Source organism: Centruroides vittatus, unplaced genomic scaffold (genome assembly GCF_030686945.1).
Source record: "Centruroides vittatus isolate TY-2023 unplaced genomic scaffold, ASM3068694v2 contig_890, whole genome shotgun sequence".
Taxonomy (NCBI): Eukaryota; Metazoa; Arthropoda; class Arachnida; order Scorpiones; family Buthidae; genus Centruroides; species Centruroides vittatus.
This window is the reverse complement of record NW_027122581.1, coordinates 1,014,317-1,080,843: the sequence shown is the minus strand read 5'-3', so window position 1 is coordinate 1,080,843 and position 66,527 is coordinate 1,014,317. Positions and strand designations below refer to the sequence as shown.

Sequence of the window (66,527 nt, the reverse complement as noted above, 5' to 3'; positions counted from 1 at the left end):
GAATTTATCGCAATTTTTAAATAATTTCTGAATTTATCAATTGATTTAACTTCTTTCTGCTTAGAAAATGTTTATATTTTCATTATTTACAGCTTGATATCTTCAAATTTTATATAAAAATTCAATTATTTCTTTAAGTAGGATCTTATAAATTATTTATAAATAAATTAAAGATAATATTTTTCGCTAAAAATTCACAATTTTATCTTAAAAAAATATATTATTAAATGCTTAAATAAACCTTTAACAATTTTATTACTTCTTTTTTCGAAATTTTACATGTTTTCAATGCAAAACTTGAATTTTTAATAAATATTTTAGTATTTATTTTGGTAAATTTGAGAATAAAGAATTTATTAATTCGTTTCTGGATAGAAAACGTTTTTTATTTTTATTATTCATGAATTTTCATAGCTTCAAATTATATAAAAGTATTTCTATAAATCTTTAATTAATGTATAAAACTATATCTTTGAACTCTTTAATTATCCATAAGAATCGTATTTTCATATATAAAATTTCATTATAAAATACTTGAATATATTTTAAAAATTATATATATATTTTTTTTATTTAACGTTACTTTTATATATATAAAATTTTGAAGCGTATCTGGGATAAAAAATTGATTTTTACGTGAATTTTACTGTATTTTTTAAAGTAAATTTTGGATTTAAGAATTTAATAGCTCCTAGTTTTTGCTTGGAAAATGTTTTTATTTTTATTATTTATAGTTTGATATATTTAAACTACACAAAACTGTTTATATAAATGTTTAATTAATCTACAAATATGTATTTTTAAAGTATTTATTTATCCATAGGATCCTATATGGCAGTGGAATTCTATAGATAATTAAAGAACACTTTTTAAAATCATATTTTTAACCAAAATTCTCATTTTTATCCGAAAAATTACATTATAAATTGCGTAAAAATATCTCAAAAGTTTATATTTTTTTTCTTATTTATAGTTTTATATTTGCAAATTTTACATTAAAAGTAACTGCTCTTTATATTAAGCTCCTATATAAGTAAAGTGTATATACGTAAAAGCTCATATTTTGAAATAAAATTTTATATTTATCCGTACGTTAAGGTTGTAAAACTCAATAATACGTAATAAAATCTTGTTTTTAATTTTAATACTATTTAAAAAATGATTATAAATGTATAGCATGGTGATAAAAGTCTTCTAATATTCTATAGGCACCAGGATAGTAACAAGAAATTATCGCCTATAGAAAAACATAAAAATCCTTTCAAACTTTCTTTTAAAAGCTTCCCGCTGCTTAACAACATGATATTTCTTCGCATTTAAGTTCCAACACTTCTTAAAACAACTTTTAAAGTAAAGGATGAAATAATTTATGGTTTTATTGACGTCACAATACTTCTTTTTTCCCTTTCCCCCGTTTTTTAAAGGGTATAGAGATGGGAAAAGAAATCTTCTATCACCTCCAGAGGTTCGATTTTTTATTGGTTCCTCAATAAAATTTTGCAACATTCTAGACTTAAATGATTTCAAAACTATTCTCTATGGTTTCTTTCTGAAATTCGAAGATAATTTGATTTTTATAGTACGTTTATTCATTAAATTTCTACTAGAATAAAATGACTTTCAACGAATTTCAAGAGTGAAAAATCCAATTTTTTGGAAATAAATCTTGTTTTTTCTTTCTTTAGTTTTTTTTCGTTGACAAACAGTGAAGAGAAGAACTCGAGTCTCTTTTGCACTATTATTGTATGGATTTTTAAGGATGCAAATAGTGTCTTATTGATTTTTATCTATCTTCTTGTAATAGAAAATACGTGTTGGATGGAATCCTACCCAATTTATATTAACAGCTTTGTAAAACTTCATATAATGACTGAGACACGTGGAATTGAGCCAATTCTTCCGGACAAACAAGCTGAGAGTTTCAATCAATGTCGTTCAACCTTGCACTGATTGCTATCGTCGCCTGTAACAAATGGTCTAAGCTCTGTCCCACGTTGCAAAGCCCGGTAATCCGGTCAAATAGTTTCCTAGACTCATCACCTGTTTGCCAGCTATCATGTGGGAGACTTTACATTTCTCCAATTCACTAATAGATAGCACGTGGTCCATTAGTAGCAACGGCGTACACCTGTGAGGATTCTGTTCTAAAATATCCTGTAAATGCAATTTACAGTTTATAATTTATGCCTTGTTTAAATTGCTTACAAAATATGGGAACATTAACCATTTATCTAAATAATTTCTAACCACTTAATAGTCGGTTAATTCATACTTTAAACGATCGAAAATCAGCTTTATTACTTAAAATATGAGGCAAACAAACACTTGTTCATATATTTTCATCCGTATAAAATAAGATTTTATGCAGAAATTCGAAATAATGTTTAATTTTATATAACTTTTTATATTTTTTTAATTTTTCTTGAAATTATGTAGATACTTGAATAATAATTTTTAGTTTTTTGAGATTTATTAAGGCTCGTCATAATACAAAAGTTGTTTCTTAATTAAAATGTAAGGCAAACAAATAATTTTTATAACTTTGATTTATACAAAATAAGATTTTAACTATAAATTTGAATATAAACTTAACTTTGATAGGATCATTTTTATATTTCTTCACTTAAAAAATTTAAATAATACACTAATTTTTGAGGATTTTAGGCTGATTATGATCAAAACCTTTTTTAATTAATATAATACACTAACAAATACTTTCTAACGTAATTTAAACGATAAAAAAAAGGGATTTCGACTAGAAATTTTACAGAATTTTGCATATTTTCCTATTGAAAAAATTTCTTGAAATTATACAAGACTTTCAATAATGCACTAACTTTTTTTTTATTGATGTTAAATTACGATAAAAATTATACTTCTTAATTAAAATATTAGAAAAAATTGCATAGTAACCCATACAAACATGATAGAATTTCTTATATATATATATATTTTTTTTTTCTTCTTTTTTACAAAATTCAATTCTAGCTCCTGTCACAGTCATATGAAAGAATTTGCATACTCCTGACTCTTTATTCCTTCAAAACACAATTAACAAGACAAAAAAATCGTAGAAAATCATTTCTGTTATCCAATATAAGTCAACATTGATTGAAAATCACTATTTTTGTCGAAGTGGAAAGAAGTCGAAATGGTTTGTATCACTTCTCAAGTTTGGAAAAGATGTGGCATTCGACTTTGCTATTTGAAGCAATCACTTGGCGAATACTTCAGCTGTCGTTCCTTTAGATTTTTTTTAAGTCCGCAAGTGCTAAGGGGATGGATAATATATCGATGTTAGTAGTAGTGACATTGGTTTGATTTCTTAGTGGCAACCCCAATGAGTGACACATGCTGGTGACTTTCTGCACTCATATTTTCGTACAGAAGATAAATATATATATATATTTTAGTAGAAAAGTACGGCTGTCAAATGTATGAAAGCTTTAACTTATCATATTTTTTTGCCTTTCTTATATATATATATATATATATTTTTTTAAATTAATATTTATTATATGATTTATGGAATGGAAACAAAATCCTAAATTTATTCTTTGTATGATTATGTGATGCATTGTGTAAATACATCGTAAAAATAATTTACGACGTTGAAAAACTAAGAATCTTTCATATAAAGCCAGATATGATGAAATGGAATTAAGAAGAAAGCATGGAGAAAATTGATGTTTCGTTTTCTTTCTAATAAGAAAAGACGGAGAGATGAACACATTTTCAAGAAGAAAAAAGAAAAAAAAAAAGTCTTTTAAAATAAATTTACAACTAAATTGATTTTAGCAGCATTCTTCTAAATACTGTACATCCACGTCCATTAAATTCTTTAAAAACTAAGTTAAAAATTATTATTATTTATTTTTTTAAGATTTTTTTTAATAGAAGAAAGAGGAGTTAAAACTCTAAAATACTCGTTTAATTTTCATTTTTTAAATGTCCTTTTATAGTCAATTACTTGTAAATTCCATCACCCGTTTCAATTTCGTCCTTGAAAAAATATTACTCATTAAGAAGGATGAACATCTGTAAATTTATTTGCTTTAGATATTAAAAAAATAATAATAATAATAAATAAATAAATGAAAACTTCACATGCCGTTTTATATATCCGAGTTAGAAAATATCGTTTGCAGATCTTCGCATCAGTTACTGTGTAAGAAAAAGAAAAGGTATAGATACAGAAAGGAAGAAAAGGAAAAGAAAAAGAAAAAAGGTGGAAAAACACTTAAATTCCAACACCGTTTCTTAAGAGAATACATCGAATCTTACGAAAAAATCGATGAGAAACCCACACGAGTAAACATTTTGAAGAATTTTCGTCAGAATTTTCGAATATTTAGTTATAGTTTTTCGAGAAAAAATGAGGAAACTATTCGATCATTCGAGAACGCTTAGTGCATCATTACTGCTACTGAGTTACTGTTATCTCGAAGAAAACTAACGTTTTCTTCTCTAAAAATCTAATGGGACTAGTAAGGCCATCAGTGGTGTATGAGAAATTTGTCCAGAAAGAATATTTTTCGATGTTTTTGTCTTAGAAAAAGAGAAAAATATGTCTGGTACAGATAGTCCTTTTATTGATCAGATTTTTGAGTTGTTGCAGTTTATTAAGAAGAAAATATAACAACGTTATCTAAGAAAGGAAGGAGGGAGAAAAAATAATATATATATATATAAAGAAAGCTACGGGCTGGAAATTCATTATAGAAAAATTGTACTGATCGGTTTTCGTGTTTCTTAGATGCGAGGGAGTGAAATGGTGTTTGGGAGTTTCGTAAGAGATAACTCCACCTTCATTCACAACACAAAGAAAATTCATTTAGAGGTGGATCAGTGATAGAGTTTATAAAGTAACTAAGCATGAAACTTTTAATATATCTTTTTTCCTTTGATATATTTCTATGAAAAAATTAAATAAAATATTCAATTTGGTTATAACAAAAAGACGGAGAAACAAATTTGCATTTTTATTCTACATTTTTTTAAAAAGAATCTATCATAAAATTAAGTTGGAATTTTTATTTAAAAAAAAAAATAGATAAATAAATTTGTGAAGTTATTTAGGAATAAATTTAAATGAATTAATAAAAAATTAATGTTAAAGATTTGTTAATTTTTTTTAACGTTATTTAGCTAGTAAAATGATTTAAGCAAAGGAAAATATTCAAAAATATCGTTACTAGAATTTGTTCTTAAAACAATTCTTTTTACTATTCTATAATTATTCTTTTATGAAATATTCTTGAAACTTGATTAGTTTCAAGAATTGCTTTACTGAAATAATTGCAAGAATGTCTTTAGATAATTGTTTCAAGCATAAATAGCTTCAAAAGTATCTTCACTAGAGTAATTTCAAGAATATCTTCACATTATACCTCATTATTTCTGAAAATTATCAGCTCTGTTTTAGTTTTCTTGAAATCGTGCGGATAGACATACGTACAGGGCGGTTTTAAAACATTTGGCCAATTCTCTTAAGTTTCTATAAATTACTAAAAATCAGAATTGCGATTTGATATAAAATTTTATAAATTACCGACATTTTAAAGTTATTAATCAGGGGGAAAAAATGACAAATTTTAACCAAATTAAAGCATTAACCTCGGTTGAAAATTGTAAATTAATTAACCATAAATAGAGAAAAATGTTTTAAATTTCAAGAATATCTTCGCTTTATTTCTCTTGATCGACTTTTTAATTAAGCAATTTAATTTATAGTTATACAAATAACCGAGATGCCACATTCCAAATAAACACATTAATTTTCTTAAATTTAATTTAAATATAGAAGTGTAATTTTGTTCTGGAATAAATTAAATTAATTAAATTTATCTTATTATAAATGTCGATTTAATCAGGTTAATTATGTTAAAAATTTCTGTTTTTTAACGTCGAGAATTTATTTGTAAAGAAGTTTTATATATGAATTTATAATTTAATTATTTATTATATAAGTTTAATTGATGAGGAAACTTTTAAAAATGTCAGATAAAAATTAAATATGTAGTAGTAACGGATAATGCCACTTACAAATTTAATTATTGTAGATTTTTAGAAATTTTGCCGATAGACAAACGGAAGGATGAACGTAAAAGAGGATTACAAAAAAGCATTACTCTAACTCTTTTAGTTTTAGAAAAAAAGTAGAGTTTTGCATTTAATGGTGCCACGGAAGTAATATAAATCAGAGTTGCAAGTTGATACGAAATTCTGTAGAGAGAGTATATACATTACAATTTCTGAAAATATCAATCTTCTAGCTCTTCTAGTTTCCGAGAAATTTTACATTGTTACAAGGTTACAATTCGATACGAAATTTTGTAAAGAAACTACAGTACAGTTTTTAAATATATTCAACCTCTGACTCTCTTAGTTTTGGAGAAAATATACGGACAGACAAACGTAAAATAAGTTACAAAACAACATCTCTCTAATTCGCTTGATTTTTGAGAAAATTAAAGTTTTACGTTAAAAAAGGTTATAAAAGTCGAGATGGCGATTCGATACAAAATTCAATTTAAAAAATAATAATAATATCAAGTTTATAGAGCGCTAACTTCGCACGGACAGACACACAACCGTTCGAACGTATGAGGAAAGCGAATAGGGAAAGGTATTTTATATTTAAATTACGAAAAAAAAAATTGTTATTTGAGACTCTATAACTTAAACAAAATTTACATATCAAGCGCAGAGAAAAAAAGTCGGTGTTGCCAAACTACACCCCCTATCTATTGACTAATTTTGAGAACCATTAGCCAATCAAAATCATAAAGTAAAGCATAGGCAAAAAGTAGAAACAGAGACGAATGTTAGCAAAGTAACAGGACCAAGATGAATGAATGGTGACTTGTCTGCAGATGTGACAAAATGATGTATTTCCTCTCGCATTACCTTTTCACCTCATCAAAAATGAAGGTAGTTGAATATAATGGTCTTCTCCTGTAGCCCAATTATGTCTGGACACAAGAAAACTAAGTAGGAGGAATGGCTAGAGTAGAAGGTTAAGAAGAGAAGAAAAGGAAAAAAAAAATTATATATAATATTATCCATTTTGTGGTATTTTTGAATATATATCTTCTTGGAAGAAAGTTTTAAGAAGTAAATTAGTGTTTTCTTATCTATTTTATAAAATGAAAAGTTTAAAAAGATGGAGATTTTGATTGATGGATGGATTCTTGATCGCTTCGTATCAAATCTAAAGCTTCTACGATACTCCAGAGGGATGATAAAATGATGCTGATGATGAACAAGCTACTAGTAAAGACACTAAAATTCTCGTTTTTATCCAAAAAAAAAAAAAAACTTTAGAAAACTTGGAATTTTTATATACAAAATGCTATAAAAAGTTCGATTTATGTGTATTATCACTTGTTATTTATTTATTTTTTATTTTATTTGCGGAAAAAATTAATATAATTTTATTTACTATTCAACTCTGTTTAATTATTTAAATTTAATTTTATTTGTTTTTATTTATTTATAGTTATTTTAAATTTATTTATTTTTTATTTTCATTTTATTCTTATGGGAATTTATTTATATTTATATAAAAAGTTGAAAATAAATAAAAATGGTATTATTTAATTTTATTTTCTCTTTAAAATAGTTATTTATTATTCATTTTTTAAATATTTTTGTAAATTTTAATAATTTTAAAATAAAATATATATTTATCTTGTTAATAAAAACATTATTAAATGATAAATTGTACAGGATATTTAATTAAAATATCTTTATTCGGTGCTATTTGCAACAAAAATGAATGTAATAACTCAATAAATTTTAGAATTACACTTTTCAAAATATCTGAAAAATTTACTTCCAAAAGTTATCACCAAGGACAATTTGGCGCTTCGAACGCCGAGGAAATTGCTATGTATAAATAATTTGATTAATTTTACTGTTACGTAAATCAATCATAGACTTTTTATTAAAATTTTGGCTTGTATTCTTGCATGTACTGTAAATGAATATACAAATAGAAGAAAAACACGCAAAAGAATATAGACCTATTTCTATTTTATTCTTGTTATTGAATTGTAAAATTTACCAGATTCAGTGCGTAGCACGTTAATAAATACGTTACGCAATGAATTATATACGACAATGTGGTAGCATTGTCTATTTCTTGCCGCTCACGGCGTCATTTTTTCCCTTGTGGTGAATTTAGGAACTATATTCTCACGCAAAATTCCTTTCAAATGTCATGAAATGTCTGTATAAACTTTTCACATTGGCTTGATTAGTGTTTATACAGGCAAACTTTGTTTTAAAAATTATAAAAATTTAAAATTCAAATAAAATGTGGAGAATTAAACGCATAAAATATATTGCTGAAAGAATATTATAAGTACTTTATTCCGGATTCACAGCTAAAAAATAGATTTATTTCTTCCACTAAAAGTAAGGAGGAAGAAATAAATCCTCGAAAATAAGATGTAAAAGCAGAAAAAATATAGGAAATAAACACTAATGTAATATATTAAAATGGTGTACATGATAGAATTCCCAACATAAAAAGATACATTCAACGACTGATGAAACCCTAGAGAAGTAAATGACGATATAAATTCAAATTATACAAACAATATCCCCAAGTTATATTAATATTATTACTCCTAAAGTAGGGACATAGCAGTAATATTACTTGGGGTGCTCTTACTTGGGAGTATTGCAAGTTGTATTCCCAAGTTGAGATGTAATATAATTATTTATATAAACTGGTTAAATGCAATTTGTACGTGGCTTCGATCAGACAAACCTACGAGAATTAGAGTTAGAAGAATATCTTTAAATAAGATTCTGTGGTATATGGTATATCCTAAAGGGATATAAAAGTAATTCCAACAAAAATAAGAATAATAAAATTGTAAGTAAAGTGTAGAAAGATCGAGTTTATTTTAAACTATTCTCATTAAAAGTAGTAGATTTATGATGTTCATTAGATGTTATCTCATTTTCGAAACCTTTAACAATTGATAAAGAGAAGAGAAAATCTCGTTAATTTTCGCTTGACTGAAGAAAATTGCTGTAAATTTACGTCGTTTAACATCATATTCCCTTATTAAATGCGTCATAAATAGTACCGGGAGTAAAATTTACAAGTAAATTAAATGCTTTACTAAAGACAAAAATCTGAATTCAATCGGAAGAACGAATGATCATTATATGTTATAAGAAGGATAGATGTAACTTACCTCCCTCCGAGTGCTGGAAAATGAGGGAAACCGGGCGAAAAATTGGGAATTGTCACAGGTGGAAGTATACGACCTGTAGAAAAAAATGGGAAACAAAATGTGATTAAAGTTCATTGACTGGAGAAATCAATGGATGCGTGAAAATATGCTTATCGAAGAAAAAATCTGATCAATCACTTTCTAAAACGTGAAAGAACTCGCGTGACAGATGGTTTACGTTACCCCTGATAGTTCGCTTCTTCTCTGGGCAGAATCCATCTGCAGAATCGTACTCCTCAAGAATTTTTATTTTTATTTTTTCCCTGCGATAGCAAAAGTTGTATCTGAACTATTTTGTGGTTCCAAACGTTACCGAATTACTTACACGTGGATATTCAAAAATGCATCCGAAAATATTTCACTGGGATCTTCAGATATATTGTAATGTAACCTCATAAGAACGGGAGGATTGTATGTAAAAGTGGATAAGAAATGATATTTTGCAGTTACTAGATGGAAAGAAATAATTTTTTTTTCTTTGAGAAATATTACACAGATGATAAATTGAAAAATTTTTATATATTCCTCCCTCTGATGCCATAAATTGTAGTTCAATTAAGTTTCTTCCACCATTCAATTTATTAGTCTCTTCTCTTATTTTCTGCTATCGAGTACGGATGATAACGTATTGTTAGGAGCTTAAAGTGTGTAAAATTAATGAAAAATTAGAAAAAATAAACAGTCTTTAGTGGAAAAAAAGGTAAATAAACTGAACATAAAAGAAAATTTTCAATTGCTTTACTTTTTTTACGCTTACTAAAATAATTAAAATGCAGGCAACTCATTAAGAAAAATCTATAAAAAAGGAAAGAGGGGTCTGATTTTATTCGTAATTCCTTTACAAATAATTCAACTACACCTGGATGCATTGTTTCATTATAAGAAATAAATTCAATTAACTTGTTCATAAAAGAATGAAGTAAAGAGAGAGATTTCTAAATTAGAATCTCCAATCTGAAGTTTTGGTAGCAGCAAGGAGATAAGAAGACTTAGAAAGAATCATTAATCATCAACTGATATCTTGGGATACAGAATTGCTTAGATACAAGAAAGAAGAAGATTATAAGCGACCTTATGGATTTAATTTTGTGATATCTTCGTTGATATCCGAAATTAAATCAATGGATATATAATTTTATATACTGAAAAATCCATTATTTAGTACTTGATTATTGTAGAATCAATATTACTGAACAAAGATTTTTTTTCTTTTTAATTTTGTAGCCAAGTTTGTTCTGTAAGTCATTTCGATTTTAGAAAGTCTTCAAAATGAGGTAAATATTGACATTTCATTTATCTATACAAAGACCTTTCGAATAAATAGGAAGCAAGTTGAAAGGATTGCAATTCAAGGGATTTGCCAATAATAAATGAATCTCTGACTGTTTAATAATGTATAAACTAACCTATTTTACTTAATAATAGCAATATTTACAAATTCATTTATAATTTGCATTATTATATCTTACTTTAAATTATTATACAAGCTTCATAGCCTGTCATCATCGCATCAGCATCGCTAATATTCATAACATTTAATTTATCGGAGCATTCATGATTCAGATTTATCTATTATTGTTATGTATTATCGCTTATTTTGATAATTTTCTTAGTTGTCAAATTATATTATGTTCCAATTTACAATATCCTCGATTCATATTTATCATTTTTCATCATATACAGCATCATTTACTTTCCTAATCATCTTCAATTAAGTTTAAAGTGTTAACATTCAGAGCATATATGATTTAAATTTCTCTCTTATCATCGTGCACAGATTCATTTACTTTCATAATCGCTTGACAGATACAGTACTCAACTTCTCATTTAATGCATCTTTGATTCAAATTTGTCCCTTATTTTCTTATATAGCATCACTCACTTTTATAATCATGCTTAGTTAATAGATGCAATGTTTAACTTTGCATCCTCAGCATCCGTGATTCATATTTATCCATTATTATCGAATACATCACTTATTTTCATGAGCATCATCAACTGGGAGATGTAGCATTAACTTCTGATTCAGATTCAGCCGTCATTTTCATGCGTAACTTTAGTATCATTACTTTCATAATTATCTTCAGTTGATAGATGTAATGATTATTTCTCACGTACAGCATCTTTGATTCAAATTTATCCGTTATTATCATATACATCATCACTTATTTTCACTATCATTTCCGGTTGATGGATAAAGTGTTAACGTCGCTTCCACAGCATCCCTAATTCGGATTTATCTATTATCATTATATTCAGCATCACTCATTATATATCTACTAGACGAGAATGGTAAGGAATAGTTATATTCTTTACCATTCTCGTCTAGTAGATATATTATACAGAGCAGGTGAGATGCAGATTTTCGTAACAAGATATAAAAATTTCTTAAGTTACATACAATTCGATTTAATATAATCGATAGGTAAACACAGAGAAAAGTTTTCAAATTTTTTTTCACTAAAGTAGCCCAATAAAGAAACGATGCATGTGTTTAGATAAGGAAGCACTCCCTATCTTTTCTATAGAACTGTATGCACGCATCCTGAACCAATTCAAAGCTGGCATATTTCGTTAATGACGCATCCTTAGCAAACCTAAGAGACAACACGTCATTTTAGGGAAAGTAAATTGAATTTTCGCATTTTATTAGAGGAAAGAAAATCAAATTTCGGTATTTTCAATGCATTACAAACAATTCTTACTCTTCAATGTATTGAATTGTGAAAATACAGAATTCGATGATTTTATTACTACAAAAGATTCTTTTTTCTATTCATTATAAAAAGATTCTATACAACAGAATAATAATGTTCCTTCAGAGAAACGAGATTGAAAGTTGTTTTTTTCTTTTTCTTTTTTTCTTTTTGGTTGTTAAAACAAACCGAGACAAGTTGATGTGACTTAACTAAGTGAACGGAACTTTAATAAACTTCCTCCCTCCCCTTTGATTACATTTATTTTTGCAAAATATGGGAACCATGCTTGATTGAAAATGAAAATTAGCATAATGTTTATCTATTAACTGTACTAATTCTTTGTATAAATGATTAACTGTACAGATAATCATAAATGGAAATTCTGTTCGTGACAGCTTATTTTTCATTTAAATTCTTCTTATACCCCCCGTTAACATACTTTAAATTCTATTACAGTCATCTTGAAAGACCTATTAAACTAATGCTAATTTATATAGAGAAATAACCCCAATTTAAAAGTTTGGAAAACTTTTTTTTTTATTGTTTTTAATTATTTTAAATGATGCTTTTTCTTCTATTTTATGACTTATCTTATGGTAAATTAACAAAAATCTAGAGTAATTTATATTAAAAAATAAAGAATTGTGGGGTTTTATATATATATATATATACCTGCTTTGACCATCAAAATTCCAGTAGTGTCCACTAAATGAAGGCCATTATCAGCTTCGCATTTATAGTAACCGGTATCGTGTATGTCCAGATGGTTGATTTTTAGTCTGGACCACACTCTTCCATTGCCAGAACTGTAATATCTCACGTCAATTCGGTTCCTCTCTTCTTGTAAAGGAGCTTCATTTTTATACCATCGAATATAAGGTTGGGGGTAACCTTTGACTTCACACCTCATCTTGACGCTTTCACCCGAATCTTTTGTGATGTTCACTAGAGCTCTTTCCACCTTTAGAAAACCTGAAACCAATTAAAATGTTAATTAAGTAAACTTTTAATTACATTTCTTAAAACAGAGAAATGAACTTTTGTATTATTTGTTACGTCTGAAGAGATTGGTCATTAATTCGTGATTATAATCCAACCTTGGGTACAGATTTGTGGGGGGGGAATACTTTCTCGTTTAATAATGCACAAAATTTAAAAAAGAAATGCGAAAAACTACATTTTATAAGCTACAGTCTGACAGAATCAATTAAAATAGTCTCATTAACTTCGGTTTACCATTTGTTCGCCTCTAAAATTGACACTAAATCGAGAGTGACGCTAAACTGAAATAGAATACTTGAGATAATAATAGTTTATATGGTTCGAGTTTAAAAACCGAATGTTTTGGTGACAATAATGTTTACAATGCAAAATCATATTTTGTAATTCACAGATACTGAAGATCTAATGGAACTATCAATCTCATTATCTGAGAGTCTCTAATAGTATCGATATCATTACTTGAAAGCAACTAACGGAATTAATGAGGTTACAATGTTTCAAATTTTGCTTTCACTATTCTCAAATCTACTGTAGTTTCATTACCTGACAGCAATGAAACAAGATTTGTTATCTGATGTGGAACTCCTGTAATTCCACTAACACTAGTTTCACTAAACTGAGAATAGGCCTAACTGATGAAACTAATTTCATTATCTGAAAATCTCCAACGTTTTACTAGTTTCCTTATCTCCTAGCAAAGAAACTAGATTCATTACTTGAGATTAACCAATGGAACTGTTCCCATTATTCGAAAGTAATTACTGGAACTAATTGTGCTATATTGAGATTAATTATTTTTTTACTATTTGAGAATAAGTAATAATATGAATTTTACTAACCAAAAGCAAATAGTTTCATTCTCTAGTACTGTGGTAGCTAGTTTCATCAACTGAAAATACATTGATTTTTAGTTTATTTTTGACAACAACTACTTTAGTTTCATTACACGAGAGTTATGCTAATCGAATTACTAAAGGAAACTGAAGTAAATGACGTTATTTTGCATAATTTAATTAACAAAAAAATTTATTTCATTGCATAAGAATCTAAAATTTAAGGTTTTAAGCACTTAAGGATAGTTTCTTTATGTTCACGTCTAAACCTTTTACCTCGAAAACAGGCTTAAATAATGCATTCAGATAGTCTTTTAAACGTATTCTAATTATAAAATAATAAGAAGAGAAATCGATATTAATATATAAGGTGATCCAAAACTCAGTTAATCATCAGTCCTATCCACGAATGTATTTGGAGCATACAGGACAACGTGGTAAACCGCCGTGTACTTTTTAAAGAGTATAACAATTAGAATAGTTTCAGTAGTGGAGTATCTTTACATAAGCAAACATTTGGAATTAAAAAAAAAAAAGAAAGTACAAGCACATATAAATGTTTGTATATCAGTGTTGGCAGCTTGAGATCTTAAAATAGATATTAGCCAACAGCACACTAATTAATTCGGCAAATGCATTCTGTTGAAAACTTTAATAATGCACGTCTGTAATTCATTAAAGATAACAAGTCTGTATTGCAGAGAGGCTGTTACATCTTTGTAATGCTCAGGTGGAGTTTATTTAATTTTCTCTTTAATGGAATTGGAAAATCCTGTTAAGAATTAGAATATTTCCTTTAATTGTTTCCATTTAATATAAAGCTTAACAGAGAATAAAATAATTAAATTTTTATCTTTCACGGATGTATATCTTGATGAGAAATTATATTGTATGATTTATCAAGATTATAATATATAGGGCCACTAGGTCATCAGTTCGTTCTAGCCTCAGGTGCCACAGCGGACACATTTAGTTATGTTATGATGATATTGCTGACATGTATTGTGTGGAAATTATGCTGAGATATACTGTGATATTACCATCTCGACAGATTAAATAACAGTTTTTATTCAGTTTTTTTAATAATAACCGCTATTATATTCACTGGCAAAGAACTTAGCTCGCTACAACATTCATACAAAATTACGCAAAGAAGATATATAAATAAACATTAACTATAGAAAATTGTATGCTCTTTGATAATACAAATAACCAAATAGTGCCGTATGAACAATTTGAAGATATTGTCGTTTGAACTAATTTAAAACATTTTATGGCAATTATATTAATATGTTTCGAAATGATATTGCTGAAATACGTTAAAGATATTGCGTGGTTTATAACGATAGTAAGCCTATTGTATTGACGTAAAAGTGTACTCTATAATCTACTTATGAAAAATTCCCCCAAAATTAAATAATTAAATAAAAATGTATTGATGTAGTTATTTGTCTCCAAGCCTTTCCCCCTGGAAAATTTTTTCGATATCCATGCTGATGGAAATTATTTTAAAGTATACTTTGATACTATTGAGATGGTATTACGGTTGAAATCGTATATAATCGCCTCGCTTATTGACACAATTAAACTTAATTGTCATTTTCATTTTATATCACAAGGATATTTTGAGTTTTTTCCCATTGTCTACTGATATGGTGATAATCTTTGCATTTTCTCGTTTCACTATATTTAAAAAATTATCGAGCAGAGGATTATGTCACGTGACAATTTGCATATGGAAGCGGATTAAGATTCTTTTTTCTTCAATTGAATGTCTTTCTTTCCTGTTTTATCTTTGTAAATACGTCTTTTAATTATGCCTGAGTGTGAAAACGTGATAAAATATATCGACGCAAATATATTTGGAAAAATCTGATGGCTGAAAACCGAATTAAGTACGAAATCGTTGCCGCATGTATGGACTTTCTAAGCTAACATTTTCTAATGATTCACCAATGCACGCAAAATTTACAAATGTAAACTGCGATAAATAGTTATTTCAAGCAATGTAATCGAAAAACACAACGTCAAAGGTAAATGCTGGCATTGCATTGCATTGATAGTTTTTTTAGACTGGCTACATATTACAATTACTGATGAAATTTTTCTTGTGAAATAGAAAACTTTGCTCAGAACCTTGAAATTAATAGTTTTGTATCCAACAATAAATGGTGGATCCATGGGAGAAGCGATATGGAATTGTTTTAAATGACTACGAATTTACTTCAATTTCGATAAAGATCGAGCGTTTTGATTGTAGTACTCTTACTCTGATCTCGAGTGACGATAGTGATGTCGTATAAAATATAATTCTATGAATTCTATAGCACAAGAAGGTTTAAATATTCTTCAAGGATTTTTATCAAATAAAGAGGAGCAACATTTAACCCAGTTGAAGTGGCAAGTGCAATGTAATATTTAAAAAATTCAACTAAAACACGCCAAAAATCTTCAAAAAGTTACTTCGTTGCATAAAGATGTAAGTATAGATATTCTATTACAGTATATTATATAATTATAAAAAATTCGATTTATTATTACTAATTGTGATAGTAAGTGAAACTTGTTTAATGCCACGGTTTGAATAATACTTTTGTAGGACCATGGATATTAAATTATGTTCGTCTGTACTAAGATTTAATTAAATATTAAGATGCTAAGATGCTTGAGATACTGTCGTTAAAACGCTGTGAGTTATTGTTACTAAGACAAGAAACTACACCTTGCCGTCAGTATTTCAATTTGTTAAGTAGCATTTTCGGTCTAATCTAGACCATATGTTAATGTTACAGACAATTTATTCTAATTCTAATGATAGAAAATGGACTAGATTAGACCGAAAGACGTAGTTATTAATGAATTTAGACGATGATAGCAAGTTCTATATAGCCTACATTGAACTTCATGATTTTGCTGATATCTTAAGATACTAATCGCAGATATAATGCTAAAATTATTAGTGTTAAGCAGTTTTTGGGGGCATTAGTACTAGCCTACGCAATTTTACAAACACAAATTTAGTAGTGATAAAGATTTAATAGGAAAAGCATACCAAATATAGTTGACATTCTCGATTTTCTTAAATTATTTAAACGAATTCAAAGCAGTTATAAATGCAAATAGCAAAATTGAATTTAAATTAAGATAATAAATAATTAAACAATTCTAGACACGCATTAATAACGATAACACACGAAGAGTTATGTTTAATGATATATTTTATATGTGAATCATTCGAATAGCATACGTTTAAATCGATTAATACCTTGACTTATCATACTTAGTAGTTTATGAATATAATTCCCAGAGATAATGATTGGTAGTAGTAATAATTAAAACATTTCTCAACGTAATCCTTCTAATGTTTCCAGATAATTAATTGATGGAGTTGGAGGGAAGTTATTGAACTCTTGAATTTTTCAATGAATCACTAATATTTTATGAACCACTTTATGCCAATAAAATAATGGTTACAATGTTTAACTATTCTGACATTTGATTCGTTTAAATTTTTAATTGTTTGATGACATTCTTAAGCGCACATTCTTCAAAATACCATCAGTTACAGTGAACTTGGGTCACTGATAATACGTTGAGTGAACGTTTAACAAAATCTTCTTTAAAATAATTTAAATTAAATTTTTCAGGACTTCTATCAAAGACTTTTTGTTATTCGATGAAGCTTGAAATTGTTGGGAATGGTTTTTTTATTAAAAAAAAAAAGATTTGTAATTCGAATCGTGCTTTGCGTGTCTTTTGTGTGTACCAATACACTTTACTGTGTACCGTGTACAATATTGTAGCTTTCGTGCAGTGCATTATTTAGTTGCTACAAGAGGTATCTCACATTTAGTTTGTACACACCAAACAACTGGGTCAAGCGTGACACGCAAAGGGGAGTTTGAAATGGAATTCGAAACTCCTCTTTATGATGTTAATATAATTTACTAGACTTTGACTATTATGGCCATTTTTCACTTAAAAATCTTTAAAATTCCACTGGAAAATTAACCTTAATGATCCTTACATAGAATATTTACCACTATGTGTTATGAATTACCAGCAGCAGATGGATAAATTTATAAATTAAACTAAATCCTTCAATATTAAACATAGTGATAGGGATAATTGGGATGATAAATTATTCACATTCTACTTCTCTATTCTGATGTAAGTGCTTCTGATAAGGCTATATATTATCGTAGAAGAATGCTTTACTTTCTTATGAATGTTTACTGCATCTATATCATTTTTACTGGCTCTGCATCGATGGTAATGGAATAACTTACTTTGCGGTTTGTCTTCTTCCAGATTACTTGTGGGAGACGAAACTGCTTCTGTAATTGTACTGCAATAAATAAAATTAATATTAAAGTAAATCATGAAATAAAAACTAGTTTATTTTTTTAATTAAAAGTTAGAGAATGTTTATTTTTGTTTATTTACATTGCCAAACAAAAATTGTAAGAAGTTTATAGATTTGTTACGGAGTTTGGCTTATATTAATTCAATTTTCGTACCAAATTCTTGTCTTTACTTTATTAAAGATTTCTGAAGCAATTTTCTTCTATCTGAACGTTAAATCTAAATTGTTTTTGGCAATAATTACATATAAAAATATAGAGTAATGGAAGATGCACCATTAGACAGTATTATGGAATGGCTTGATGTATGACTGAATGGAATATTTAAACAAAATAATTAAACGATATTATAGAAAAGATTTCCTTTCTAATATCAATATCTAGATGAATAATGATTCTTAAGAATATTAATTATTCTTACGGACATTTTGATCAATGTTTGGGTTATCAGATTTGATGTTCAAACACCATTATCCAAATGAGAAAAATAATGGAGATTTATGAATCTTCAGATTTATCTTAATTATTTAATCAAATTGTCTCAAGTTATTATTTAATTTAATCTACTTTTTACCTTTCTACATCAAGAAAAATGAATATTTGTTAATTTTTTTTAAATATTCGGCTTTAAAATTCAACAATTTTTATATGCAGAATGGTCACTTTAAACCTCTATAACTTTAGAGGTATACGTGATAGAAAAACACCGTAAACGAAAAAATAAAAGCTTAATTCTTAGTTTTACTGTACTGAATAGCCTTTATAAACTTCAATTTTGTGAGCCATAACACGCAATCAATCATCCCTTCGACCGTCGCCATTTTCAACCAACTAAATGAACTAAAAGTAAATTTAAATGAATTAATAAAATATTGACTATATTAATAAATAAAACTTCAGAAATTAAGCTTTTAAGTGCCATTTGCAGTGTGCTTCTATCACGCTTACATCCAAAGTTATTAAGCTCTTTATCCAAAGTTACTAAGCTCTTACTCATTATGCATCTGGAACTAAAGCAAATTCGTTGATAACATTTATATTTATCGGCGTAAAGTTTAGTAATTTCTAACAGTTAATCAAACTTTGGAAAAGAAAAAGAAAAAACGAGGAAGAAAAATTTAAATTTGAAAGATAAAATCTGAATAACAAATGGAAGCTAGATTGAGTACAGAATAACTTTTTGATTGCATCTTCTATAGATTTACAGGTTCTAATTAATTCTGTTTCGAAAATCAGACATTTGAAAGAGTCGAAGAGTTTTGCTTGGTATAAAAATATTTTATTTTTATCTAATGGTCCAAGGAAAGAACAGGTTAAACGCTACATTTTGCGTTTATAAAATAAAAAAAAAAAAAAATGTGATCGTTTAAGGAAAATCGTCTTTCGAGACCTGATGTCATCTGCTTGGGTGAACGAAGAGACCCAATTTTACATCGATCCAAGCTATACTTTCAGGTAAATACTGAAACGGCCATTTACCATTTCCACTCACTGAATTTTTCCATTATCTTCAATCAACTTTAGCATAGGGAAAAGGAATTTAGCCAGTTATGTGGATATAGCATATATATATATATATACTAGCCTGGAAAATCTTATGTACTAAAAGAAGTGAATAATTTAAAGAACCGGTTAGAGAAACCTTTTAAATTTGATAAATTTAAGCCATCGTTATTTAATGTAACTTTTCGAGCACCTTTCAGGTGAGTTATATAATACATTTTTTCTTCAGTGTATATGGAGTAAATCAAAATAGCCCATTATTTCTTCGACAAATATGAAGCAATTTTCGTATAAAATTGCTTAAAATTTTGAAAAAAAAAACAAATTTTATACAGTATTTTGTTATAAATTTAAGAATCTTTCGTTAATATCTTCACTTTATTTTTTAATGGTATTTTAAGCATCATTTGTGCATTAATTCCTGCATCAGATAACTATACGAGTTAAGAATGTAGAGCAAATTTTTTCCATAAATCTGCTTAAAATTTTGAAAAAAAATGGAAAAATTTCGTACCTTGTTATAAATTTAAAGAATTTTTCACTAATAGCCTCTCCTTATTTATAATGATATTCTAAGCATCATTTATGCATTAATTCCTGCATTAGTTAACCATACAAGTTAACATTATGCTAATGGAACTTCAGGCAGAAAGTATAATAAATTATACAAAAAAAAAATCCACCGAAATCACAAAAAAATATTTAAAAAATGCTCTCAAAATGTGGAAATTTCTAACCGAACCGCATGCAATATTAATCATACGAGAATGAAGAAGTGTATTTAATTTATAGGAATGCAACAGAAAAAAAAATGTTCTTAGAAGAGATTCGTTACGGTAAAAATATATATTTTTCATCAAAATCCATATTTTCTTTACGTATAGTCAGATACAACTTTATATAATTTTTTGTCATTCATGAAAAAAGTATGAACTAGCTTTCATATTTCTTGCGACTGTCTCATTCATCTCACATCTCTTCCAGTTCTCTGGAGAAATCTGTAATGCTTACTTCATACACACAAAATTTCATTTAAATAAAATAAAATAAAATATATATATATTCAAAATTTGCATAATTTTCTGAACAATTTATTTATCTTCGAGAAAAAATTATTAAAAATTTGCACACATTCTGCAATGCTCTATAGATTAGAGACTGGTTAAAATTCTGTACATATTCTTTACATTTGTGTGATTTTTTGAGTAAATAATTCACCTTTAAGAGCAAATAATTAGCAAATATACTGTAATATTTACCAAATTTGCTAAATTTTCTGAATAATCTTTATTCTTGTAAGGAGAATTTGCATATGTTCTGTACTAATCCATAAGGGAAGAAGATTTAAAAATTTGCATATATTCCGAAATATATTTGAAATTTTCATAATATTCTGAATAATTTATGTATTTTCAAAGAGAAAAGTTTAAAAATTCGTATATATTCTACGATATTCTATAGCAAAATATGGTTTGAAAAGTTGCACACATTCTACACCCGTAAAACGATTAAGATTCTGCACATCTTGCTTATTTTTTTGAATTATTTATTGATTATTAAAAAGAATTTACGTATAATTCCGTAATATTTTCAAATTTACATAATATTCTGAACAATTTATTTATTTTTAAGAAAACTGTATTAAAATGTGCACATACTCTGTAATAGTTTGCAATCTGTCTTCATTTTTATTCCCATTAATCACGTCTTTATCAACAACTGGAAGGGGTTGAGTTTCTGGTGACCATATTCTCTCGTGCCAAACTGTTAAAGTAAAAATTAAATATGAATAAAAATCTATAAACTACAAAATAATAATAATAATTTGTAAATAATACAGAGAAAATTTTCTCTTCGATATAATGAATTTTTATATGCAGGGTGGTCCACGGGTGGTACGACTATGCATCTAAAACGTGCTCGTTTCGCTATCTTTACGTCAGTCTGACGTAATTTTGTAATTATTCGTTATAAAATTGTTGGAATGATGTCAAATTGACGTAACATTAGATACTAACTTAAGTCTGTTCGTTTAGTTGGGGAGGATATTACACGTTTTTACGTCATCGTGATGTCATATCTTCGATTTTATAAAGAGCAAGTATAAAAAATGACGTCAAATTGATGAAAAAATGTTGTAATAACGAAAAATAGGAGGTTTTTAAAGCGTTTTATTAAAATAATTTTAAATAAAAATATATTTAAATATTCTACCTTTAAATCTTTCAAAAAATCACTTACAAAGCTCATTATCGTCATCATCACTCTTAATTAATTAATATAATATACAAAACGACGTAAATTTGACGTCAATTTTATACTTTCTCACTATAAAAACGTTGGACCGACGTCAAAATGACATATAACTATACAATATAAATGGGTCTACAGAAGGTTTACTAATAAAACGATTAGAATAGTTATAAATAAAAAATAAACTTAAATATTTAAAAAATATTTTTACACAAAAATAAACTTAATAAATATAAAATTTTATTTAAAAAAAAATAAAAAATAAAACAAATTTAAAGCTAGAAGCGCGCTTCGTCAAAGCAGTCCATTCTTAAAACGAGCTGCCATTTTAATTAATTAATATTCTTTTAACAAACTATTAAAATCCTTAACAAGAAATATGTATATTAATTTATAGAGTAATAAATTTTAATATTTTAGCATAAAAAATGAAGAAAAACTATATTAATGTGACCTATAAATCTGTTAAAGTAGATGCGCTCGGCGCGGGACTATAAAGATGTAATTAATAAATAAAAGAGATCTGATTACGGAAATAATTTCAACTCTTGTAATAAATATTCTTATGTTTATAGCAAAGAAAAATATAAGATTTAATGCATATTTTTTTTTTTTAATTTAATCGTTAGTTATATTTATCTAAAGGTCAAACACTTTTATATTTAGTTATTTAATATAAAAGATTGCACTGTTATCATTTAAATTGCGAAATTTTCTGATGGTTGTTGTGATAATTTTTAATTAATTTTTTTTTTTTATATAAGAAGATAAAGTTTATTTTTTTAATAAAAAAAAATCGAATTTATGAATTCTTCCGATGTTTTCCTTGCAGAATTATTAACATATTCGCTTTTATATTAAATAAATTTTTAGCTTTAGATTCTCGAGAAGTTAAGAAAAATAAATAAAAATATATAGCAAATAACTGGAGAGCGAAGTTAGAAAGTTAATTTAAAGCGATACATTTTTCTTTCTCTGTGTTTTTATTATTATTAAAAGAAAAATATGTGTCTAAAATAACATTTTATATAAAAATATAATCAAATTTTTAAAATACTTTTGCCTGTTTTTATCAAGCGGAAATTGCGTAAATATAAATAAACAATTTTTTCCTAGCGAAGTTGATTCTAAACTTTCTATATCTAAAATATATTCTATTGATATATTATAATGTTATTTTTAATAAATTAAAAACGGTTTATAATCTGTGAATATGATAAAAGAGGTAGCGAGATAAATATGCTTTTTATAAGGGAGGTTAACCATGTGTTGTGGATACAAGTGTCAATTGTGAATCGTAAAAGTGTTTTTCTTCTACAAAATTGGAGGGAAAACGGTAATGATCAATTATTTAAATAAGATGTGTAATTGTCGTCACCCAAAATGACGAAAATACGAAAATAGTTATATTATAAGAAAATGTATTCAAATTTTTAAAATATATTTAATACAATAACCTTATTTTTTAACGAATAAAAATTAGCTTTTAATAATTGATAATACGTGAAAGAATATATATATATTTAAAAAAAAGAGGAACATTAAACTGTAATGAACTTTTAATTTATATTCAAATGAAGAATTTGATATAGAATACATGCGAAATTATTTATTTTTTAATGTAAATATTTAGAAATCATCCTCCAAAGATGGGGGAATATCTAAATAAACACATCTTAATCAATTCTGGTAATCAAAAGCGAAGACATGTAGCACAGAGAGAGACACAAACCATCTGCATGGGATCGTGTCGTAATTAATATACAACTTGTGTTGATGAATTTTTGACACGACACTAAAATGGTTCCAGATGGTATCTGGTAGATTGAATCGCCATGTCACTCCTTTCAAGAAAAATAAACACATTTTTGACCTCCAACCGGGCATTTACTCATTCCACTTTATGATAAACTGCAATATTTCGATACTGACACATGTTTCAAATCATTTACAGCGGGTTCATTTACAAGAATATCGGGAGAATATCAAAGAAAAACATGTTGGAAAATGATTGAAATATATAGAAATTGTTAAATTTCTTTGCTTATAATTATACAATAGTTTGATTTCGACATGTTTCAACCACAGGGAAAGTTCACTCGTAAAGAAATATAGTTTAAGTCCACTAGAAACTATGCGAGAAAATATATCAAATTTCTTAAGTAAATTGTTAGAAAAACTATTAAAACTTGATTAAATTTCTTTATTTTTAATAATGTAATATATTTTTTTCTTGATATGCTTCAATTCACTTACAAGAAAATGTTTAAATCAACTAGAAAATCTAGTTAAAGTCAAAAAAATATCAAGAAAAAAGAAATAGTTCCTCAGCTTAAACGTTAGAAAAATTGATTAAAATGTACAGAAATTGTTAAATTTCTTAATTTATATTACGAAACGGGACCAAAGTTTATAATTATTAAACATAATCAATTATTAACTGCACTCAGTAATATACATAATACATCTATTCGATGAGTGCTCCATATTTGCATACGATAGAAAATTACGTAGTTGTACTGCACTCTCTTACTAAGTTCAAGACTTAATCGAATTCTAGTTTATTTTATTTTTGAAATAAGAATAATTTACATGTAAGAAATTTATAATAATAAAAAATATATACGAAACGTGAATCAATCGCTTAATAGTTTCGATAGACTGAAGTACAACACTGAAGAATTCATAAAAGTTTATAAATAATTATTGTTGCGGTAGGTAAGTTATCTATTGATCTATGGAAGGTAAAACCGATCTCCATCACTCTGCAAGATATATTGCACGAAGACTTATCGAACCACTGATGGAAATTCTAGAACGAAACTCATTTGTTTCTGTAGATCATCTGGTCGCTCGACTTATAGATATCACACAACCCAATATTCTTCATCACTTTTTCTTATTAATAGCAAAAATAAAATAAAATGACCATGTTAAACCTTCAATATAAAACGTTAAAATTAACTACCCCACTTGTATTTCTTTAATTATTCTTTAATTATTATTATTATTTCTTTTCTTTAATTATTACTATTATTGTGCGTGTACCTTCGTGTATTAAAGCTATGTCAGTGCTCAATTATGCATAAAACTCGATATTTTCCATGGTTTTTTTCTGTTAATAATTTAGAAAATAAAAAAATACGTTACATTTTTAATATAAAACGTTAAAAATAATTATAACATTAATTTACATGCTCCATAATTATAGAGAATGTAGTCTGTGTCAATGCACAGTTATGTATACGACTCGATATTCCTTATCGATTTTTCTTATTAGTAACACAAAAAAAAATTGAGAGAATACATTAAATTTTAATTATAAATTATTAAAGATAATTGTAGCACTTGTATATCCTTTAATTATTACGATTTTGTGCATATACTTAACGCTATGTCAATGCATAATGATGCATACAACTCGATATTTCGCATCGATTTTACTTACTATTAATATAAAAAGAATTATAAAAAATAAGCTAAATTTTTAATATAAAATATTAAAAAGAATCATAGCAGTAATTTAAAGTCTTTAATTACTATAATTACTGTGCATGTAGTCTTCGTATATTAACTCTGTGTCAATGCACAATTACGTATTGCCATAGCGTTAACATATCACAGCTTGAACCTATAGTCGTGCGCTATAGTTTATCGATATTTCTGACTTTCTTGAATTTTTAATACCGTTAAGAATTGAAGCGAATGTTTCTTTTAAATGCACTCATGTTTCTTGTACAACTTTTCTTTTACTTTATTAAACATTGTAGAGAGAGGAAGAAAATAGAAAATGCATTCTTTTACTGTTGTACTTATAAAAATAACATTAAAGAGAATCTTCATAACTTTTATTAAAGAAGAGAAAATAGGTAAAAGCGAAAAGTGACAACCACATTAAATTTCTTTATTTCTTTCTATTACTTTCTAGCCCCATTTTTTTCTTCTTTTCGTCATGTTCTTTGCCATCTGGTTTTCCTTTCCCTTTCCTCTGATTCTTTCTTCGCTCCACTATTAATCTTTTTGCCTTTTTTTTCTTTATTATTCTTTATTTCTACACTTTCCGAAATGAGTTACCCATCTTAAATTATCAAAGGAACCTTAACTGGTGTCAAATTTAATAAATACTCCGCACATAATCTTCTCATTCTCTTCTCTTGTACATAACGTAAAAATATATTATTATTATTATTATTATTTACAGGAAACTTCTGTAAATATTTTAACGCTTTTCAAGGAGTAAAAATCGAATATAATATCAAAAGATCTTGGATTTTAAATATTTTTTTTCTTGATTTAATACACAGCTTGATAAATAAAAATACACAGGAAAGCGAATAATCTTCTTTTTTTCTTCTTGTATATAACATAAATATATAAATTTTTATTAAAATAAGATTTTAAAATGTTGAATTTTAATCCCTACTTCATAATTGAAGATAGAAGAATCTACAATCCTCATCTGCATATAACATTTCTATTTATAATAAATTTCTACAATAATTTTAATCCATTCCTCGAGTAAAAATAGAAAATTTTACTAAGCAGTCGTTTAAAAAAAAACTTGAATTTTAAATATTTATTAAACTGCTTAATAAATAAAGATACAGGAAAAAAATGAATAAGCGTATCTCTTTCTTGTATACAGAACTAGTCCTATAATGATTTTAATTCATTTCTTAAGGGTAAAAATGGAAAAGTCTATTGAAATAAGGTTAAAAAAATAGTTAAAATTTTGAATACTTTTTTCTTTATTTAATAAACCGCTTAAATGAAGATATTGTATGAAATCACGTCTAAGAGTGCATCAACCGTGCCATTAGCCTTTAGCAATCACTGCTGGCAATTAATAAGACTGCTTTCTCCTCGTCTAACTGTTAATAAGAGGAAGCGACGTACAGGACAGCATTTAATTGCTGACAATATTCAGTAATGCTACCGAAAATAAGGTTACAACGGTGCACCATCTATCACATCATCTCTACCTTTAGGGAATGAATGTACGGGCTAGCCATTTATCTTTCAGCGCGTACTCTTTGCTTTTAACCTGGCCAAGTGCTTCAAGTGGTCTAATCTCTTCGTAGGAATTTGCTCTCAAGACATGAATAATGGTATTGACTTCGATTGTGCGCCACGAAGACATTAATGGACTTCTATCTAATCCCATGAAAATGATATTTAAACAATAGGAAGTTGCTCTTTATAATTAATGGCACTCGTAAGAAAAAAATGTAAAAACCGCACTCTACCAATGATTTCTTGAGAGAAAGAGACTTGTGGTTAACTTTTATTTAGAATTTTAAATCTTCTAATAATTATGCAGTACTGCAACTTATTAATTCTTTTTATTGGACTTTTCTTGAAGGCAGTCGAAAATTTTGATTTAGAACGTTGAATTTTTTTTCCTTCGTGATTTTTAAATAGATTTTTATAAAACTAATCGATGTTATCATTAAAATAATGTAAAATCGTTGAAAAATTATTATTATTTTTTTGTGTTTTGCTGTTATAAAATGCCAATAGATGCTAGTGATTTAATAGTGTTTGTATATTAAATAATTGTTATAAGTACAAAAATATTGTTTTAAATTTGATATTATTACAAAAATATAATTATTTTAATGTTAAAATTATATAAAAAGATCGTTTAAAATGTCACTAAACTTCTTAATAGACAACATCGTTTCCAATTAAGTAATTGCTCCAGATGTACAGTACAGTGCAAATATTCTTATAAACTCGAATATTATCACAAAAATAATATTAAATTATAAAAATTAAGCTATTTTGAATGTTAAAAATGTATAAAATAATTGCTTGAATTATAAATCAGCAAATAAAAACTCATTTATAATTTGTAATGTGTTATTTAACACTGTTTAAGCAATTATTCTAAATATTAAAAACATTTATTTTAATCAAATTTAATTTGTAATTCCAACATTCAACGGTGGGAAAAAAGCACGCCAAATCGCCTTAGATATCGATTCATCCAGTGTTGCATCTCTCGATAATTAATAACAACAATATTATCATAGTCGTGATAATGATCTGTAGTTAGTGAACATGTAATGCGTCCAGATGGGAGCCTTTCGTCCTTTGTGTCCACAATTAATTAATAGTTTGAACATGTCTAATCTGAACCGTAGAACGAGATTCGATTTTGTCAAAATGCCTTCAGAGAAAACGATTTTGATCAAAGTAAATCTTTCTATTAAACTCTCAAGCACGTTTTATTTCCCTAGAAAAACTCTTTAAAATATAAAAAACAGGCACTTTTATGAGTTGAATGACTACATTTAATGTTGGCTCTTTATATATTTTATTTTATTAATTAAAGCGAAAACGAAAATGACGTCAAACAGAAACGAGTAGCGTTGAATTTTTTATAAACAACAACATTTTATTTTCTTAATTTATTATTTTTAAAATAAAATTCTGATAATAAAATTAAATAAAATATATAAAAATCTTATTGCCTTATATTTAATAACTGAATTTTGGCCCATCCTGTATTTAATTACTGTAAAATCTAAATTTCTTTATTTATAAATACTTGGAAACATGATTAAAAACGTACTTATTAAATTTTGTAAAAGGAAAACACGCTATTCTAAGCACATTATACGATTCACATTCGCGAGTGTACCTGGAATAAAGGTAATAAATCTCGATTAACTAACTTTTGGGTTCTTCTATATGTATAAACACGCTAGCATAGGCACAGAAATCAATTAATCGTATGCATCTATCTAAAACTGCGAATAATATATATATATATTATACTCTCGTATATATCAATTTATGAAAATACCTTAGAAATTTATACACTGTTCGATAGACTCTACATACCACAAAACACTACCAATTAAAGGTAATAAAATTTATAAAGTTTAAGCATTTATCAAGGTTTAATTTAAAAGAATTTTACAAATTCTAAATCGATAAAACGTTGACTATAAGTATCAATTAGAAGAGAGCAATAATCTCTCTCACGAGAATAATTTACCTTTTTAAAAAGAAAAATAAAACATCAAACTTAGTCTCACGAAAACCATTTAATTCCTGACGAACCTTTCGTGAAGTCATTACCACAAGTTCGTGATATTCGAACTGGTTAATATTTAAAGATATTACCATTTCTGTAATCGTACGGAGTCATTAGTTTTCTAACGTTTAATTAGTGAACAGATTTGCAATAAGGAATAGCGAATGTTGTCGTGACAAACTTCCTCTCGGCTTGGCTAATTTTCATTTGAATTTTATATAAGTTTTAAATTAATGACTTAAATGCTCGGTTTCTAATATATATATATACATATAAGAAAAAAAAATATTAATTAATAATTATATAATGAAATATTTTCGAAGCGAATGAACAATTTTTTAATCTTTATCAGCGCTAGAATCGTCATATAAAATTTTATTCGCTCGTAAATTATAAGCTATTTATTAATTATAATTCCGAGAATGATTAACGTTACGCCAGCGTTACATATTTGTGTATATATATATATACAAATGATAAACGTAGTTTAATAATGGATATATTACATGTAGCAACATAAATTATGGCAGTTGCTATGACCGAAACTTCCGATTTAACGTATTTATGGTAAACACGGATCTATAAAGACCTCTTATGGTTTTTTATAGAAAGAAACTTGTTTTTTTTAATGATTTATAAGTCTAGTTTACGAGTTCTGTATATTTATTTTTGGAATATTATAACTTTTTCGGGGGGAAACTTCGTAGAGAGCGCGTGTGTTTGCGTGTTCTGCTGGAGCGAAAAGTATAACCTAAGTTTTCGAAGAATAAATAGAAACTAATTGCTAAACTGTTCCCGACAAAATGGAGTTGTTTATGAGTTGTTTTTCTATAATTGTCTCTTAACTCCCTAAAAATAACAGAGACCAAGTTATTCCCAAGAGTGTTAGACGATGTGCGTGTTTCTGACAGAATTCTTATCTCGACCCCATTATATTATTTCGACATACTTTCCCTCGAGGACACGGTGGAAAAGGAAAAAGTAGGGAAAAAGAAACGTACAAGTCAGATTTATGATCCACTCTGTGGGCTTCTATCTAACTCTGTGTCATTTTCTACAGACAAATTTCGACTAAGTCATAAATTTGTTACCGACATTTGAAAGTCAAGTTTTACAAAAGAAAGGAGAATGAAAGAAAAAAAGAAAGATGTCATGTCATATTTTGTTGTAACTAAAGCTTTTCTATTGAAAACTTACGTGAAATGGTAATCCTGTTAAGATGGAAGACGTTCTTTCACGTGATCCATCTCCATATGATTGGAACTTCCGAGTATATAAAGGATACAAAGAAGGTTCTTTTTCACAAAGATCAATTCAAGTATTTAAAAAAGAAAAAAAATTATTATATCTGCGTGAGTGAGTAGAAGTCAATTATTAATCTCTGAGCCTCACCACACCATCCATCAAAGAGATAGAGTATTAAAGCAGATTTTTTAAACAATAAACGGGGTATATCGTACAAGCCAAGTGGAAAATTCGATAAAGCAAGCGTAATGTTAAATTCGCACGCCAGATGGCAGGATCGTTTTAAAGTTGGCTAATCAATTTTTCCCATTTTAAACTATAGGATTTCTAAAATTCTTCGTAAAATTCTTAAAATACAAGGAAAAAATTCTTAATTTCGTTCAATTTATTTTCAAATAAACTAAATAAATAAATAAATACGATTGAGTATCGAGCATCTGCTCGTGAAAATGTATTCATATCACTAGTTGAATTTTATATCACGCTATTTATGATAAAATAAATTCGTGGAAAAATCCATATATTTGACTCGATATAAGCTAAGTTTACGTGCTGAAGTGTCATTTTGTTATTCTTTCGTACGATACTGGTGCTATAAAATTTTATGTCTTCTTCAATGTCTGCTATTTCTATAAAAATCCAATATCTGTTGGAAAATGTCGAAAGTGAAACTTCTAAACTTAATTACGGAATAAAAATAGCTTCATTTAAGTAAATCTTGTTACAGGTGGCTTTACTTATGCAAAATTTAATTGTAAAAATCAATGTTTGCAAATTATATGTGCGTTATGGGAAATCTGCGACTTTAATTAGGATAAGTACTTGTTTGCCTCCAATCTTTTCTGATTTTTGAATTATGAAACCAAACTTAAATTAATTTCTTTTTTACTGGGCTTTATTAACGGAGTACCAAACAAGTTACGCATGTTGTTGATAGGATATTTTTTTCATTTTAAATACAGTGTGGACCAAAAGTACTTTCTATTAATTAATACGCTTTTTAAAAAAAGGCACTGTTTTAAATGGGCTCCTCCGTGTTTAATAAACAATTTACAGCGTTATATCGCGTTTTTTGGGATTAATCGATTTATGGGCTACGCTGTATGACTTTGAGGGCGGCGGTTATTCAGCGGTTTGATTGTATAGACTACATACAGTATATATACAAGATTTATACAGCGCAGAATACATAACCTTGTATCAAATTATCATTAGGGCTCTATTATTATATCATATAAGGGATCCCTTATATCATATAAGGGATAATAAATCTAAAAGTACGAGTTCCTAAGTGACGTTTTGTTTAGCTTAAGTTTCAATACGTCGTTACTCAACTTATTGCAATGAGTTAAAAATCAATTTTTTTTCTTATAAAGTCTAAAAAATATATTTGCTACTTCTATATGGCACTTTGCGCTTTGATATAATACAATACAATAATATAATATCTGAAAATATTATTCTAAATCAAGAGAGAACTATTTGTTTGGTCATTGGGTTTTATTCAGTAATAAAAATTTATTCTTGCTTAATAAAAAGTTTTTATAAATATGCTGAAAGTTTTACTTTCTTTGGATTATTATAGAAACATTACTTTTATTACTTTTTATATTTTACAAATTTTGACTCTAGTCCAGATAGAGGGGAGACAGCAGGACCATTTGGCTCGTACTGCAGACACGGAGGGGCCCCAAATTTAGTCTTTTATATAAATATGACAAAAAGTGACATTTCTTTTGATAAGTGGTGAAATATTCGTTTTTATTTATTTTATTGATTTTGTTCGTATATTTTTATGGCTTTGGAAGAGCAAGACTGCACGTGGTGACTGGTATAGGCACCATTTCACCTCTTAGGTCTGTTGATACCACCTCTCTTGTTGATACCATTGTGAGACATTCTGTCTCTAATATTGTTTATAACTGTACGAAATACGTATATATGTAATATTATTTTATAAAAGTCTTCTAATATCTATAAAACTTTATCGCAGTCTATGGATTTTCACTTTATATATATTATATTAATGTTTATAATTAGCCTATTTATATATATAAAAGCTTAATTGTTGCTACTTAAAAGGAAGGTATTTTCCCAAATTTTAATAATATATTAAAAAAATAAATTATATTTTTAAATCTTTAAGGAATAAAGCTAATGTTAAATAAAGTTTTTTTTTTAATTTTAAATTACAATAAGTAAAGCCATAAAGAGAAGAGATGATTTCCCAAAAACACTCTTTAATATTTTTTATTTTTTAATATAAATTTTCGAAGATAAATACCTCCTAAACACCCGAATTATTTAAGTATTATAACACCTTTTTTTTTATTCTGCACGAGGAATAGCCCAAACTAAACTACTTTCAATTTCAAATCCTTAAGAAAATACCACAGAATCACCCGGCAAAGCGTCACGCTTAATGCACTGTAGCCAATTCTTGCAAAGAATCTTCGAAAGAAAAAGAAAAAAGGGCATTATAATTACTATTACGGTTTTTTTAATTTTATTTTTTTCACTCGTAAAGCAGTAAGCCAACCGAAAGTAAAATAACTCCGCATGAAACTACTTTAGCGGATCAAATCTTTTGCAACCCCGAGTAAGATAAAGCAATTTAGATTGATCCTCCTATTAAAATATCTTTACTGATAAAGTAGGGAATTTAAGAAAACAGAACACAATCTCCACAACCAAACTAAACCCTTTTTTTCCCCTGAATTTTCTCACATACAAACTCAATGATTAGTTGGTAATCTTTCAGTTGCGTGTCGTTGATCTGAAGCGATACTCAATCTTTTTCTTTTACTTCTTCTTCTTCTTCTATCAGATATATATAGACTAGATGATAGGATTTCTTGTTTCTAGTAGAAAAATTAAGTAACTATAACTATATTTTCTAATTAAAAACTTATATTATTGTATGCTAAATCCTGCATAATTCTAAGTATTTAGCTAGTTATGCCATTAATCTGGGTTATCGGATCTTTCAGCTGGTTGGGGCGAGTGTTGGATGTCTGTATAGAATATAAGCAGTACGTCAGCCATAAATCACTATTCCTTCTTTTTTTTTATTCTTAGAACGATATATTTAGAGAAGTGCTCATGTTTCAACCACTGACTCAGTGAATTATGAATCTGTTATTGTATACAGTTGGATATGTAGGAGATATGCAGTTTGAATAATAACGCCATCCGGTAGAAAATTATCAGTCCCCATCTATAATTTCACAAAATGAACTGCATCGAGACGATTTGACGATGATTATCTATTATTTGATTAATTATAATTGCGTATTCTTTCAAAATTTCTAACTAGAAGAGCATTTATTTACTCTCCTAAGTCACCTAAGTATAAAGATATTTGCGTGATCTGTGATAAAGTAGCGATACAATAAGATAAAATTTCAATGAGATTTGAAGGTAAATATATATTTTTCTAGAAGAAAAATAAATAAAAATAATTCTAATTATTTTCACATGATGTTTGCAGAGTGCTTAAGTACAGTTTGTTTGTTTGTTGTTACACTTCCGGAGTAAGTGATGCGAGTAAAGAAGAAAATAGTGTGAATAAGAAGCTGATATAAATTCAAAGCTGAAGAAAAATGTATGCATTATTTATGTGGATTTATTAAGCAATTATCTCAAAAATGTTAAGCGCTTGTTTGTTAAATACCGAGTTTAAAGAGATGTCTTGCTTAAGTAGAGATTTGCAAAGGGGAAATCATTATTTTTAATGATTTTCCTCATTATATTCTTCAAACCGAGAAGATGTAACATATTCGTGATATTTAGATAATAATTTTACTAGAATAAAATTATTCAAATGCATCAAAATCTTATTAAACTTTTATTTAAAAAAAGGAGGAAGCGTTTTATTCGATTGAAAGAATTTTATCATTAGGTAAAAGTTTACGTTGAGAATGGATGTGTTCTGGTTTTTGTCAAAGTTATGTTCTTTGTAGATAAGCAGTTGAATTTCTATGGAAGTTTCGAATTTCTCTTGTACCAAGAATCATCTTGGCTCTTGTAGATATCCACAGAATAAAGAAATTGATACAATAAAAGGCAGAACAATCTACAGGACAGCGATCTAAATTAATCATTTATTTAATAATGCATTCTTCCTTTAAATTATTTATTATATATTAAACGTAAGACATTAATCAAACAGCACATAAAATGTCTTCTTAGTTTGTTGTTTATATGAGAAACGGTTCAGAGGTTAACATGTTTTGTCGCTTTTTATACGATGTTTATCCTTTTTTCTTACAGAATTTCCTCAATAAATTTTCAGATAAGTTACTTTTCGAGGATGTTCAACGTCCGTAAGGACTTTAATATAATAAATAAATCGCTTATTGGTCACGGCTATTAATTTTTCTTCGGTTCAGAAAAGAGGAGGACAGTTCGTTTTTATTCTTTAATCATTTCCGGACATTCCTGAATCTATTGAATCGATTGACTATACGATTTCCTTTCTCGACCCGAAGCAACAATTGTCTGATCTAGATTGAATAGTAATTATCGAATTGATAACCGGATTTCGGGCATTAATTCTATCTGGTCTAAATAGGTGTAAAACAAGACCCCCCTCTACTACGTTTCCTGGCTATAATGATCAGGATTAAGGCTGACGATTGTTAGATCAAGATTCCTGAGCTTTAGGATTATGTTCAGTCGAATGACATCCTAGAACCTCCATACATCGACGTACAACCTTTCGTAAATCGACATTATCCATTATTCCACCTCTTAACAAGCCAACAATTAATAATTTAATAAAAGATCACCCTTATTTTAACTTTATACTCGCTAGAAAAGAAGTAAAATTGTTAATAAATTTTGCTAAATTTAACGCATGCAGTATTTTATATAAAATTAAACAGTTTAACGCGAAAAATAAATAAAGATTGAAGTTTAAAAGTAACACAATTAAAAAATACTCAGCCATCAGCTAGTGAAGTAGTGTCCAACCCTCCATCAACAAATGTTGGTTTTACATCTCCCACCCCATCAGTAGAAAGGACTCGACACTCCCCGCTGAGGGTTGTAGTAGTAGGAATTCTCAGCCCACCCATCTCCCATTCCAAATCCGACACTCTAAGACGATCTTGTAAATTAATTGTGCTAGAAGCGAGGAAGAGCCAGTACGAAAATTGTAATACCATTATCTAATTCAGCAGGACATATGTCGAAGTGGAGTGGAGCAAGCAACACATCTGCACTCTTCCCACGTCTTTTCTTTAACTGGTTTTGGCATCTATAAGATTCTTTGCAGTTTGTTTATTCGTTGCTCTTTTAAAAAATATTTACCTGGAACATGGGAAGTAGAAGATGCTCACTCTCTCTCCTCCCTCCTTTCTCTCCTCTTTTTTTCCCCCTTTATTTATTATTATTTTTTTAAAGGCAATTTCATTTACTTGTCGTGCTATTAAGTTAAGGAATATGTTGAATATTGCTTTAAATAAATTTTACAGTTATATTATTTTTTATTATTATAAATTATAAAGTAGAAAAGAAACTGTCACTGTCAAAACTTTGAGACACAAATCTAGTCATTAGTAGAAAGTTGAATAATTGATAATCGTCAGTGCTTACAGTTGAAGTCAGTGTAATTTTGCGGCACGAAAGAGAAGTAATACTACTCTTTTTAATGTTAAAAAAGTATATTTTTGTGTGGTTTTTTTAATGGTCTTCCTACCGAATCCATGGGGGTGTTTCCTTCTACTTTTAAACCATTGTGAAATGACAGGTGAAGTTCATTACTGTCTATATGGATTGAGCAATTGATGGCTATTTTTACTTTACCAAACAAGAAATACAAGTAAACATTCTTAAAAATCTATCTTAAAGTAGATAGATTTTTTTTTCCTTTCTCTTTATAGGAAGAGGGAAAAAAAGTAGTTAAATTTACGTTTGATAATTAATTTTTCCCATAAAATCTTATTTGCTAAAAATGAATTTTTCCAAGTAAAAATTCAATTTAAAAAAGTGCAAACTTTAGGGAAAAAAATAGCAAAAGTAGTTAAATTTATGAGGCATACATCGTGTTTTTTCTATTAAAATAAAAGCATAAATGTCTCGTATTTTAATTTTATAAGATGAAAAGGAACACGTAAAGTAGCCAAATGGCTTCTTACTATGGATTTGTATATATTATCCTTTTCAATAAACATATACATATATTTTTTGTGTCAAAGTAATTTAAAAAAACAAGATTCGTGACTTCTTTAGCTTTTATGATGATAAGAGGAAACACTTATTTTTCCGCTTTTTTTTTGTATAAAAAAATTCGATATTTACTTTAAAAAATCTTCTTAAAAACATTAAAAACAATGCATTTGAATGATTGAAACATTGATAAGAATTTATACATGAATAATGCAGGATAAATTTATATTTAAAGATTGTTTCGAAGGTTGTAAGCTGAAGTCAAGAAAGGAGAAATGATTACATTTAAGTTTGTATGAAGATAATGGAAAATCAATGGTATAAATTTATATTATTATCATTTTTTTTACTAATATTTTCGATGTAATTAGTGAGAATTTCGCTTCTATTTAAAGAATTTATATTAAAATACAACATAAAAAATGAATTAATAATATAAATTTAAGATATGAGTTTGTATTAGGGGTGCATTTATCTCAGTGTATCAGTGGTAGAAATTTATATTCTCAACAATTTTGTACTAATATTTTTAAATTAATAAGCGCAAATTTCTCTTTTATTTAAATAATAACGTAAAACATCGAATTAATAACGTGTACAGCGTATGAAGCTTGATCATTTAGCGCTTGAAGACGAAGAAATTCGACTTATTTAATCGATTCATACGATAAAATATAATGGAATATTCGCTTATCTTTACACGAAAAATAACGAATTCGTTTCATAATTTTCATTAAAACCTAAAATGGTTTCTTTCCATCTGTGATGCTGGCATTGACAGAAAGCTAATACGATTTCACGCTTGTCTAATCTTTGGTTGTTAACTTCAAGTTGAATTTCACGCTGTTCAACTTTCATACTCATCAGAAATTTCACACCTTAAGCAATCAACATCGTTAAAACTAAACGCTCCGGCGGAAGATAATCTTTAAATTATTAAATTATCATAAACACACAAGGCAAACCGTAAAAATCTGCGAAACGATTTAATATCTTCAACTGTTCTACACACGATCCGGAAGCGGAACACGCGGATAAAACATGGGAAAATAAATAAATCACAGCTTTAAAAAAATTAAAAATAAATGAGCTGTTAATTTAAAAACAATTAAGTAAAATTCTATCAGCGGAATTTAATTTATTTACAGGATAAAACAGCTTTGGAATGATTAAGAGTTGAGTGGAGTGAAATTGCACAATGTGTATATATAGAAGCAAAGAAGTTCAGTGCATTAAAATTACTAGGATTTTTAATTAGGTAGCAGCATACAATGTAATATCTTTAAAAAATTCATTATTAAATTAATTATAACAGGAGAAAGAGGGTTAGAAAGATCGAGAGAACGTTCGGCTATTGTTGCATCTTATCAAAGAATCATGTTAACAGTTGAGAGTTTTTGTTTAAAAAATAAATAAAAACTACCGAAAATTTAAACGTTTTTGGATAATTTATAAATTAAATTATACTTCGGCATCTCTAAAAATCAATTTTTTTTCTAATTAAATTATTATTATCGAATGAGATTTTTGTATATCTTTCTAACAATAGCTTACTCAGAGGAATTAAGTTTCTCCCTTCTCTTCTTTAACCGATATCATTAAAGTGTTGACTTATTGGGTATATTCTTTGATTGATTGGCTTGCAATACAAACATTTCCTCTCATCAGGAAAGACGATTTATTATCAGCAACGTGATGGTCATTTTCGTTTTGTTGACAGAGATATATAATATCACATCTACGCTCTCCATCTTGTCTTTTGTGTAAGTTGACTACAAATTATTGCGTTGAGCTGCAAATTTTCTTCACAAAAAAACCTATTTTTTTGAATTTTTTCTTCAAATTTCTGAAGTTTCTTACATTATTTATGTTTTATGCCTAATTATTATTATTTTAAACTGCATAAATGCGTGGTGAAGAAGATTAAATGTGGCTTATTTCTCTGTAGTGTTGCTTGTATATTTTGGCTTTTAAACGTTAAGTAATTGATTAAAATGAGCGTATGTTTAATTATTTTTAAAATATTTATTAATGTAAACGTAATTTGTATGCTGCTTTAGTATTAATCTTAATTTTTACATCGAAAATAATATTATTTGAAGCTCTGGTCTATAGCAAAACACGAAAATATGCTAGTATACGTGTATAAAAAAACTGAATAAATGCTATTTTTTGTACTTTTTAAAGCTGTTTTGTTTCTTAATTAGCGAATTAAAATTAAGATTTTTTATTATTTTGTATTTAATTATTACTCTAAGCAGTATAAATATATAGTAAGAAGATCAAACATAGCTCGCTTGTTTACAATTTAGTTCATACATTTTGGTATTTAGACCTTAAATAACAATTAAAATGCTTGAATAATGAATTCGTTTTAAAGTATTTCTTACCGTAAACGTAATTTGTACGCTGCTTTAATATTAAATCTTAGTTTTCTCAGCAAAACAGCTCTAATTAGTGAAAAAAAAGCCGAGAAAATAATCTTGTATACACGTATAAGAATAACTCGGATATGTTATTTATAGGTAATTATAATACTTTATTGTAAATTACGATTAATTTATGAACGTTTAAATAATTTGTATCAAGTTTACAAGGCGTCTATCGATTAAATTTAATGCTTAATCATTAACTGTAAACAATTAATAGTAATGCTAATTGTTATATCAAATATATACGCTTACAGAAAGCGATTTATTTAACAGTTATTGCTGTTTTCTTAATATTAAGTGACAGTAATTCTATCTGTATGTAAGTTGATATAGCACGATTTGTCCGTCTCTTACATCTTTATCGATCCACAGTGCTGCTATAGTAATATGAATAGTTTAAATAGCACGTGCAGTTTATCAGCCCTACCTCTATCGATATTATCTAGACAATATAAAATCGAGAAAATTTAAAGAGTTAATAATCTAGAAACTATTTTATTACATAAGATTAAACTGGTTCCCTTGGTAGATTATGTTAGTGGATGCTATCTTCGTAACAAACCTTTATAACTGACTTGGGAACTAAGTATGGAAGTGTCAGACAAAACAGTCTTTATAAAAGGACAGATGTGACACATGGGGGTGATAGGTGTGGAATGAAATTGTTCGAAATTAGCCACCTGTAGAAACATTAAAGTGACTTATACCTAACTTAATAGAATGTATACGCTTTAAAACTATATAAAACTGTATTTCCCACCAAATAAAATGGTTAAATCTAGTAAAGATATAAGCCTATATATAGGCTATATTTTTCGTTTACTATTTATTTTGTTTTAGATAGAAAACTTAAGAGAAGTTACTTTACTAAGTTAGATTTACACGCGTTGAAATGGGGTGCACTTCACCATTTGGTAGTAAAGATTAATTGATCTATACGTTACATCCTGTGCGAAATCTTTTGGCTTTTATAGACGTTCTGACTTAAAAATAAAATCTATTTTCGAATAATTTAATTTAGAAATGGTTCTTACAAGATTTTATTCTATTCATTTATTATTTAATATTGTTTTTCTTCTCTTCCAATTGCGTGAACATCGCCTTTAACGCTGAAATGGCAACGTTCAGTAGTAATTAATGCCGAATTTCGGTGTTCAGTCGAATACTTATTGAGTTTTTATGTAGTTTGGATAGAAACAATGGAGATAATTCGAGAAATTTTAGATAAATTATTAAGTTTATTTACTACCTGAACTGGAAAGAACGTGTTTTTCTAAGTTAGTAAGTAGCTTACGTGATTTGCTTCTTACTTATTTTTATAGCCAAGAGTTTTCTCAATAAATATATCATCTAAGGTAATTTTATTTAATAATTTCGCTCAAAGTTTTGCCAAATTAATTATTAAAAGTGCCTGAGAAACTATTTAACTTTCGTATCACGCTATTAAATATTTTAAATGTGGTGGATTTATCTTTAAATTTTAACTTATAAACAAGAAAGAAACTATTTAAATTTTTTTTCTAATTACTGTAATTGCTTTTCTTACATTTTATAAAAAATTTAATGCAGTTTTAATCGTAAATTTTACGATATAAAATGTAAAAATTGTGCAGTTTTAAGCGTTACAAACACTCGAATACTTCAAAAATGACAACTTTGTCTTTAAATTTTAACTTAAAAACCTGAAAGAAATTGTTTATATTATTTTTTATTAATTCTTAAAATTACTTTTCTTCAACTTTTTGTAAGATTTAGTGTATTTCTAGCTTTAAATTTTAAGATATAACTTAAAGAAAGTAACGTTATATGATTAATATAAGAATACCATCATTGAATATTCCAAATGTGGTGAATTCTCTTTAAATTTTAACTTATAAAATTTATGCGATTTCTATAATGTTTTTTTTTCAATTAATTTTTAAAATGATTTTTATTCAATTTTGTAAAAGAACTAATACACTTTTAACTGTATATTTTATGATATAAATTAAAATATCTAACACTGTAGGTGCGTAAGCATTATAAGACGACATTTATCTTTAAAAAAAAAGAAGTAAATCACTTAAATTTTTATTTCATTAATTACTAAAATGAATTTTCTTCAATTTTATGAACGATTTAATATCTTTTTAGCCGTAAATTTTAAAATATACGATAAAAAACCCAACGTTGTTTGTGCGTAATATAAGCGTTATAAACATACGATCATTATAAGAAGACATTAAAAGCGTTTTGTAAAGACATAATGACGTATGATGAGATAAAATCAAGAAGAGCAATTACTTATAAAATGGACCTTTGAAATGTTGCACCAAGAAGGCTGCAATTTCTTTCTTTTTATTTTTCAATGGGGGAAGGAAGTTTTGTTGTTCAGGTAAGGTTTGCGGTTCTTTACAGCTGTTTGCTAAGAAACAGCTGTGACACCAATTACTGAGCAATCATTATCTCTTTTCGGTCTTATTTTTGTATTTTTGTAAATGGGAAAACTGTTGAAAATTAAGGGACGAATGGTAAAATTCATTTTATGGTACAGTACAGTACCGGCGTAGAAAAGGATGCTTAAGATGCGTAAGGATCAACATGATGATGCTGGATGTTGTTAAACGTTTTAACACTTAAAATGGTAAATATAAATAACATTTTTATGTAAATTGTTAAAAGATGATGCTATTTAACTTTTATAAATAAAAAAATAAATAAATATATATATAAAGGAATTATTTTTCGTCGTTAAATATGAATTATTTAAACGTGAAATATGAATTATTTAAAAAGTCTTCCCCCTTCTTTCCTGTTTTAAAATTTTAAAATGTTTTTGTAAATTGTAAGTGGTAAAAATATTTCTTTTTTTAAGTTTTTTTTCTTGAAAGTATAAATAATTTTAACGTGTTAAAATCCTCCGTTTTACTTAAGATAGCTTAATTTATATATATTTAAATAAGGTTATCAAACTTAGTTTATGATACTTCAAACACGGGATTTTAGAAGGCACAGAAATGTATTAACATAATTAAATTACGGACTTATTTTCGTACGATTAATGTAGAAAAAAAGCAGAAAGAATAAAAAAATATAATCACAATTTCTAATTTAATTAATTAGAACTCTAAATTTACTGGAAAATAAATTTGAATAATGAGTTTTTAAGCATAAAAACAGCAGAAATTTATTAAAAATTAACTGTTTCCTTAAGAAAATTAATAATATTTCTTATTAAATATTCATCATTTGAATGCATTTCAGTGTATTCCTAATTATTCCTGCAATTTTCAAACCTTAACCGAGCAGAGATAAGAGTGTTTTGTCAACAGGGATGCTTAAAGTTATTCGCAATTCCAGCCAACGGAGACAGTGTTACAGTGACAAATGTGTGCTTAAGTCCAGATCTCTGTCACTCTTCTGGTTAGAATGTTCCCAAACACCCCCACGCACCCCCAGGGAACTGCACTGTGGATAGAAAAGGGGAGTACTCCATCATTCCCTGCTCTATTTGTCCAACTGTGACGTGGAGAACTCTAACCTCAATGTCTTTTTGTGGCTGTTTAAGGCTTGGACAGCGGGGTTCTCGACCTGACTTCAAAAACGCTTGATAAGGAAGACTTGTTTTGTTAACGTTAAATGGGGGAAACATTGTAAATACTTTCTCATAATACACCCTATTCATGGAATGAAAATATCGAGATAAATAACGTATGATCGGCATTTTACGCTTTTCAATAACTGGAGTGTTTGTGTAATAAATTCTATAAAAACTATACAATAGAATCTGATAACAATAGAGCCACATAGGCAACAAATCTAAGAATAAAAGACGTGCTACTAATTTATTTTCGTTCTATTTATACACATTAACACGTGAAAAAAAAAAAAAAAATATATATATATATATATATATATATATATATATATACACAATAAACTTTAATGAAGCAAGAATGGCTTGCGGTGAAGTCAACCTGAAGGGATTCAACATTTTCGTGCTTTCTCTTCTATATATGCAATTGAACAGACGTGGGAGATCTGGTTTCTATAGCAACGTGCCCTGTTGCATGCTCCCGATCAGTAGATAATATTTATTCCTTTCCCAGATACTAAAGGACTGCTATCTGTTGTCCCCATCCCCCGAATCTAAGCTAGACCTCCCCTTATCCAGATGTTTTTGTATTATTGTCAAGACGTAAGAAAGATCCCTGATCCGAGAACAATTTTCTCACCGTCTTCCCCATATTCAACCAATCTCCTTTCGAGAGTTTTTCAACCACTTGAAAACCATTTCCACCAGTAACAATTGAATGCAGAATTAAAAAAAAAAAAAAAATTAAGTTCGAGTTACAGAAAGTTTAGAATTATACTAATCTTTTACATAAAAAGGCGTCAAATTTTATAAAAATTTTGTAAATTTTTAACGTATTAAATGTTTCTTATACGATTTTTATATTATTTAATACTTACAAAGCAAATTTTTTTGTGTTTTTCGCGTGTTTTCAGCTAATTAATTCATCTTTTATATGCTCAATATTGGAAGGGACGTCTTTGTTTTAGAGGTTTCTTGTGTGTAAATGAGCGCATAAATTAGCATAATTTTACTAAAAGTATTTAAATAACATCTCAATTAATAATTTAAAACAGTCCTAAATTCAGTTGAACAATTAGATAATATCACATATGGTATCAAAACTTTCATTATCATTATAGTAATAATTCAGTCATGTTTAATGTAATTTATAGCCAACCGGTTGTAGTAAATTAGGCATTTTAAAGCAAATATTAAACTTAAGATTAAACGACTCTTTGCGTAAAATTTTGAACGATTAAGGAGCTGTTAATCCTGAAAATAAACGATATTAAAGAACATTAAATCAAGAGAATTCGGAATGATCGTCAAGATAATTTCTAGCATCCTCCGTTTTTCTTCTCATCTTTAAAGCCTCGTAAGGTCTCGAGAATTAGTTCCTCAAGACTTTAAAATGTCAAAAATAAGGTTTAATAACGATACCAAGACAAAAAAAAGGCATTAAAGAACAAGTTTCATAATCTGATCGTAATTTTAAACATTTTAAAAATATAATTTTGATAGTTCTGACAGGGAAGAAGGAGGGAAAAAGAAGAAAGAAATTACGAGTTTTCAGGGTTTCGTGAATTATTTAAATAAATATCGAAGAAAACAAATTTAACAATTTCGCAGGAGATAAATATTTATAAGGTCCTCAGCCCATATGACCGGTGGCAAGAATTTTTCAATCGTGAGGACTTGAGTTGCACCGCCTCACTCGGTCGATATCACCGTGCAGTTAATGGTACAAACATGGAAGTAACGGAAGAAGAAAAAATTATATATATATATAGGACTGTATATAAGCTAAGAGAAGTGTTTTCACACGCTACCCCAGCAGGAACACGAAGATTCGCAGAATTTATCGTATTCTTTTGAATCAATTGATCTAGCCAGACTTCTACAGGAATACCCATAAGAAGACAATCCATAAACTCTGCTTTATATTTGAAGAGAGTATAAATTTAATTTTTCTGTAATCTTTTCTTTCTTACTTTTTTTGAAGCAGATAGATATCGAACTTCGTTACAATTCAAAGGTTTCCTGACGAGCGATCAGACAGTATGGTGCTCCATTGCACCTCTACTTCTGTCTAGCTCTGTTAGCTGTGGAGAAATATTTTAAGATCTAAAAAAGATATATAAAAAGCTCTTAATTTTGTTTTGACATAAGGAAATGGCATTTTTGTAAGCGTCATTTCTTATTTATATAATACTGTCAATTCTAAACGTTCTTTAAGAGGTCGACAGCTTCTAAAACTTTCGTATTTTATATGGATGTCATAGTAAATTATCCCCGTTTGTAAGTTTATCTAGTCGATCCTGATTGAAAGGGCCATAATCTTGTCACATGATGTAAAAGCACGCTTAAAGTCCGTGATCACAGATGTTACATAGGCATTTAAAGTCTATTTCATTACGTGTTTAATCTGAAGTACCCACGTATTGCACACAGCGAATATTTTCTAATGCGCTTAATTATCGCTTAAACCGTTTGTAATATGTTATTTGCACCTCATTCCTCATCAGCGTACTGAGTTTCTATAATTGTTTATGAAAATGGTAACGGATAAAAGCAGCATTTCTGTGATACCACCTTACTAAATTTGCAAGAGGCACAATTTATGTTATCGAGTGATCTATATCGTGGATGGTAGGATAGAACGAGAACACTCACCTTCAATTTCTTCGTTCCTGTAACGCTCTAACGACGTAGCCAAAACAGACGTGCTGGCCCACATTAGCAGCAACACCATCCAAATTTTCTGTTTCATTGGTTTCAGTCCTGTTCTTATCCCGGTTAATCCTAGAGCTAGCATGTCGGACCCACCACGTGGCTCGAGGTAAGTATCGCCACTGGGAGGTCGTTAGTCTATAGACCGGGACACCTGCAGCGATGTGCAGCAGTCAATTGTCGATTCTCCAGCAGAAATCCATGTCGCTCATCCAGCAAGCCAGACACGTGTCTGTTCGAGTCCTTGCTTCACTCCACTCTGTCTCCCGGGATGAGCTCACTTCTAAGAGGGGAGGTTGCACTTTATTCCGTAGTCGCAGCTGTCATGTAAAAAAGATTCTGACCTTAGGTCATCGGTCATATGTCAGTGGTAGAATGTTAGGTTCGACGTTGGTACAGCTGCGACTTTTTCAGCCTTGTTTGCTTAGACAGGAAGTGGACAAATCGTGCTCTTCTAGTGACGTCTCTACCACTGTTTCTACCAATCAGGAGGAGGCTATTCGACCACGTGGATGGTGTATTTTGATAATTTCTGGTAAACAACAAACAATATAACCAAGTGTTTACAGGTGTATTGAAGTGTTTCGAAAAATTCCACGTATTTATTTCGATTTATTCTCCAATTTTAAACGTTAAAAAATGCATAAAAATCTAATATTATTAATTTAAAAAATATCTATTATAAAATATAATGCGAAAATTTGGATATTCAGTCTTTTAAATAAGCTTAATAATAGTCCATTTATAACACAATTATATACAGGATATAAATATACAATGTTATAGAGAAAATATCTGTTTAAATATAATTTACTAGTTTATATATGTATCTATGCAGATTTATACACTAAAAATATGCATCTATAAACTTAATTTTTATTAAATTAACCCATTTTACACGCTTACAAATCCAAAATTTAGTTAGATATTCACTAAAATTTTTCTGTTTTGTAGCAGCATTATGTCTAGAGGCAAAAATTTTGACTTGTTGACACCCTAAACTGTAACACAGAGGGCTCAATCTGTACCTTGTTCTGTTTATAACAGGTAAAATATAAATATATATACAGTATTAAATGGATAGTTTTTTGTATTTACATAAAACCTTATAAAATCTTTTTATTTGTATCTTCCACTTCAATGAGAGTTTCGCGTGATAAACAAAAAAAGAAAAAAAAAAGGGATTTTGTCAATAGAAATACTATAAAAAGGCATAAAATAAATTTATTATGTAAGACTGCTTTTTTATATATTATATTTTTTTCCTTTCTGTCTTATAATTTTATACATTTTTAGTGATTTATAAAGCCACTATTTTTCCAATTTATAACGAAAGAAAAAAGGTCGTATTTTCGATCGAAAAAATAAGAAAATTGCGGTAGAATATTTTAAGTTATAAATATATAAATATTCACTAAAATGTTGTTTACGTGGCAGTCGTCGAGTCACGTGACAGGCCCTTAAGAGGATAGTGTTTTAGTTATATAGAGAAACCTCAAAATGCTCTTTTAGTCACGTAACTGAATTCCTGTAAATAGTTTTCTTAGAAGACGGATTTAACAACGTAATAGTGACAAATATTGTTATTATTATTATTATTATTATTTTTGCCTCGCTAGTTATTAGAATAAATCCACTTCTAACGTTTTAGTTATTCAATAACAGGATCTAGCTGGAGCATCATTAGATCACATAATGTTCCAAGATCCATTTTTTGTTGATATCTGTCATCTTTGCCAACAAAACTGATTGAGTAACTACATTCTATTTTAGATGATAAATCTATTTTACTATCAATCATCGAGGTCGTGGAGTCAAAGTAATATGTTCTTAATATATTAAGAGATGAAGGATAGTTTCCTACTTTATTCTGATTGAGATATCTTCCAGTAATAGTGGTTTAACAGCTACTACAACGGTTAAAGTAATGGTTTTTAATAATGTTAAATATTATCCTTTAAAATTGATGTGTATAAGTAATTCAAATCATTATTATGGCTGAATTTTCTGTAATTTTTTTTTTTTCTATTACAGAAATAGCTTTGAACGGGATAAAATTCGACCGTTTTGTTATTAAAATCATATTTAAGAAGCCAAATTTTAACATTATATTAAAGTAAATATGCTAAATTATTATTTAAAATGAATTAATTAATTCAAATTTATTAATTTCCTTCATTAAAAGCATAATAAAACGTTTATTCATAGGATAGAAACGAGGTAGAAAAAAATCACGAAACGATCATTTTTAAAGTCAAATTATGCTTAAAATTAGATTTAAAAAATATTATTTTTATCAAAATTAATTGTTAAAAATATTTAAACGATTTTTTTTAAAAAATAATTAATTAATAAAATTAAAAGAAGAAAATCATTACCGACGAGAACACGCTCGTTATAAGTAACGAACGTAAACGTAAAAAAGAAAAGGTCATAAATAAGAATTAAATGAGAATTTACTTATTATAAAGTTGGATATTGACATTTAAGAATGAATTTAAGTGAAGATAGATTTCTACAACCAAGAACTAATCATGAAAATGTACAATTTGTAGTTTATAGCTTCCGTTCGCCGTTTCTAATTGCGTGAGTTTTGCTTAATGGCATTAAACAAATTTTGTTAATAATAAACATACTTTACTGGAAAACGTATTTCAACCGAATAGAAACTAATTTACTACCTTCTATAGCATGCGAGAAGTATCCGCTAACATTATTTTGTTACTAACTATTGCCTAATGATAGGAAATTAACTTTAATTGTTTTAATTGAGGCTTCCAGAGTTTATACTAAGATAGCATCTGTGCGGTTAGACAAGCTTCATTTTGATTTGTGAGAATGGTAACACAGCCTTGACAACTAAGCAGAATATTAATTTGTAGTCAGCTTGCCTCGCTTATATGCTAAGTTCGTATGCTACTATAGTAACAAACTCAATAATAATAATTACAAACGATTCGGTGACAGGTTTAGATAACGTTTTTATTCGATTTTCAGGTAAGAAAAATACTCAATAATTTGCTACTGTAGAGGTGTTAATGTTTAGTTAGTTAAAAAACGTATCAATGGGTTAAAAAGTGTGTTATACCTTAAATAATTTATACCTCACTATGGCAGTTAGTTATTAGGAAACTATATTAATCTACGATAATCATACTTTCAGTAATTTGTTAGTGTAACAGCTTAATAAATTATAGCTAAAAACATAGTTATACCTTCAATTTGTTACTGTAGTAATTGTTATGAATTGTCATAGGTTAAAAAAGGGGGTGTTATACTTTCAATAATTTGTTGTTATAGTAGCATTAACATATAATTAATACTTAACGATTAGCATAGAATTATTCTTCACAGTTGTTACTCTATTAGTAAATGATAATTCCCTAGTTAACATTAAAATTTAGTGTACTATTACAGCAACAAAAACAAACTTGACATCTGTTTATTAACAAATACAAGCTGACTCATTTCATCATTAACTTAAGCAATATTTTAAAAAGACTGTGTCGCTTTAATAAAAAAACAATTTCCGCTATTGAATAAGAGTTAAAAATTTAGTGAATTTGTTAGTGTAGTAGCATACGAAGCCAACACAAATCGCCCAATTAATTAATAAAAAAATCATAAGTTATAAATATAACTCGATCGAGTGACGCTTATTAATGATTGTTATTAAAGTAGTACTTGAACAACGCACGTAACAAATGGATGGTTAGTCATACCGTACGGAAATTTATTATTGTAATAGAAGAGATTAAGTAAAGAAAACGAGGGGAAAAATGTATAAAGTGAACGCATCGCTAATGCTACCAGAGTATTATTTTTTCGTGTACACCCATCGCGGAAACACCGACTGTGGGTGGTTCCTGATACCCAGCTATAAATAACCCTGGTCATTATCATAAGCTATTAAAAGTCTCTCAGTTATTCACTTCATTAAATGCCAGTTCAAGGTCTTTTTAGTAACCAGAGGGGAGATACAAAAGGAACAAAAAAGAAAAAAATGGCTGAATGTATGAACAATATTGACTTTGCTTCGGGATTAGATAATGAATGGTGCCTGTTATTGTGACGATTATTTTCGTATCCTCGGACATCAAATGTGTAACGGAGAAAACAATGAAGTGAATTGGTAGAATATAATTTGTCTTTTTTGTTGTGTGTTAATAACTTGAGGAGTAGGCTACCAATTGTTTTGTTCGTTACATACTTAAAAAGTGACTTTGTATTAACAAAAAAACTGGGTTAAATGAGTAAAATTTAATTTTTTTTACTTAAAAATTTAGTTCGAAATTGTTAAATTTAATAAATTATAAGCGATGGTAACGTGGGGTGACTTTTTTTGGTGGTTCCTTTGATCTATTTGTATATACAACACATAAAATATCCTGAACATTTGTATTAGTTTATTTATTAAGAAGTGAAATATGTAAATTTGATTAGAACATTTGCTTTTTTTTTTAATTTTTAGTTAAATATATACATTAAAAGGTTTAAAATAAACACATTACAAGTTACAATAACGAGATTTAATGGTGTGATGACAAGGGATGGCTTTGATTTTTTGAGATACTTTTAACCATGTAATGTACTGCTTGTATATATATATATATATAATAACCTATACAAAATTACGCGTAAATTTAAATTTAAGTATAGTATGTATATGTTATCGAAGACATTACATACAATGACTGTAAGCAGTGTAGAATGATCAAAATTATTTAATTTTACAGTAATTTAAATAATAAAACGTCTATAATAATAATTAAAAACATTATTTGTATATAAAAGTATTTTATTATATATTTTTTCAAGTATAGTATTTTCTTGCTTTATTACAAATAAATAATAAGTTAATTATATCTGAAATACGAGATGAAGACCAGTGACGAAATGAAATTAGCTAAAGCATTACTTAAAAAACAAAAAAAGAAAATTTAAACTTTATCATTAATTTTCCTATTATTTAATTTAATTTTAGCTAATTAAATTACTTAAAAATTACAAAAATTTAATTAAAATTAACAGATAAAGCAATAAATATTCCACTACAAAAACTCGAAATATCCATTTAATTTCTTAACATACTCGAGTATTTTCAGTTGCTGTATCATTATAAATTTCTGTAGGCGATAAAAACCTACTTAAACTAATTATAAACATCATTTCCTTTTACTTTTTCCCTTCTATTTTTACATAAAACAAAATTCTCGAGAAGGAAATCGCATTAAAGATCGTGTATGAAATATCGTCGAAGATAGGATCAATGATTTTCTCCATATTTGAAACCAAGATTTTGTAATATAATTGATTAAATTCTTCTCCTTAAAAAAAAAAATTCCTTTCGTCATTGGAAAAAACGAAGAAATAATATTTTTATATGAGATTTTCACTTAAAAATCTTTTACAAGAGGAGAAAACTGTTTTAAATACTGATTACTTGGAACATGTATGATTCTCTTCTTCTGTCTTATCTTCGTGATAACGAAATTTATACTTATCACGAAGACATGACTCTACTTTTCTACAACAAGAAGTAAATTAAATTAGCATATCTGCATTGGAATCAAAAACGATTGGGGTTTTTTTCCCCTTTTATTTCTTTATTAATTTAATCTATAATTTATCGTTTCTAGAAGAGATGCTTGTAGCAAACTAGAGTCAACACTGTAGAGTTTACAACACTAATTATCTTTTAAAAACTAAAAAAATATATATTATATAAACTTTCTAAGTCGTTTACAAGTCATTAACTTATATATTCGGCTTTATTATTCTATGAAGAATATTTAGAACAGACAAACAAACGTATAAATATATACATAGAAGCATGTACGAGTTGATTACAAAGTAATAATTTTCTATCTCCTTTATTTTTTGAGAAATCTCGCAGATAGACAATCGAACGAATTGACGAATTAAAAATTAAAATCATGGCTAAATTTGTGCAAATAAATCTAGTAAAATGTGTTAAAAGTGTGCCTACAACACTAATCATTAACTTATACTTAGGTTTTTTTAGTTTTTAAGACATCGTTAGAGCAGACAAGCGAACGTACGAATAGGTAACATATATACGAATTAATTACAAAATAGTAATTCTCAATCTCTTTTTATTTTCTTAGAAACTTTGTAGATAGACAACCGAACGAACGAATGAGAAGGTAAATTGAATATAAAAATTATATTAAATATATTAAAAATAAAAAATTGTATAAGATTTTTTAAAAAAATTTCTACAAAATATTTGATAAAGCTAAAGTAAAGACATCAAAAATTCATAAACTTACTATTAGTTTTATTATTTTTTGAGAAATCTTTAGAACAGACACACGAACTGACGAATAAATATTTAAAAAAACCGTAGAAAAATTAATTACAAAATAAAAATTCGCTACCTCCTTTATTTTCTAATAAATTTCGAACAAATTGGAGTAGAAACAAAATGAAAATAATAGAAAACAACTTTTATAAATCTCTAAAAATAAAAATAAATCATAGAATCAATTGAGTGAGATTTTTCGGAATAGAGTTTGGTAGAGTAAGAATATTATTTTTTGAGAAATAGTTAGAACAGACCAACGAACGTACGAATAGATCGTAGACAAAATAAAAAATAACTCTACTTTCTTCAGTTTCATAGAAAGCTTGCGGACAGACAACCGAACGAATTTAGATGGAAACAAAGTAATATATATATTTTTTCTTTAAATCTTTAAAAATAAAAATAAATCAGAGAATGAATGTTTAGCAAAGCTGCACGACAGACAAACAAAGTGAGAAACTCAACTTTAAAATCGATTCGAACAGACAAGTGACCCGGTAATCCTCTTTACGAAAAGCATACTAATTACCATCTGAAAAGCAGTTATTAAGAAAACTTTTGAATTTGTTATGTACATTTTGTTTGTGAGTGACAAAATATCTCATTAATGTTAGTATCGGAGTGATAATGTTACAGAAAGAATCGTCAATAAGGAGGGTGGAGTGTTATCAAACGTTTCCAAGGATACAACAACACACTTTAGTTCGATATATATATGTAGTTGATTTGTCTGTCTAAGACTTCTTTAATGAGTATATATAAGAAACCCATAATTTCTGTACTCGTAGGCTACGTACAGAGTTGCTCAATTAAGTGTGTATTTCCATTACACTTGTGAATTGTAAACTGGGTGTATAAAATTGGTAGAAACACGATAAAAACGTGTGTGAATAAGAAGTAAAAGAGTAAATTATGTCGCACCGCCTGAAACATGGGGAATAAATTATGATTGAATGTCTTTTGGGGCACTCTTTACATATAATTGCTGATTTAACAGCTTGTATTATATCTAATTGTCAGATTCGTTAACTGATTCTTGTGCTTGTTAACCGGCTTTTGGACCACTCAGTGTATGTCTATAAATGCTGGAATTATATATTTTTACAATAATTGTTAACTGATTTGGGGGCTTCCTGTGTGTGCGTGTGTACATATATTTGGAAAAGAAGAAATTATTCTTGTTACTGATTGAAGTTAACGCGACATTGCAACTGTCCTGATATATCTTGGAACGTTTAGAATAGAAATGACAAGAGGCTTCTCTCTTAGAAATATTTGCTAGTTTTATCTTGATTGAGTCAGACGTATTGAAAGATCTTGCTTGTAATAGGGTGCTTACTGTCATCTTTGCTCTTTGTGCAGAAAATTTGACATTATCACCAATTCCTCCTTTCCATTTGCTACCTTTTTGCCACATTTGCATTCAGCTTCAATCAGTAACAAAAGAAAGAGATGAAGACTTTTCTACACTTTGATGAGGAATAAAGCTGTTAAAAATATGGAAAACTTTGAATGCCATCATCTTAAATCTCTCAATCTAACTGCATCATTAATATGGATGACGATTAATGTGAAGATACATCACAATTATACATCATAAACTCGTTACAAACCCAGGATTTTTTCTTTCTTCTAAAAATATAGAAGAAAAAATCTAGTTTGAAGAGGATTTTACAACACTTCTAGAACTATTCGAATTTATTCAGTTTGGGACTTCTTATTCTGTCGATTTAGAATTCGATTAGAGAAGGGATTATCAGAGGCAGTCATCCAGATATATCCACGTTATATAGCTATGGGCTTTATAACCGGATTTATGTGCATCCCTCGAGAATGAATCATGCAATTCTACTAATATCAATCAAGCGTATACAATTAGTTATTATTCTATAAGTTAATTTTGTATAAATATTTATTTTTTCCCCCCTCGTTTTTATTTTTAATCCTGTAATTCTGGAGAGTTTCAGTGATAAATAAGAAAAATTTAAACAACTTAATAGGATACTGCAGCTTAGAGACAAACTTAACTTTCCTCTTAAGATAGTTTTAGTAATAGTTTACCTCATCTAAAGAGAAAAAATAAAAGTTTTTATAAGCGAATTTTATCGCCAGACTTGAGACAAAACACATAAAAACCAATTCAATTTAGTTTCTTATATTTTATTGAAAAGGATGAAGACTTTATTACGTTTCTTAATATTATATTAAGAATTACTTATTTAATTGTTTTCTTAATAGCACAAACTAAGTTTTTAACTTAGTTTAAATCAGTATATACAGTCAAACCTCGATCTAGCGCCTCCGAATGTGGCGCTAAACCGAAGGATCTCGAATTGAGTGATATAAACAATGAAGTCTACACATAAGCTTGAAGTTTGGGAGTTTGGAAGTCAAGTGATTTGGCGATAACCACGACATTTGCAATGCAAAATTGTACATTTAGTAATTCGAAGAGGCTGAAGCATTTTACATGCAATATTTAAGAGAAAGATCCGTTCTATAAGGGTAGCGCTATATCAGGGTATGATTGTACTAATTTTTAAAGTGATAAGAATGCGAGAATAAAAACTTACAGATTCGTACAGTATAATGAGGGTAATATAATGAGAATTTGCAAAATAATATAGATTTTAGGGCCACCCCGTAATTTTTTTTTTTTAAATATATTCTCATTACGTTTATTTCTTAAATTCTCGTTATATTACGCGAACGTACCGTACAAAAGGAGAATGATACAATAAGAATTTTTATAAAAGTAATATAAATTCTTTATGGAGGCATTAAAAATTTGATTTTACGTAATAATTGCGCTAATATTTTATGATTTAACACGAAGGAAAGTAGAGTAAAAACCGAGATTTACAAGTAAAATGGCTTTATAAAGATGTAAAAATCGCAGGTAGATGTATAGTTTGACGATGGAGTTGGACTTGATGTTTTTTTCCTGTTGTAGAAACGATCGGGTACAGTCATCTAAGTTGGTGTATATGGCCTGTAAGTAACATTAAAGTCTCATTTATAGGGCGTTAGAAGAGACCGAGAAGGAACTCTTCAATCGATCAAAGGCATTACCGATTGGCACTCCGCAAATTACAAGAATGGCTCGTTAAGTCAAGTCGATTGCAGATTGTGTACTTTTCTTATTTGTTGCCAGTTTTAAGTTGTTAAATCCAATTTATTCTTCTTTAAACTTTGTCAGAAATAATAATTAGATATATCTCGACCGTTTCTATGTTATATACATTTTCTGGCGGACAAAATGAAATTTCTAGTTAATTAAGGGGAACCTTTAAAAAAATGTATATTTTTGTTCCCCTTTTTTTTAGGAGAAGGGGAAAAAACATTAAAATTCGATGCTAAAAACTGATTTTTTTTTCTTTTCTTTTTGTTTTTAGATGTTGGAACATGAAAAAGTAAAGCGATGGTTTTTGGAAAATTCTTTTCATTTTTGTGAAATGAAGAGGAGTTTTGTAAAATGATTACATAAAAATTTTTATGTAACGAGAACGCTTTTTTTTGGCCCTAAAACTTCAATTTTTCCTCATTTTTGCCTTAAAAATGCCTAATGTTCGCTTTATATTTTACCTTAAAATGCTTTTTCTTCTTATTTTGTGTTTAAAACATTCTTTTCCTTTACTTTTTGTCCCCAAAAATGCCTTTTTTCCCTTACTTTTTGTCCCCAAAAATATCTTTTTCCCTTACTCTTTGTCCCCCAAAAAATCCATTTTCCCGTACTCTTTGTCCCCAAAATTCCCTTTTATCCCCGTTTTCCCTTATTTCCTCCCTAAAACGTGCTTTCTTGTCATTTCCCTTAAAAAAATCTCGTATTAAGACAAAAAATTCAAATTTTATAAAACAGGAATTAATATTTAAAAGGCGATTTAAGTGAATTTTCAGAAGAATCCAATAAATTTTTATTGTTTTGGAGTGGGCAATTGCCGAAAATAAACAAACAACGGAGGTATTTTATTCGAAAGATGTTAAGCTGTGATCGATGAATATTGTTTTAACTTTAAATATATTTTCGATTTAAATATCGTTAGAGGGCAAAGAAAACGTTGAAAATCGAAGGGATTTATGTTTTAGATATCGTGACAAACAATGAACGCAATGATCACGAATTCAGGTCTGAGGCATGATCGGAAAGTAGGTATTAAGTCAGCCATTAGTCAGTATTAGAAAAGAAACGATTGTTGGAAGCTATATAATGGCCTTTTGGCACGCATGTTGTATTCTACTGCTTCTTATATTCTCCAAGAATGCTTGGATATTGGATACTTGTTGAATATTGCACAGATAACAGATCAATATTATCAATGGCAGAATCGTTATTCGTGGCAAATGTATTTCTAACTTTATCAAAAATTTCCATTTTTAATATTTAAACTTGGTACATTACGTAGAAATCTAAATAAAATACGTCGGATTTTCATTTGGTTTTTCCAATTTTAATGAAAACATTCTTAAGTAAACTTACCTATAAAGCAAAATTAAGTATCAAAATTAGTTTTATTAACTAAATGAATAAAATTAAAACGGATAAAACAACGTTTAAATTAATTACCTGCCATAGGAAGAAGCTGATTTGTAAAAGGTGTAGTTTGTTTTAATAGTGATCGAACCAACGACTTTTGACGAATGCTAAGCAATTTATTTCGTTTTTAAGTGTAATAATAAGCGTTTAAAGCGTAAAAAAATGTAATTTTGTTTTCACATAATCTATGATTATAGAATAGTATCAGGCCCTATCAGCAGTACTTGGAAACTTTAGTATAGTTTGTTGCAGAGTATAGGCTATATCGGATTATGAAGTTGATACCTGAGCGAGTCTTATTATAGAAAAGAATCAGAGCTTTTTCCAAGTTCTGCGGGGAGAATTGTACGTTCCTAATTCTTATAGACAAGAGATTATTGGTCTCGGGGGATACAATCATTCATTGTAAACTAAAAAAAGATATAAATAAGACGGATTTAAAACGTTCCTGTAATCTTATCTTTGTACAAATCAATGACTTGCTCCCTCTTTTCTCTTTGATTTTAATGACCTGTGGATCAATTAAATACGATTAAACATATTTCTTGACAAATTTTAAGTTGTTAATGTCGTCTTAATTCACAATTTAGTCCGCGAAACATCGAATTTCAAGCCAAAAAAAAACACCCCTAAACAATGCGTTGTTTGTTATTTTAATTGCATTTGAGATTAGGTTACATTTATATATAATTATATACGAGATAAAATCATTTGGTTTCTAGTTAAATTAAATTAATTACACTGTAAAATTCGAAAAATATGTAAATTTTATACGTTACTTATTTGAAAAATTGTCAGGATGTTAGTCACTTGTAGAGGCCTTTCAACAGTTTGGGTGGAGTACACAAAATTTTAATTATGACTTAAGTTGAATTATGATGTGTTGATTATTAATTATATCTTACATTTTTTAGAGAAAAATAATATTTAAAAATGTATTTTTAATAAATAAGGTTAGAGAATTAAAAATATTAGACAGGGGCGTGGGTTCGACCAAATTGAAGAGCAATTTATACGAGATGTGTAATTTGATTCGTGGTATTTATCAATTATTATTTAAGAAAAGAACGCTAAAATGAATATTTTTGTTACATGACATAAAAAATTAGAGTATTTGATATATATGTGGATCACATGGGTTCGGTTCTTATCCGAGAAAGGTCAAATATCTTTGGTTGGATCAATGTTTTCTTTGGTTTATCGCGTGATTTATGGAAAAAATGTCATTCGATTCTTGTCATTAGTGCCAATTATTATTTAAAAAATGAATTAAATAACAAAAAATCGATTAAAAAAAAGAAAAAATAAATACACTAGCAAAATATGTGGGTTCCATCTCAAGACAGATTTAAATGTGTTTTTTCAGTTTTCCTTCCTTACTCTATCGTATTTCTAAGGTTGCTGAATGTGATTTATGCAAAAAATGCCATTTATCTCAACTTGTTATTTTAAAAAAAAGTACAAAACGATGCATATTTTACTACTTAATAAACTAAAATTGTTAGAATATTCAGTACGCTGGAGAAAGTCCTAGGTTCGGCCCCGTCTCAACTCACATTAAATGTTTCTCCCTCCATTATATTTTTTCTATGATTTCTTCACATAATTTACAAAAAAAGTTATTCTTTATTGCCATTTATTACTTTAAAATTATATAAAATACAGGTTTTACTTATTAAAGTAAAAAAAAAAAAAAAAAAAAAAATTACTAAAGTATTCAGTGCGTTATAGAGAGACGTGGGTTCAGTTCCAAACAATAGCTTTATCTACCTCCAATGCATAATTTATATATATATAAAAAAGTAATTTGATATTGTAAATTATTATTTTCACATGCATTTCATCAAGAAAAATTGATTTGAAGTTATAAAATTATTTATTAAAAATAAAAAATAAAAAAAATGGTGTAAAGCTATCATTCTCGCCATTTTATTATAAAAGTATCCAAGGAAACGACGTTTAAAAATTCAATTTTCAGAGTTGTATTTGTTTAATTAAAACATTAATCCAATTTCTGTTTGTCATTTCCACATCAAGCATTGATAATTTTTGTTTATGATAAATTCGCACAACACCATCTGTTTCGTGTTGAAACTCTCTCACCGCTCTTCGTCAATCGCGTATTTGTGTAAGAGTTTAGCTCTAACTGGGATTTAAAAGAGCAAAAAAAGCAATTTAAATCCATTCGAAACACGTTTCTAGCAATATAAAATCAAATTCCTGAAAGAAGAAGAAGATTTAAATAAAACAATTGGCATTGTCATTTTGTAAGAAAAAATAATTAAATACAAAATTCCAATTAATCCTTAAAAATAAATTGAAAATTTATGTTTATTATAATTTTTTTTCGGTGAAATTTCATTTATTTAAATAGGATAAATTGTAATTACTTTTTTGTACTGTTTAATAGCCCCATTGAGTAATGGTCGTTGCTGGTGTTCTTCACGTGATGATCTTCTCATCTTGTTAAAATTTGGTGCTTTAGAAACTCTATAACTATCATTTTCGAGACGATTACAGGGGGTAATAGATGCTTTGACGTAATATTAAAGTCACGATTTCAATGTTAACAATTCAACGGAGGTGGTACTTGTAAAGGGTTGTGATATATTAATTGGGGAAAGTTGACAGGGATGTACACCCTATCCACGCCAGCACGGGGCCTATTCAATGTTTAAAATAGCAAAGACCGCATTAGTCAGATAGTATTTGATTATAGGAACTCATCACCATAGTCCCCGGCTCTTTACATCACGTACCAAAGGGTGGTATCTGACTAAAGGGTTGTGATATACGAGTTGGGTGGAGCAGGAGAGGGGGTATTAAACAAAAGCAAACGGAAGCTTATCGATGATTCTATACCCTTAAAAATCTTGTCAGGTTTTATGTTAAACTTCCGTTACACCGTATACAAATGCGCCTAACTTATAATAAACAATATCTACATAAACTATCATTCCATCGCTTCGAATCGAGATATTGCATTTAGTTTTATTGCTTCTTTCAAAGCAGCAATAATGAAATTTTATACATTTACGATAAAATTTATCTGCATCGATTTTATTTTCCCAGAGTAGTTCGGAATAAAATGCAAAATGCTATCTCCTAGAGCAGATTGTGTGACATTTAAACGTAACGTTCTCATTGAGAAATCTGAATAGGATCCATTGATGTACCTATAACCCAACATGGCGCCATTGTTCTCTCATAAAAAACACACACACATACACACACACCCTGATAATGTGGGGCTAGACAAGCGTGCCAGAATGACAAAAAGATCTGGTAGACGATAATTTTAATGACATCACCCGTATCAGTCGCCTGGTATGGAATCAAATTGGTTCGATCATATTTATTTCCTATGCCTTTTAGGTCACGTTTGCTAATAAATTCGATGCTGTATCTACTAAGCGTGACTCAAACCAATAAATTTCAATCCGTCGGGAACCAAGAGCCTTTCCTACTCGACCCGTCATGTGATTCTAGAGAATTTTGGCCATTGGTGAATCGCTTCACGTGACGAGTTTGTGTAAATATCCGAATGGATTTATGAGTGATAGCTGATCCTCGTGTGCCCTTTATTTATAGCGGGCGTCAAATAATAATTTGCATATATTTGAATTCCCTCACTTTAGTTAATTTAGCAGTACTTATTTTATTATTCTCCTCTGAATGTAACGTAATATATGCATGTTTTGCACCCAACAGATCCAGAATGTTGTGCAGTGTATGGAGTATACTTTTTGGAGTCATTACCTCAAAATGTTTCCACAACATAATTAATACAGTATAATACATATGAAGTCGAAAACTCAAAATGTGTCTAAAAGGTGCTCTAATGTGTTATAACGTGTATTTTTTTGTGCTAATGGCTCAAAAATTGATCCAAAAACATTCAATATAGTTTAATATTTACACATCTAAGCGTGTGACTAGAAATGGACTCCAAAATGCAAGTAATATAGTAAGTAATACATACATACAGGGTCGGATTTAGAATTTGCAGGCCCTAAACTGAAACTCTTTGTGAGGCCCTTTACCACAACCCTTTACAATTTTAGAAGTTAATCATAAAAAGAAGAAGAATTAACAAAAAGATATAAATTTTAATAATAAACTAGAAATGTAATATAAATAATAATGGTTATTAATATAATTAAATACTTTGTACATATAAAAATAAAACGTAAAGTATATTTTGTTGATTTGTAAAAGAAATTATATTACAAAATTTGACTTCAATTTCCTTTTTTTTTTTTTTTTTTTTTTGTAGAAATTTTTGAGCCCCTTGAAACTCGAGGCCCTAAGCTACAGCTTACATAGCTTTTCAGGGTCGTTGAGAAGGGCCCGTGATTCCTATTCCTATAATTAATGTCATCTTTAAAAATGATTTTTAGTAATAAAAACATTCTGCCTATTTCATTTATTAAAAAAATTAGTAATAAAAACATTCTGCCTATTTCATTTATTAAAAAAATAAAGACAAAAGGGGCCCGTCTACCCCGATTCAATATACATCAATGACTGAAAAATCGCTCTGAAAACATATTTAATTTAGTGTAATATATATTTTTGGACCATTATTTACAAAATTTGGGCATTACACTACATTATATCTAAACATCAAAATATTTTTTAAATCACCCCAAATATATTCTGTTTTAATTTTTAAGAATACAAAATTAGATAAAATGTAATTGAATGGGGTGAAAAAAAAGCACAATGATAGAAGAAAGAAAGAACGATTTTTCTCTCCACTCAAATGAGACTTTTTCTATACAAAATACATGAAATTTTCACCATAAAAAATAGAAGGAAACAGAAGAAGAAGAAACGTTTAATCCAGTAACAGAAGTAGAAAGTTTAGTATAAACTACCGAGATCACGATACAAAAATATAGTGGCCACGACCCCCCACAACTTTGATGTTTGTGTCATCCAAAAGCCGACACCTGCCCCAATAAGACCATCCTAGTCAGTTTGTAAGCCATGTGAAGCTTAGTGCTGACAGATAATCTGACAGATTGACCTCGATGTGCTGACACAGCAGAGAGACAGCATCTTCACTGCATCCAGCTGTCGTTCAACATTTCTTTTTTCTTCACCTTCTTTTTTTTTTTTACGTGGCAAAACTATGTGATTCCCAATTAGAGAGCCGGTGCTGCTGCTGGAATAAATGACATACTTTTCAAGTTTTAAAAAATAAAAATAAATATATTTATATTGGAGAAAGTTTCATGCAAAATAAACCAAGAAAGGAACATGTTTATGTATTTTATAATGAAGTTTATGACATATAAAAACCCTTGAGACATTAAAGATTCTCGCCCCTTTTTTCCTGATAATAAAAATTTATTTTTTAGTTTTATAAAATTGAAAAATTAAAAAAAAAAACTCATTTTAAATTTAAATAAAATTAATATTTATTAAAAATATATAATTAAATTCTTTAGGAATTTATCAATTAAAAATGAAGTTTTTCTTATAAATATTACTGATTTTTAAAGAATATAAATTTAAATAAATAAAAATTAAGTAATAAAAAATAAATTTTCCTCAACCTTGTACCAATCACCCCTGCTCTTGTATTACTTGAGCTTGCTTGGCTCACGAAATCGAAGACAAATTTGAGGTAGAGATTGATGAGGTTGGATAATTGAATAAAAAATTTAATAAATAACTTTCTAAAAAATAATAATATTCAATAAAATTCACCCCCCAAAAAAATGCAATTTTTATTTATTTAAATGGCATTTTACCTCTATAAATATTGATTGATTTAAAGAAAAAATAAATTTTAATAAATAAAAATCAAGTAAAAAACCGTCCCAAAAAAATAAATTTAATAAAGTAAAATAATCTGTAAAATTGTTTTTTTTGTTATATTATATAATAAATAAAAAAATAAAATGAATAGTTAAGAAAATAAATATAAAAAAAAGTATATAAAAATAATTTAAATAAGTCAGAAAAGAAAGAAGGTAATTTGAATAAACGACAGAAGAAAATTTAAATAAACGAGCAAAGTGGGAAAATAATTTGAATAAAGTAGGAGTTTTCAAGAAAAAATATATAAAATTCATTTGAATAAACTCGAAAAAATCATTTACAAAGGTCGAAAAATGTATATAAATAACGTTTTAAATACCAAAAAAAGTATTAAAAATCGAGAAAATAATACAAGAAAAATTATAAATTTCTATACAATTTATTTAATTTTTATTTTTATTATTTTTTTCACATGTTAAAGTAAAGTAAATTAGATGCAAATCAGTTGCTCTAACAGGATTACTGACAGTAATTAAGTGAAAATAAATGAAAAATGCTGTAATCTCCCAACATCCACGTCACAAATTACAAGTTTTGATAGGTAAGGACATTGACTGCAGTCTACTAAAGAACTACATGTATATGTATGTATGTATATATATATATATACACATACACACACACTTTAGATAAGAATTTATACAAAATCTATCTAATTAACGCTTTATTCTAGAAGATATTAACTATAATTAGATTTAAAACTTTAAAAAAAAACCTCATTTTTCTTTAATGTAAATCACAAAATTTAATGGAAATTAAATTGTCAGTGTGCTGAAGTTTTTCGTTAGTTTTATATTTACATAAATAAAATTAATTATTTTATATTTGAAACTGTTACATCTATTAGTTATATTGTTAATTTTTGATGTCGATTAGTTCTTAAGAAGAGTAAATCTCTTCCCCCCTTTCTCTCTCTTCTACTCTTTATCATACTTAAGACTCTCAGTAAGGAGATTGGCTTTATCTTATAATCTTCTCAATGCTTTCTTGCTATTTTTAAATTATCTTTCCGCAAAAATCAACAATGTTATTTAATGTAGAAGTGTGTAAAATGTAGAGAATTTAACATTAGATTTTTGTGTAGAAGTTACGTAGGGAAGGGTGACGGAGACACACACGTGTTTATTAAATGTGTAAACGAATTATTTACACGTCGTACCAGTTTAAACTACTGATTAATTATTGCTAGAGATATGAGAATTGTCGATATTAAGTTTCGTAATCAAAATTTCAGCGACTTGAAACGCTTTTCTAGCATTAAGTCACGTAACTTAAGGACTGTAACGACTGTAAATAGAACGAACTAATTAAGTGTTCTGTCAACATTCGATCCTATACAAGTGCAGTCGACGATGACAAAGAACTAGTTTATCAACCTTTATAGACCAACATCAATATATATTTCTTTTTTTCGAACAGTTTTCCTTTCTCTAATACCCTCCATAAATAGATAAATATAATTTTTATATATTGTGGTATATTATACTGGGTGGGTCATTCTAGTTCCATTAGAAATGCTATAATTTAACGACATGATTGATGTAGTCGGCATTATCACGTGATTGACTAAATCTGACACCCTTTTTTTGTCATTCAAAGTAGAAGCACAGCGTCGAATCTATAGCAGAATCGTTAGAACACCCCCGTGTTTGGAAGCGTATAACTCAAAATGGTTTGATTTAAACTGAATTATTATAGTATTTTTAGGCAGAAGAAATTATTCTATATATATTTTTGAGTCAGTAAAGTACCTCAGGGTTCTTTTAGGTATGCCAAGTTTGATGGTAGAGTATGAAGTGTAGTAGTATCCTATATGTATTATGTCGCTTCGGGGCATGTTATATGTGAAAGTTCTAGTCTATGTACGGTATCTCTCTTCAGACATATTTTTTCTCTGACATCTCTAGAATATTTTTATTTTCTTTCTTAAACTTATGCTTCGATGACCAAATACAGAAACCAGATATCAGTTACTCATGTGAAAATCTTATCGTTATTAACATGGTGCTGCGCCAGTCATAATTCTAATATATGTTTAAGAAATAGATAAAAAAATATGATTCGTGTAGAATTCTTTAAGGTAAAAGGAATTGAAATAAAATTTTTATAAAAATAGAAACCGTAGATATTCCAAAAATCAAACAATCTTCTCGTATTTTTATACAATTTCTTCTCACGTTTACTCTTCTTGTGTCACATTCAAACATTTTCTTTGTCGTTTCTAATGAGAATTTTATAGAAAAATATAATCCTTTTGATGATTTTATTTATATTTTTGTCTTTTATGGCTCTAAAAACCTTTCTTTTATTAGTGAATTTTATATATTTGAACATTTCTACGTTGTTTAAATTCGCTAGAAAGGTATCAATATAACCGAAGTGATGCAGTCTGTCAGCATCCTTCGATGAAGAGTGCAAGAGGGAGAGAGATGCTTCATAATTTTATTCATGAATTTTAAACGAAACACGATAGATTTTTAAATTTTTCTTGCCTCTAAACGTTTCTAATGATGATAGAATTAAGAAATTCTCACTGATGAGTAATTATTTCCAATTCTTCTCATCATAATTTTACTTAACCTAAATATTGATCGTTAGAAATATGATACTCTCAACTGACTAATGAGTTGAAAGTTCATTTCATTAATTACAAACAAGTAAATAAATTAATTAATATAAATATTTATTTTTGAAGATTTTTAATTCTTTATTGTTAAATTTCTCCTTGGAGAAATAATTATAAATGTTATATTAACTTTTAAATTAGTTTCTGAAAAGTTTTTTCTTTATAGCTCCCGAGTTTATTTTTAGAAATAGAATAAATTATTCAAGTACTATTTAAATATTTAACAGCATTTTTATATCTTGAAGACATTTTTTAAACTAAGTTTTTGATGTTTTTCTTGCTACTAAGCAAGAAAGTACAGTAATGTACAGGTGTACGAGAATATATATAAGAAAAATTTAATCTCCGCTTATATATAATTTATATATAATAAAGAAATGAATATTTAAATTAATTAAACAATTCTTTAAATACGAATTTCTTAAAATGAAAGTGATATTAATGAAATGATTTAGATTTTTCACTCATTCAACTATTTACACCTCATATATAATTTACCCAAATGGCAGGAATGGGGTTGGAATTCCATTTGGAAACTAATTATCTTACAAATGACAATTATCTAGGCTAACCTGCGACATTTCTCTGCTATTTTGTTAGCAAAAGGGTCTTATCTGTTGCCCCTAGAGACACAGTTCGTCCTTCTAGAAAAATCGTATAATCAATAAATCCCCAAGCTCTTTCTCTACCTGATTTCAATCCCAGTCTTTCACTATCCAACCTTCATGTTTCCGTAATTATTCATTTGCCATTCTTTTATTGACCTTTCTTTGAACTCGGTTATAAGAATATTTATTAGTTCCTATCTTTTGCAATTAATTAATGAGGTTTTAGGATTACGGACACTTATTTTTTCTCTTCCCATCTTCTTCTTCGTCTTTTCTTCTATTTTCCAATTCCAACGCCTCTTGATTAATTGGCTTCCAGTAAACTTCAACTGTAATTAATGGAAACAAAATGTTTCAAGTATAAGAAGATCGGATAAGTTGTTTGTGTCGGGAGCAATCAGTAGATAATTTCATTTGTAGCGGCAAAATTGCTGCTGGTGTAGTTTATCCAACAGAAGTGGACAAACCGACTGATTGGTTCGTTTCTGATGCTTGTTGCCAATCGTCCCATTGAATTCCGCTTGAAGGAACTTCCGTCTTGACTTTTCCATTTTATGAGTTGTTGCTTTCTGATAAGAATTATGTCTTACAACTTATAAAAACTTCTGAATTTAATGCTTTATTTTTTTTATCCAATTTTAAACAATATCTTCATTTATACAGCTAAAAACTCGAAAATATGACACCAAAAATTGCCTTTACTTAATACACATCCATTTCTTACATCTAAAACCTTACATTAATAATTACTTTTTTAATTTTTATGTAGCATAATATATGTAATTTAGAGCCAATAAATTTTAAAATCGATCCAAAAAGGTCTAGTGCAATGTAAGACCTATAGTTTCTGGTATCTTTTGCTCGTAGTGGCTGCTTAAAATACATTTAATGTATTGAGATACCCACGTTTAGAGATAATGGTTCTAGAATATGAATTAAATTTATGAATAAAATGACGCTGAAAACGTGCTTTAATATATATTCTCGGACGTAATAACCTCAAAAATTTGATCCAAAAATATTTAATGTTAATTAATAACTCACATATGTAAAGCTTCTGGCTCGAAAACTGATTCCAAGAAATAATTAATATAATATAACATGGAAGTTTATGAAGTTAATAGCTGAAAAAAAGTGAAAATAAATTAATTTTAAAACTTTAGACCGAAAAAAAAACGTTTATTATTAACTTTTTTAAAATTTTTATGTATTCTAACCTAAAGGATATTTAATTAAAACTTACTTTTGGCAATTTTCTAAGCATGTTTTCTCTCATTTTTATAATTTATATAAAGGCTTATAACTTATTTACGTGTTTATCACGATAACTTTATTTTATACAATAAAAAATATGTACAGTATTTTAATAATTATGTAAGTAATTATCTCGTTAAATGAATCGATACATTATTTTTCTTAGCTTCTAAACAAGCAAAATTGATAAATTTAGAAGACATTTGTAGCTTAATTACTTCGAAAGTTTCTCTGATAAATACAAAAATTTAAATAAAT

General features: G+C 28.0%; 1 protein-coding gene and 1 long non-coding RNA gene across 2 annotated transcripts in view; both read right to left on the bottom strand.

Moving 5' to 3' along the window:
- Nucleotides 1-8,416: 8,416 nt before the first annotated feature.
- Nucleotides 8,417-45,489, bottom strand: LOC136983877 (inactive tyrosine-protein kinase transmembrane receptor ROR1-like). Its single transcript, XM_067280746.1, has 5 exons — nt 45,031-45,489; nt 21,314-21,419; nt 18,078-18,136; nt 12,626-12,925; nt 8,417-9,288 (listed from the first exon to the last, which is right to left on the bottom strand). Exons 1-5 carry the CDS (start codon nt 45,170-45,172, stop codon nt 9,212-9,214), a joined length of 684 nt encoding a protein of 227 aa, XP_067136847.1. The 5' UTR covers nt 45,173-45,489; the 3' UTR covers nt 8,417-9,211.
- Nucleotides 45,490-60,484: 14,995 nt separating this feature from the next.
- The window catches only part of LOC136983889 (uncharacterized), a 9,155-nt gene continuing 3,112 nt past the window's right edge, over nt 60,485-66,527 (bottom strand). Inside the window, exon 2 of the long non-coding RNA XR_010882121.1 lies at nt 60,485-61,119. This is a non-coding gene — a long non-coding RNA (uncharacterized lncRNA). The remainder of the gene's footprint in view (nt 61,120-66,527) is intronic.

What these genes read in the sequence shown, in the direction of transcription:
- LOC136983877 (XM_067280746.1), bottom strand. Translation starts at nt 45,172, where the DNA reads ATGCTAGCTCTAGGATTAACCGGGATAAGAACAGGACTGAAACCAATG. An exon ending in AGATTGCAAACTATTACAGA is followed by an intron (nt 18,137 to 21,313) that starts GTATGTGCACAT and finishes TATTTATTGCAG; the next exon opens with TACAATTACAGAAGCAGTTT. An exon ending in AATTTTGATGGTCAAAGCAG is followed by an intron (nt 9,289 to 12,625) that starts GTATATATATAT and finishes TTTTTTCTACAG; the next exon opens with GTCGTATACTTCCACCTGTG.